General features: G+C 46.2%; 1 protein-coding gene across 1 annotated transcript; it reads right to left on the bottom strand.

The window, feature by feature from the left end:
- Positions 1-54,947: 54,947 nt before the first annotated feature.
- On the bottom strand, positions 54,948-63,052 carry MED10 (mediator complex subunit 10). Its single transcript, XM_004274503.4, has 4 exons — positions 62,862-63,052; positions 61,635-61,718; positions 57,811-57,913; positions 54,948-55,613 (listed from the first exon to the last, which is right to left on the bottom strand). Exons 1-4 carry the CDS (start codon positions 62,981-62,983, stop codon positions 55,515-55,517), a joined length of 408 nt encoding a protein of 135 aa, XP_004274551.1. The 5' UTR covers positions 62,984-63,052; the 3' UTR covers positions 54,948-55,514.
- Between the last annotated feature and the right edge of the window lie 9,037 nt (positions 63,053-72,089).

The raw sequence follows: 72,089 nt of genomic DNA, 5'->3' as shown, positions 1-72,089 counted from the left end.
TCCTCTCCTTATAAGGCCACCAAATTTATTGGATTAGGGCTTCATCCTTATGACCTCATCTCAACTTAATTACCTCCTAAAAGCCCTATCTCCAAATATAATAACATTGGGGGCTGGGGATTCAACATATGAATTTTGGGGGCTACCATTCAGTTCATACCATATGGCCATTCTATGTCAAGTCAGTTCAGAATGTTTAGCCCAATAACTTAAGGAAGTCACTATATACATACAGTATATATACATATATGCAGATATAGATGGAGACAAAAATACAGATAGAGATTAGAGGTAGATGTTGATATATGACAGGAAGGTGAGAACATATAACAAAATCGTCTCGGCAACTCCGGGGAGAATGAGTTGGTGTGCAGTATGTGGCGTGGCATCATTGTAGGTGTACAGAAGAAGGCGTTGAGCAGGCTCTCAGGAAATCAATAGGATTTCAGGAGGCGGGACTGAGGTGTGGGGAGAGGTGGGCATCCGCGTGCTGGCCAAGGCAGCCAGGTGGATAGAGACACACTCAGGTGTGTGAGGAAGTCCAGAGCCCAGGTGGGCAGGAGCATGGGTGCCCTGGTGTCCCAAGCTAAGGATCTTGGGAAGAACCATGGTGAATTAGGGAGCTTCTGCAATCCAGGGTAGCGATCGTGTAGTCAAAGAGGTGCTTCAAGATCACGGGTCCCGCAGAAGCCCAGAGAATGGGCTGGCAGGGGGCTTGAAAGTGTTCCCACAACCCAGAGAAGAAGGAGGAGGTGGGAAAAGGCAAGGGCGGGGTGGGTGAGCATTTTAATTAATGCATTTTTATGTTTGAGCTCATAACTTTTACATTTCACACTAAGGCATCCGATTCAGGAAAAAAATAAAAAACGGAAACAAGTTTTTCATGCACTCACACTGCTGATCCGTTCCAGAATCTTTCTGAAACCATCGATGTGAAGATAGCACAGCAAACGGAAAGATAACTGAGGTATCTGAAGTGTTTCCTTACAATAATCATCAGAAGTAATTAAATATTTAGGTCTGGTCACCCCCAAGATACAGATTCTTTAAGCAAGTAAGTAAATTGTTATAAGTCTACACAAAATAAATATCATTTGCTGTACTAATGGACATGGTTGGATGCACAGGGAGCTTTAAAAGCTAAGTGTAGCTATTATGATATACTGTTTTTACATCCAAAGTAAAAATGTAAAGAGTTTATATTCCTAAGACCCCCATGTTCTAAAAAGCCATGTTATAGATCTTAAATATTTCATGATTCACCATAATAGAACTGAAAATAAATATGGATGTGCTTTCTCAGAACTTTTGGTATATATCAAAAGCTATTATTAAGATGTAATTCTACTGAAATTTCAGAAGCAGAAGAGGCTGGTTAAGAAGTGGAACTCCCAGAATAATGGCAGCTTATCATTCTTCCTGCTCTCTGTGGAGGAAATGAAGCAGACCACCGTTATCAGGTTTTGTTTCATAAGTTTTGGGGTGAGGGATGATGGGTGGAGAGGAAAATGATTTTTTTTTTGCTAACTTGAAAATTGAAAATAAAAACAATTTTATAAGAGAAGGCATTGCTCATTCAAGTGTTTACAAGGCTGGTGCAAATGATTTAAAGAGAGAAAAAGAAACACTGAACTCTTAAGAAAAAAAGCACAGTGGTGCTTGGCCTTGTTAATACATTCCTGGGGAAGTGAAACACTGTTTCATTTCTGTTATGGGTGGCAAATGCTACAAATGTGAAGTAACATATCCTATCAATAATGAATACCAGTAATGTCAGTTGAAATATCACAGGTAATATTGAAAAGAGGCACCTCCCTTAAACCACAGTGAGCAAACTTGCCTTTTCATGATAGACAATTCAGAAGAAGAAGAAGAAGAAAAAGTTGTGTGTAAACCATTTCTTTTTTTATTTGAAAATGAAATTAGCTGTAGAAGGCATCCAATGAGGGTAGAAATGCATCCCCTTAAAATCAGATTACCTAATCTACTGAATGGCAGAGTCGACTAAAAAAAAAAAAAAAGCACAACCTAAAAGGTGTGAATTATGCTTTATTCAGGGCATTACTAAGGAAGCAGCCTCTCAGATGGCTCTGAGAAATGGAGTATTTCCTGCCGTGTCAGTAAACAAAGGATGTCACAGTCATCAGTGATGATAGTGAGCTGGTGAGCCCTGAGGGAACCCAGGAAGGAAACAAAGAAGACCTGCCACCCAGCAGCCATCAGACTGCAGCCACTCCCCACGGTGAGCCCTGAGGAAACTCAAGATGTGAAAATACGGGATACTGGCCCCAGAGAGCTGAGGTGCATATCAAAGGAATGATTTCAGCCAGCCCAGACTCTTGCATCCTCCCACGCATAGAAAAGTGTTAAATTCCTTAACTTGGATGTCTGGTTTTCCTTCATTAACAATAATCTTTTGATCTTCCCAACTACCTAACCCTTTGTTGCAAAACTCCTATATAACCATGCTCCCCCCCCACCCCCCCGCCCTTCCTCGGAGCAGTTTTCTCAGGGTACTTGAGATGCTGCCTCCTGAGCTTGAAATCCTAAAAATTCCCACCAAATAAAACATAACTCTCAACTTTTAGGTTGTGCATTTTTTTGGTTTGTTTTTCGACAGCTCTGAGGGACTGTTCCAAAGAGGTAAGGGAGAAGCCAGGATACATAGGAGTTTTTGCTGAAAAAAAAAAAAAAAAAAAAAGTGTACCTGAACATCAAAAGATTACTGCTAATCACAAAAGCAGATAAGTCAAGTTAATGACGTTAGTGCTTTTCTATGTGTGGAAAGATGCGAGAGTCTGGGCTTACTGAAATTATTCCTTTGACATGAATCTTAACTGTCTAGGGCTGGTATCCTGTTTTTTCTCCATCCTGACTAGATTTATGGCTGCAACATCTTTTTGTTTACTGTAATGGCCACAGCAGAATAGCAAAGAAGAAGTTAAAATGGGTATTTAATCATGGACAGTAAACATCTGAGCACATTTGAGAAATCCCAACACACAGTCAACTTTCTCCAGGCTAATGCCCATCACAAGGGTTCACCTGACTGACACCCCTGTCCCCCCCCAGCCTCAGCCAGGACTGGTCCAGGAGCACCTGGACCACCCCCCCCCCACCTCCGCCAAGGCCTTCACCTCTTTATACTGAACCACCGTGTTCTGTGCTCTGCAGTTCCTGTGCTGCCAGCTCCCTGATACAATAGGGAGTCCATGAACGTGCTATCAATAGTCATAATTATTTTCAAACAGCTCTGCAAGGGAGGACTTTAAATCAGCCATGGTGTCATCCTAGGAAAGGAAATTTGTCACTGAGTAACAAACTCATGTGCAATGGCGTTTCAGTGGAGCCTACTGTTTCATTATTCACGCTTACTTCCTCATTGTCACTCCCAACCCCCAGGGCTGGCTCACACTCCCTGAGAGATCTTCACTTTATCTTGAGTCCCCCAGTAACTTAGAAACAGTAAGGCCCTTGAGGGCTACTCCTGAGGTCTGTACTATCTCTAGTGAATGGAGCAGAGAAATTGGAATCACCTTGAAGAGCAGAAGCTGCCAGGCCAGGAGCCTGCTGGAGCTGACCCAGCAGATGTGCGAAGGAGCACAGCACGCCAACCAGAAGGGAGGTGGGAAAGAAGCAGAGGGAAAGAGACCCAGAGGGAAACTGGCCGTGGCAGCGAAGGCCATGGCAGGGTGTTTCGCCTCCCTCCCCCTGGTGCCAAGCCTGGCACCATTAAACCACTCAACTCAACCAGCTTCGATCCCACTCCCTGCAGATAGAAAGTGTCCTGCTCTCAGCAACTTCAAACCACCCATGCACTGCACCAGCTATGCCAGAGTTCTCACTGTAAATGAAACAAATCAGCCTATTAGATTTATACATCAGTCTTGCTAGCTTGGCTAATGTGAGTCTAACCTCTAAAAGATGGAGCCACTCTCTGCCTGGCTGACCAAGCCACCTGCCTGATCCTGGGAGGCTTCTTGGGAGACGGAATACCTGGCCAAGAGAAAGGTGGGTCAGCCATGCCCCATGTGACCGCAGCGGCAAGGGCAGGGGTTTTGTCCTTGAGATGCCTACCACAGTTCTCTCTCAGACATCAGACAAGAAGACGTATAATGAACAAGTCTTCACCCTCTGGATGGTAAATGGGCCAAGGATGCTTCTGCCTACTAAGCTCCTTCCTTCCCCCTGAAACAGCCCCCACCATAACTGCCCAGAAAGTCCAAGCCTCTGGAGATGCCATTCGAAAGGATGGGTGAAAGAAATAAGGTCTTAAAGTAGAACAAAGCCCCCCAACTTATTCCTTCAGGAACAAGGTTTTATCAAATGGCCAAATTCACAGCCTTGCCAAATCCCAGTAAGAGACGGATCTGAACTGATGACACACGTAGATCGTCACATTCTTCAGAAGCTGCAGGCCCAGGAGTTTTCTTCATCTGGGTGATTCAGACTCTTTAGTATCTGAGATTACTGCAGAAACCTGAGATTATGAAAAAAGTGAGGACAAATGAAACCGTGATATTTTCTTTTAATAAACCACACCATGTGTTACCCATAGTTTGGAGAAATAGGCAGGCAGATAAGAATATAAATTTTTGCAAGTGATATAGGGACAACTTAACAATATCTATTAAACTGTTAAAAGCATGTGTCATTTGACCCAGTCCTTCTGCCTCTAGGAATTTTTTTGGAGACATTTTCAAATTCCACAGGGAAACAGATCACTTTAGCACATTGTTTATAATAAGGAAAAGCACAAACTGGAAACAACCAAAATACACAATAATTAAATAAGCTTTGGTGCATCTAGGCAATGGAATCTTATGCAGCTTTTGAAAAGGGTAGGAAATGCCCTACATACTGGCAGGAAAAGATACCCCAGGGGTATTGCTAAGTGACCAGGTGCAAGTTGCACAAGCTGGGTGTATAGTACCCATAGGCTGCTGCGTGCATACAGCATTTGGGTTGGAGCCACTCTCCTTAGAAGCTGTCTCTGAGGAGCGGCGCTGCAGGGCACCGTGTGCCGCTCGGCAGGCTCAGGTCTGTGGATCCGCAGGCACGAACATAGCCCTACGTCCCCAGGACACAGAGAGGCTCGTGTGAGCTCATGTACATGACGCATGTAAAACAATGCTTGCACTCAGTAAGCCTGATGGGAGTGTTTGCAATTCTCAGTTATTACTGTTAGAAAACATTCTCCATGATTTTGAACTACTTTTATAACAAGAAACAAGTTAATTCTAAACTGACTCGTGTGTGTGTGTGTGTGTGTGTGTGTGTGTGTGTGTGTGTGTGTAGTATGGGTCGGGGGAGGTGGCGTAGTAATAATGACTTCATGACTAATAAAAATTCCAAGAAGAGATAGGTTATTGTGGAATAAAAACATTCAGGAAAAATATATTGGAGAGCAAGTATTTAAATTGTTTTAGCAAAGGTTTAGATTGTGTGTGTGGTGGGGTGGGAGGGGAGAAGGCAATTTCAATGAAGGCATGTTCTTGACCAGGAAGAAAAAGAAAAAAAGAAACAGGCTGATACAAGAATCAACCAGGTTTGAGCAACACCGAAGTTCATCGTTACCTGGGCTTACGAGGGTGCTGAGGGGCTGAAGCTGGTTTCCCCTTTCGCACGAGACTCGCTCAGCCTGGAGCCGGGAACACTCTACTGCAGACAGAACACCCCTTCTGGCTCAAGCAATGTCCTCTTTCCCACTTGTGCTTCATCTCCTCACAACAGTCTAACTCATCACTCCTGGTCCAGAAGGGCTTGTCCTGGTCCCTCCTGACTAGTGCAAGGGAGAAGGGAGGGGGAAGCAGCGGTGGGTTCAGCACACCGTCAACCCCTCTCTCACCTCCGCCACGGCTAGAACCCTCACGTGAGGTGTTCTCAAGCCAAACATCTTGGTGTTCTTGTGCTATTAAAAAAATAAATTAAGACTCCAATTAGGAATCCAATTTTTTAATTCACAAAATGATGACATGAGCGTTGGTTGTTTAAATCAAATCCCAAAATATGAAACCTATGTTGTCCCCCTAAGGAAGAGAAGAGATCTGGGGTCTCCCAAAGGAAGTCCCCCTTTACCTGCTGTGTGGTCGCCTTAGAGGAATCACAACCCCTGACTTGGGTTTAAGATGAAAACTCCCAAGCCAAGAAGGATTGCAGACTCAGGGGCAGTAGGGAGGTTTAGGGGTAACTTCACAGATTTTCAAGATGGTGTCCAAACAGGCAAACAAAAAAGGCCTTTTTGCTTTTATCTAAATCATGCCACTGAGCAGGACAGGCTGTTTCTCTGCCCCAGGAAATGGAGACCAGGTTCCCACCAGCATATCCCTTTCCATGGCGCCCCCCATAGAGCTCTCGGCCCAGATCTTAATTCAACTACAGAAATTCTGGGGGACACTATAGCCTGTGTGTATTTATTTTTGTTTTCCCACTGTCCTTTGCCTCTGGGTCTAATTTGCATTTTGCCTGGCCATTGTGTATCTCTTATTTCTATTACTTTTTAAAAATTGTCCATGTTTCTGAAAACTGTTTCAAATCATTTTTTCAGTCATGCATTTCCAGCTTCCTCCATAAAGACTGTCTTCCCCACATTTTCACAGGTTTCTCCCCCCTTCCCAACCCACACAGATGTCTCAGCGGGCTTCCCTCTGGGGGCACCTGATCTTGGCAGCCCTCGGGGGTTCTTACTACACCAAGGAATGAGTGTAGCTCCTTGTCCCTTCTTGCAAGACGGGAAATGTGATCATGAGGAAGGACAGTGCCTGACAGAGCGGGCTCTCACTACAGTCATCATAATAACGATATTGATAGAGATAATAATAACAATAATAGCAGGCACTCTAAATTTGAATAGCACTTCATAGCTTTTGGAGTGCTTTCAAATGCATCTGCTGCTTCCTTCCATGCCTCCAATAACCCTGCAAATACACAGGTAATCACTACTGTGGCCACATCTTTAAAAGTTTCTGTGATGGTAAATCAAGATTCAGGGGTGCAGGGAAACGGAAACTTTATCAGCGCATAGAAGGAAGTTTTGTAACCCTCCTGCTGGCTCATTCCAGGAAGAATAGTCACCTTCTGTTATGGCAGGGACCCCTGAGTGCAAGGACAGTGATCCGGCCTCCCACCACTTTGGTCCAAAACTGTCACGGGGTGCTAGGTAAGCAACGTGGTAACTATCAACAACGTGAGGCTTTGTAGGTTCCAGAGTGCCAGGGAACAAGTGACCTTCTAAGGCTGTGTCACAATCTCATTTCTTTTTCTTCTCACTGGAATTTTAATCAGTCTGAGCATCAGTTAATGATTCTTTCCTATCCATTTGATTAAAACACGAAGTCACTGAGGCAGCTGCAAATTGGATTTTTTTTCCTTGGCCCTTAATGTGCTGCAGTAATGAAATCCATGACTTGCGACCTCCTCTATTGAAGAGCCGACATGTACAGTATGAAGGCCAGGAAAGCTCATTTGTCTCCCGGCTGATTATTCTTCCTGAGGAAGGCACTCTCAGAGCCGTGCCTCTCCAGAGCAGAGCACCTATGTGGGAGAGCTAAAGATTGAAAGCCATTTCTTTAAAAGCAGCTGCAGTTTTTATTACTTGGATGAAATCATATCCCACATGCTAATTTAATAAACTCCTTGAAGCTTACACAGAGTCCTTTCCTGGAAAAAGATGTGTTTATATCCCACTAGTCGGTGCGCTAAAACATTTCCATTTACAACCCAAAGGAGAAAGAATAGCGAAGATTAAAAACAAGGCAAAGGGGCTTCCCTGGTGGCGCAGTGATTGAGAGTCCGCCTGCCAATGCGGGGGACACGGGTTCGTGTCCCGGTCCGGGAAGATCCCACATGCTGCGGAGCGGCTGGGCCCGTGAGCCATGGCTGCTGAGCCTGCACGTCCGGAGCCTGTGCTCCGCAACGGGAGAGGCCACAACAGTGAGAGGCCTGCGAACCTCAAAAAAAAAAAAAAAAAAAAAAAAAAAAAAGGCAACGCTACTCCAATTCATATTCCGATTAAACTTTACAGATCCTGATCATCACAAAATCAGGTTGTGAAAATTAAATAGCAAGGTAGCATCCAAGCCCTCGTCACTCAAATATGTAAAGAAAGCATCCTTGGTCGGGCCTGTCTGATGATGATGCCCTCTTGTCCTGCATCTCATTGCCTTGGTCCCAAGATCACCAACTCTGAGCAAAGACCGTCATGTCAGAGCTCAGCATTGAAACTGCTATCGGTGTTGGTTCAGAGTAGTTGCTTCCAGGTGGGCAGAAGAGTGAGGTCCACCTTTCCCACCCCTTCTCTTTTTCAAGAGAAAATAAATCAGGTGACACAGAATTGGAGAGGAACAGACTGTTGCAGTAGACTTCACCTCAGCAATATACAGAAAATCCTCATTATAAGAGGGTCATGTGAGCTCACATGCCTGGTTTTATATTTATTCATTCAACAAAAATTTATTGTTTTCTTTATATATCATGCACTGAAGATGCATCCTTTAAATAAATTTTTAAGGCTGTGCTCTCACAGACCTTTCCATGTATTATAAAACTATGCTTTATAATCTTAAAAATGACCCAGTAGTTTTATTACATTTGATTCTGGGGAAGGATGACCCACCACACCCTCCCAGACCATGAAACCTCACCACCATGTAGTGGACAGATCCCCACCCCATTACAAGTGCTCCCAGGCTAAAAGCACTAGTCTCACAGTATCTTATCTCTGCATTCCAAAGCAGCAGAAGGTGCTGAGCTACACACAGACATAACTTAGAAGTGAGGGAAATCAGTGTCCAGGGGAATCCTCAGGAGAAGGGAATCCATGGATAAATGTTGAGTATCACAGTCGTCCAGTAAAACAGCTCTGGAATGTGATGTCTAAGGTCTGCAGTGGATTGAAGTCTAACCTTTCTCAATGGTAACCCACACAGTAAGGAACCCATTACTGAAGTTTCTCCTTTCCCTGAAACACATTCTCACTTCCTCACGTCTGTTTTGCTGAGACGGTCCCCTGTATTAGTCTGGGTTCTCCAGAGAAACCAAACCGATATAATGAGATAGACATAGACATAGACATAGACACAGAGATTGATTTATTATAAAAATTGGCTCATGCGATTACGGAGGCTGAGAAATCCCATGATCTGTAGTTGACAAGCTGGACCCACCAGGAAAACTTGTGGTGTAGTTTCAGTCCAAGTTGAAGACCTGAGAAAAAGAAAAGCTGATGACGTATATTCCAATCCCAGGGCAGAGAAGATCAGTGTACATGTGAAACTGTCAGGCAGGTGACTCGCCCTCTTTACTGAACGATTTTGTGAGACTCAGGCTTTCAGGTGACTGGATGACAGCCATTCACATTAGGGAGGGCAATCTGCTTTACTCGGTCTACCTATTCCAATATTAATCTCATCCACAAACACCCTCACAGACACAGTCAGAGCAATGTTGGACTGAACGTCTTGGCATCCCATGTTCAAGGGAATGGTAGGGAATCATATTTAGACCATGTGTACTTAAGTTTCCATATTAGATTTTAAGGAAAAAGTGTAATTAATTAAAATGACAACACTACATACTGAAGGGTCAACAGCAAGAATTATGGGGCAAAACCTATATTAATAAAGATGAGACTGAATTAATAGTAGTTTATCATTAAAGTCAAGAAGAACAGCCAGTAAAAACATTGAGAAAGTCAAGAGACATGGAAGAATGTAGCATCCACCTTTCAACACGTTTTGTCTGCAGTGGGAGCTTGACCGTGGTGTCTGCAGAGCAGCCAGACTTCTCAGGAGAACCTGACTTAATCCTCAGTGAACTAGGTTGAAGTGTCAGTGTTTGGTTAAAATTTGCTAGTTGACTCCTTTTTGGCCTTTAGAACAGAAATCAGCCAGATGCCCGCGTCCATGTCATTGCTGGCTCCCTGAACTTGGGACTGCTCGACAGTCACATCATAGGTTACCATCATGTCCAGTGAGCAAAAAGATGACAGCAATGTGGACCAATCATGTCACTTGGGTTCATTGTCCTTGTCTGAATATTGAGTATCAAAGTCATGCATTAAAGATATAGGTTGGAGTAAAAATCCCTTAATTTTTTTTATATGTTAGCATTCTGTCAATCAGTTGAAGTGTAAATTTACATTTATTATCACAAAATATAATGCTGGCAGCATAACGTTCAGTAGCTGGGCCACCAAACCACCTTTACCACAGTGGCCACAGTCTCGGCACCGCACGCTGTCACACGTAAGCTCTAACGTCCTCGGCAGAAAGCAGGCGAGTATTTTCCATCACAAATGTACACAGTAGGGTGATCACAAAAGCAGTCTATCAAACTTAAAACCTGACCACCAGAAAAGAATAATGATCATTTTTAACAAAATTTAGATTTAATCTTATATCCTAGAAATCTATTACGCGATGGCAATACTCAGCTGATTGTTGAGTTTCAACATTTGGTGTGTTGTCATTCAGTGCATCTCTGGTTTAAACACCAGATTTTATGGACCCTTAAAAACTTAATAAGGTACTAGTAAGTAGTTCTCAATCACATGTTAAAATAAAATCTATTGAATTACTTTCTTTTCATCTACAGCAGCAAAGAAATGTCTTGTTGGGGGTGGGTGTACAGCTCATGAGGTGTCTTAACATGCCACCCCTGTACCCTGGACCAGATTCTGAGCATCATTGCCTTCCAGACTTGCCCAGGTAACATGACACTCATCTGCCCTTTGTTCTAAGGATGTCCTTTCTTCTCAAGGATGTTTAAGTAGTGAATACTTACTTGTACATTGCATAGAGCAGTGGTTCTCAATCAGGGGCAATTTTGCTCCTCAGCGGACATTTGGCAGTGTCTGGAGACATTTTTTTCTTTTCATAATTAGGGTGTGGATGCCAACAGCACCTGGTGAGTAGAGACCAGGATGCTGCCAAACGTCCTGCAGTGCACAGGAAAGTCCCTAACAATAAAGAATTCTTCGGCCCCAAATGTCCCTGGTGCCTAGCTTGAGAAACCCTCTGCACACATAGTCTCTTCCTCCAGAGAAAAGGACAGACATGCTCACTGACCATAAGTAAAAGATTCAGGTCCCCTGAGCTCAAGTTTCTTCAGCTATAATACACCTACTGTGTGCAGAGGTGTCCATACAGGCCCACATGACAAGCAGACCTGCTCTGCTGTGTTCAATGAACTCCTGTCTCTGAGTGCTGCGTCTTCTACCAGCCTCTAGGAAACTGACGGCTAACGTGTGAGCTTGGCAGAAGGGCAAGTAGGGATGTGGCGACACTCACATCCTTCACAGTCCTGACACCCTTCCAGGGACAGCTGTTGCCTTTTGGATCCAATCTGTAGACGTCTGAGACTTGGGATGCTCAGATGTGCTAGAAGAGCAACTGTAGAACAAACAAGCTGCCTGCAGTGTCCGGGGAGCAAGAGAAGAGCTTTGTACCCAGTGTGTCTCCACCCTGCCTCACATACATGTGCTAGCGAAGCAGGGGGAGGCAAGCTTTTGGAGCCAAGGAGCAGTCCCCGGAGCAGGACGTATTCTGTCATAGCTCACCGCAAAGCTAATAAGCAGCGAGACAAAGCTGAGGCTGTGGCTGCCAGGTATGACTCTACCAGGCTCTGGAGTCCATCAAAGCAATTCAATAACTCAATGTCATAGTCCTGGTTTCAACTCATTTTTCCAACAAGTGTCTGTTCCTACTTGATTTGCACTGATCAAGACAAGCTGTAGCATCCATCCCCCCAGCAGCAGCAGCTGAAGGAGGGACCCACACAGAAAGGAGGGTGGGAGTGAGAAGGAGGGAAACCAGACTCTGGATCCTCGTCGGAAGGTCAGGCACTGGAAATGTTTTCAGAGCCTGGGAAAGTCCATCTGTGATTTCCAGAGCAAAGTTCACTGGAGCCATTGCTTGATGACCCCCCAAGTCAGGGTACTCGTGTCTCACTCATTGACTCCCAAATGGACCCTCTCTGATGCACAGTCCTAAGTGTGGTCATGGCATTGTGTCCAAATCTCCTCCCGGTCCGTTTCCACTCATTGGCCCTGAGTGACCAGCCAGGAGTCAAGGTCCTATGCACTAAGTTTCGAGTTCAGGTGCAAGTTCCAATCCTTGGGTAAGATAAAATGTAAATTAAGTTCTAGAGTTTATAATCCAGCCTTGTGGCTGGAAGGAAAGATAATAATTTGAAGACTGAAGTGCTCTAAGGGAACCCACGATACATTCTAGAGCAAGGGTTGGCAAACTATGGCAACCCACTCACCTTCTCACTGTCTGTGGTTGCTTTCATGCCATGGTAGCAGAGCTGAGTAGTTGTAACAGAGACCAGATGGCCAGCAAATCTAAAAATATTTACTATCTGGCCCTTTACAGAAAAAGACTTACAAATTCCGGAACCCTTGGGTTCACGGAGGAGAAAAGGTTCACCTAAAGCTGCACATGGGTGGGTCCATAAAAGGCATGAGTTGGTGCAGAGATACCAAAGCCCCCTCATCACAGTGGTGATGGACATCGTCCAAGTCTTAGGGAGAATTTGGCCAGCAGAACCAGGCTCTGAGGCAATGAGACACAGGAAATTAAATCTTTGAAGAAGGGGCTGGTGGAGGGACAGGTCAATCAAGTTAGGGTCCTCCCAGCAGAGGGGATGCAGCGCTGTGCCTGGGTGACATAGAAAGGAGGGAGAGAACAACTAGGAGAGCCATATAGAAGGCCAAAGAGAAGATAAAAATAAATCTGAGCTTCTCTTTGATTTTTGGAAATTTAATAACATCTCAGATCCTAAAGATCAGGGTTTCCCAACTGATACCCATGAGGCCCTAGTCTTTCAAGTTTCTCACAGAAATTGGTCATGGAAGTTTGGAACACTGTGAACATGGTACACCTCCTGGAGAGTCCCACTGAATTTTAAAGGCTCTGACAAATCCTGCAGCAAAGAGATCTGTTGAGCTCGGGGTTTCTCAAATAAATGTGTCCACAAGACCTTTCTACCTGGTAACTGCCATCTGTACCCCAGCACTGGTATTCCTGAGATTACCTCTGGGGAATGTTGCATTCCAGCCCAACCCCAAACTCTGCAGGTCAGACAAATCCCTTCACACTTCATACCTCAGTGTTCACATCACACAGCCATTCCCAGACGAGAAGGGTCCCATCCATAGGGTAAGGAGAATCCGGCACTGACTGGCACAAATGAGTCCCTCCCACTTGAGAAAGGATTACGATGGTGCTTTGAACTCAAAATCTTTGGGAAGATGGTGAACCAGATTGTTTAGGAAATGTTTAACCATCCACCTGTGACAATGGCAGGCAGGTTCTCCTCTCTCCCAGGATCGGATTCCGCTATAAGACACTGACCCAGGACTACTATTGATCACCTTGACACTGGCTGAGGAAGATGGAGAGGGCGAGCTGGGAGTGGACAGACAATAAGACCCATGCTTATCTCCTTCTGCCGAGGATGAGCGGCCTTCCAGCTCATAAGGACACTGGCTCCCATATTTTTCCTTATCAAACATCTGATTCCCAGTGTGTCTGCTCCACCCACCCCAGCTGAGATTTGTGTCACAGGCTGATTGGAACAAGGTGCTCACAGTTGAAACCTTTCAAAGCCAAGCGTGGAATGAGCCCTCCAGCAGAGGGGCCACTGTGCATTTCCCATCATCAGACCCAGTGTTCCTTTTTATTAGGCCCCTTTTAAGAATAAATGTTGCAAAACAAGCGACTTAAAACCTGTTTTGTGGTAGGACCTGCCCTTCTTTAATATTCATTTACCTTTGGAAAGTGAATTTTTTATTCCACCTCTAGGTCACTTCCGTAAAAATATTTTTATTCTTGTTTCCTTTTGTTGAACTGTGATACATGCAGATTATTTTTTTTAAGTCTGAACTGTATGAAAGATTCTCTTTCTCCCCTCCCCGAACTGTAGGCCTCCCTTTCCTCTCGTCTGAGACAGTGACTCTCACCGAGTTCTTATCTGTCTAGGTCACTTCTGGAATCACAGCAAAGCAAACAAACAGAAATCAATCATCTCCTGGGGGTGGAGAGGGAGGTTAGGGAAGAAAAAAGGAACGAGTCCAAGTTGAGGAAGGCTCTCTGTCACGGGCGTCACTAGATACTTTGCACTCATCCTCAAACGTTAACATGAGATGGACACTGTTTTCTTCACAGATGAGGAGCCAGAGGCTCTAACCTCGGGCCGTATCTAAGAAGGGCAGGAAACCTTCACTCCGGCAATGAAAGATCCGGAAATAACTGTGGCTTATATTATTCAATGTCATAATCCTTGTTCACAAATCGGATTTAGCTATCCGTTGCTTCAGAATCAATGACCCCAAAACACGGTGGCTTAAAACAACACATTTATTTTCCTCACTCTTGCTGAGCAGGGCTCAGCAGGGATGCTTGCTCTGCTCCACATGGCAACACTCAACACACCTCAGCTGGATATGCTTCCAAGATGGGGCATCACAGAGCTGGCAAGTTGATGCTGGCTATTGGGTCCTCTCCATGTGGGCATCTCCACAAGGCGGCTTGAGATTCCCTCACAGAATGGTGCTGGGGTCCTCGACCAAGTGTCCCAGGAGGCAGGAAATAAAATGTATCAGTTTCTTGAAGCCTGAGCCAAGAAACTGGACAGTCATGCCCCTGCATTCTGTTGTCCAAGCAGTACAGACCCAGATTCAAGGGGGTGGGCACATCAATCCACCTCCCTGTGGCAGGAGTGTCGAGGAATTTTGGAAATACGTTTCTAAGCTTCCACAATGACATATCTGTTATTTGGTTTTGTCACTCATTTTGTCATTCACATTAACACTTGCTCTCCCCTCTTTCCTGTGCTCTCCGCCCTCCTTGGGCACAGGGGAGTTTCCTTGAAGCCTTCTGGTCTACCCCCGTCTCCCTCTGATGTTTTATTGATAGTTCTTTATTTTCTTAGCTCTCTCACACATAGCTCAGCCCTTTTACCACTTCTTTCAAAAAAACCTTTTAGCACAAATTGTGAACGAAATTAGGAAATCTGTGGGAGGACAAAGGGACCCCACTATGGGGCCTGCAAAGTTCCAGAGCTCAAAATGCTGACTTGTTGATTAAGTATACTTCTACTGACTATTTCTGACAATCATGAAATCTTCAAGCAACTGAACCTTGGAGACATACGAGCATTTTCTTTAGGTTCCCCCAGCCCGGGAGGGGGGTTCTCGCTTTCTCCTAGGCAGAGTCTCCTTACCCTGAACACCAACGTTTATTCTTCACTCATTCATTCATTCAAAAATATGCTTCTGGAGCACAGAGGTGCATGAGTCTTATGTGTGTTCACGTGTACACACAGGTCTATCGCCTTGGGACAGAACGACTGTGGGCCTTGGGGACCTGTGTCCTTGCTTTTCTAGGCCAGATTGGGACTCCGCAAATTGCAGGGAGGTGAAGGGCTGCAGGGCTCAACAGAGAGAAGGGACCACTCAACAGAATGGAGCTGGGAGAATAAGGAAGTATCTGGAAACCTTCTCCTCAACGCATCCCGATTCCGGGCATGTCTATTCGACTCCCACCTGCACAGCATGTGTGCACAATTTAGCACTGTGCTCACATGCACGTGCTCACGTGTACTGTTGGAAGCTCTGTTTTTAAAGATTTTTGAATGTATGCTTGACGGAGTCTGAGCGATACGGAGGTGATGGAGAAGTTCCCAACCTCCCATACTTAGCACGGTGTGGGGCACGTAGTAGGAACTAAGAAGCTCTTCACTAAGTGAGTAATGGGCAGCCACAAAGCAGCTTCCAGGGTGCGGGGAGGGCACGTGACTCCGATCTCTCCATCTCCCCCAGGACCCTCATTCCAGGCCCTGCAGGCTCCCGCCTGAAGCGTTGGCTCAGCTCCAGGCTCCTCCCACTTGGCTTTTTGCTCTTGCTTTACAAATGGAACACACACACGTGCACAGGCAGACACACATGTATGTGAGTGCACGTGAGACCACAGACACATACGTGTGCACACGCAGGTACATGCACCTGTGTGTGCTTGTGACATGTATGCAGATGCACACATATGTACCATAGTTCTTATTACCTTGAATAGATGAAACATCCTTCCCTCATATCTTGAAGCAGACCAAACCTCCCAGATAAAGGCCAGTCCCCGCTGCCTCAGGATGGCATCCACCCAGGTGGGACTGGATTCTTCCTCCCCTCTTACTCCTAGACCCGGCTTTTACAGAATCTGGATCACAACACTCATCACCGCCTTCTTCACAGAAGTCTCCCTCCACTGTCTGGCATCCAGTTCCTGGGGAGCAGGGATGGGGCTTTCCCAGCTTTGCACTCTCTCGTAGTGCCTGGCAGACAGCATGGTGACAGGTGCTCCCAGGAAGCTGCTGCATTGAAACGGTGTGAAGGGCTTAGACCTGAGGACGGGCGAGGTCTTGCTGCTGGGGACCCTCAGAGCTGCCTCCTGAGTCCCCGCACGGGCAGCGCTCACTCTTTCTCTCTGCACTGTCCCTCCTCCAGGAGTCCTCTGCCTCCACCTCCTGCTCCAGTGAGCTCTCCAGCAGCTTGGTGCAGCTACTAACCCTTGTGCAGAATGTTGTCTTAAATGCTTAAAAGAAGCATAAAGGTTACAAAGCATCCAACGACACTGAAATCCTGCTCTCTGTGTGGATCTGGGGGGCCCCACTCCAGCAGTGTGGGTCCCCTCGCCCCTCTTCCATATCTCTTATCACGACCCTCCCTCCAGGTCGATCCTCACTCTGGTGAGAAGCATCCAGAGGTGGGGGGGATGCAGGGTGGGGGGCCTGGAGAGTCAGTAACGGCAGGACAAGGGACCCCAAGACAAAATGTATTTGTAAACCCCGGTGCTCACCGGGCGTTTCTGAGAAGCTATGGGTGCTGTTATGTTCAGAAACCGCGGAACCATGATTATGGTCTGCAGAGCTTGGGTGGATACAGGGAGAGAGAGAGGGTGAGGAAACAGAACTGTTCTCATACATAACAGTAAATAACTGTGCCCACTGCACGGTTGGTTTTCAACTGAAATCGGTGAACTTGGGAAGTATTTTCTTTGCTTTTACTGTTGATTCCATTAGGCACGCTATATATTAAGCACTGAGATCAGCAAGAACGTATGAGTCCAAGGATCACACCAGCTCGAGGCAGACGAAGAGTGTTTTTCGTTAACCAGTAGCAAAGCAGAGGCAATCAAAGAATGTTTGTGTTATGAGATTTCAGGGGTTTTTTCATACTGTGTCTATTTCCCTTTAATGACAGCTGTCAGAAGTCACTTTTAAGAAAGTATTTTGAAATTAACTAGAAAATGTCTCACACGTTTACTCTTCCTGTTTTTGTGAAATTCCAATAAGACCTGAGCGACAGGCAGGGTGCATCGTGCCCCAGGCTCAGCAAACACAGCTTCCTTCAACCTCTCTCTTCGGGAAGTGGGAGGGGAGACCAGAGGTCTAGGAGGCACCCTGGCTGGGGTTCAGCCCAGATGGGTCATCAGACCAGGCGAGCATCTGTTTGGGGGCCCCGACTCCTTTGCACACCTTTACTCTGCAGGGAAGCCCCACTTCAGGAGCTGGGATGGAGGCAATGTCACCCCTCACAAGAAGCCAGATTCCAGGTTCCGGGCTTCGACCGCAGGCATGGTCATGCTGGGCTCTGGTCGGAACCTGGTGTCCGCCAGGAGCCGTGGGGACAGTCCAGCAGAGCGTGGTGGCTTCACCCCAGTTCTCAGAGACCCAGGATCCGGGGGTGTCAGAGTCTCGCCACATTGTTTAAAACTCCCCATGTTCACAGAAACATCACCAACTAAGTAAACAAACACCAAATGCAGTCATGTCTGCCAGTCGTCGAGCAGGGTAAAGCCAGCTTGTGGGCTTTCCTTGGCTTGGTGGCCGAAGTGAAGGCTCCGTCCTTCCCCCCACCCCGCAACACTTAGGACCCGGACATCCACCAAGCCCATGGGGGTGCTGGTCTGACTCCAAGACCCAACAGCCCCCTGTGTGGACGAGGACCCCTGCACCCCATCCAGTCCATTGCAGGCAATAGCTGAGAGAAGGGGTTCCCCTATAGCATGGGACTGGGGGTTCAAGCACAGGAAATAAGGCACAGAATATGCTGTGTGTGAAGCCCAGTTCAACGGTGACCCTGCCAGTGTTAAAAGTCCTGTGAAGGTTTTGGACACAGCCCAGTGGATTCCGGAACTGCTGCAGAAGAGGAGACATTAGGAGTGGAGATGGAAGAGAGGCTACTCCCATCACCGTTCCCCATGGGGACGCGCACCTCACCTCCCCATTGCCTTCCCATCCCCTCCCCAATACAGCTCACCTCAGCCAGCACAGCTTTCTCTTTCATCTGTCCCCAGCCGGATCCATGTGCATCTAAACCTTGAGAGATGTCGGGATACCAGCTCTGGTCTGATGCTTTCAGTTGAATTACTGTCCAGGAGACACCCCGTCTGCAGAACGGGACTCAAGTGGGGGAAATTGGTCGGCCTTCAAACCAGCTAATGCTCTGGCCCGCAGTGGTCACCATCACTTGTGCTCACCTTCCAGAACCAGTCCTGTGGCGTCAGCAAAGGGCAAGGGTCCAGGACCATGGGGGCAGAAGCAGGGGACAGCCGGTATATGTGGTAACTTCTACACTGACCCCGCCAGGCACTCGGGAGGCAGGGAGGCTCGCTGAGGCAGCTGTGTGTGTGCGTTTATGCAGCAAACCCTCGCTCGGCACTGCCTACCTGCGCTAGGGGCTCTACGCGCATGACCTCCCGGAAGCCCCACACGGCACAGCGGGAGGTGTGATTCCTGTGTCCTTTTCACAGATGAAGGAGGGACACCCGAAGAGGTCACCTCACCCCGCCGCGGTCCGTGAGCTTGTGAGAGGTGAAGTGCGAATCAGAGCCCAGCCAGAGGCCGGGGGCCATGCCCTGAGGGTGACAGGTGCACCTCTGCCCCCCCCCCCACATGTGGGAGACTAAGCTGACCCCCAGGTGTGGGTGCTTGTGGGCAGCGGTAGGTGACGTGGGTGTCCTCTTCCCACCCCTGTGACTCAGCTCCCACCAGAAATGCCAGAGATAGAGGTGGTTGGCAGAATGCGTCCCTGAGAAGGTTTCCGTCCTCATCCCAGGCACCTGGGACTATGGTGGGCTTCACAGCAAAGGGGAACTGAGGTCGTGGATGGAATGGAGCTGCTAATGACCTGGCCTGAGAGTGGAGAGGTCATCCTGGCTCACCTGGGTGGCCTTGGGTAATCACAAGCTCCTCAAAGGGGCAAGAGGTTGGGAGAAAAGGGGAGCCGGAGGGGGACGTGACCATGGACAAATGCAGAGAGGCAGCGTAGCCGGCAGTGAAGATGGAGGAAGAAACTCTAAGCCACGGAAAGCAGGCAACCTCAGGCAAGAAACAGACCCTCCTGCAGAGCCTCCAGAAGGACGCAGCCCACGACGCCTTGATCTTAGCCCCGAGAGACCCAGGTCTCACTTGTGGCCTCCAGAAGTGTAAGGTGACAAACATGTGCTGTTGAGCTGCTTCCGCTGTGATGATTTGCTACAGCAGCTACAGAGACTTAATACAGAGCTGGTGTCAGAGCATCGTCATAGGGGACCGAGACACAGTGGCCTGAAGTCAGAGGACCTGCACTAGTGTTCACTTGAAAGCTGTGTGACCTGGGTAGCTTTCTCAACATCTCTGAATCTCTGTTGGTGCGTTTCTAAAATGTGTGTAATCATGCCTCTAAGATGATTGTAGCACTACTACATGAAGTCAGGCTAATTACCTGTAAACAACAAGAAAAGTAAGAGTTATTGATTTGCAAGGAGGCTGAGGGGGAACATTAAGATTTTTTTGAACCTGAGACAGAAATTGCTGATTGTTGTCCACTGTTTCTTCCATTCTTAGCAGAAAGGAATTGCTTGAATATCCATAAATATTTACTTATCTCTTCAATAATCACATATATGGCTTTAAATCAATACAATGAGCCTCCTTGGGAAGGGGTCAGAAGTCAGAAGAATTCCAGCATGAGTGATGGAGCAGACCTGGGTAGGTCGTCCCGAGTCCTAACAGCGATGGGTCAGGGCTTCAGGCTGGCAGACGGATGGATAACTGGACGGGAGCTGCCACGTTGGCCTCCCTGGGACAGCGCACAGAGGACAAGTAAGTGAAGAGACATGGGAAGGCTGCTTCTCCCTCCCAGGCCACAGAGCTGACTGAAAGCCACGTCTGTATGCCTTTTTGCTCTTAGGACCACATGTAAATGTAATAGGTAGTGTTGTAATTACAGACTCCCTGAGGTGAATTCCTCTGTGGAGAAGCATTTTTATGATTTCAGAAATTACCTCGCTTTTATTTCTGGTTATAGAGCTTAGAATTTTAATTCATCACATTTGTATAAAGGCATAGCACAGTGGAACTTGGGATGCTTTTGTAGGGGACCAGCATTTAAGGAACATCTGCACTGGGCTAGACACCAGTTATATATAATCTCTCACACTCAACTGCTTCCTTCATGAAATATATATAATGTCTACTTGATAAAGCTGTCAGGGATTAAGTTAAATGGAGTAAAGTAATGCAGCCAGGGACACACAGCTGGGAAGACATAGAACTGGAATCCTCCCACGGCCTCCCTGGTTCTCACCCCACGTGCTCTGTTGATTCCCACACATTTCATGGCTCCTTCTCAGGGAAAATGCCAGGTCCTTGCTCCTTGTGACTCTTTCATCCCATCACTTGCCCTGGCTTTTAATTCCATAGTGTATCAGCTACCAAACCGCTACTCTACCCCCCACTTACACATTCACCTAAAATAGTGCATTAATAATAGGAGAAAATACTGTGCGATGCACTCCATTAGGAAACTTGAAAATTCACTCAGCAATATTTGCCAAGTCCCCATGGCTTGCAGGAGCTCTTCTAGGAGCTGGGGTTGCTGAGGGCTCAGTACTCTGGAGCTGACATTATGGGAGAGGGGAGGAGACAGCCAGTGAACCATCAACGAATCCAAAAGAGGGGCTGCCGAGCTGTTCAACGTGCCGCGCAGAGAATGCTTTAGACTGATGACCAACAAAGGCTTCTCTGTAAAAGTGAGTTTTATGAAAAAGAGACCAGGAGGAGTGTGCTCTGGGCAGAGGGAATAAGCAGTATGAAGGCCCTAGAGCGAGAGTGAGCTTATGTACTGGAGGGATTCAAGGAGATAGCATGGCTGGAGAGTGTGGGAGAGAGGAGTGGCCCCGGGATGGTGTCAGGAGGCGGGCAGGAAGCTGTCCCAAGGTGACGTCAGGAGATGGGCAAGAAGCTGCCCGGGATGACATCAGGAGATGGGCAGAAACCACATCCCATCAGGCTTTATAGCCAAGGGCAGGAGAACGGGTTTTATTCTAAGGGTAATGAGAAGCCGAAGTGGGGCATCCAGCCAGGGAGGCCCACAGCCTGTTTTGCATTGTGTGGTGTGTTCTTAGATGACCCCAGCTGCTGTGTGCGGAGTGAACCGGGGAGATCAGGTGAACGGTGGAAGCAGAGAGAGCTTCTCCCATAAAGAGAAGATGGTGGCTTGTCCCGGAGGGCAGTGGTAGAGGAGAGAAGAGGGCAGGGGCGGGGTTTGTTCTGGAGAGACAGGCAACAGGACTTGATGAACTGGGCAAGGGCTGTGCTCAACTGAATCATTTTCTCCAATTAGTCCATCACCCCCTGTCCCGAGCACGGCTGCTCTGGGGAGCGGGAGGGGGGAAACATATGGCTTTGCCCCATTCACTTTCGACTTGGCTACATGACTTCCTCTGACCAGCAGAAGGTCCGTGGAAGTGACAGGGTGCCAGATACTGCAGAGGGTTTAGAAGTCACGTCCTTCCTGAGCTTCTGCCTGCACCGTGGCTAAAGCGTGACTCAGGGAGTACTGCTCTGCCAGCCTGGGACCTGGATGAGAAGACACTTGGATCCCAGCCGGGCCCAAAGGAGTCCATCTGAGACCAGCCAAGCCCAGAAAGCTTCTTCCCACCTGCTGACCCATAAGCAAGAAAGGAACATTCGCAGTTGTCACGTACGGAGATTCCATGATTATTTGTTTCTCTGGCAGAAGCCACCTTCTGCAGGGATACCTTCCAGATGTTTCAATTAGCAACATCTATCTACACAGATGTGTAGATAGTGATTCAGTTGGCTGATTTGGGGGGTGACGAAGTGGGGTGTGGAGGTGAGAATTGAGACTTTGTTTTAGAACACATTTAACACACAGGAATGCCAGCTATTTTATGGAGGATAAGATACAACTTTTATACTCTTTGGATTTGTAGGAGAATCCAATTATGTCCACTTGGAATGTAATATCCCAAATAAATTTTTATATCCTTTATACTCAATCTGCTCATTGTCAAACACTTTATTCCCTGAAATTGCTTAATTTACATTTATTCAAAAAGAAAGTGCCTTTAGAGTTAGAACTAGTTTCCCCCAAGAGACTCTAAAGAGCTGAAAGATAGAAATGGGATTACAAAGGATGAAACCTGCTGACTATGTTCATCTCATCATCGCTATTGGGCTGAGCAAGGCTTCTGGGAGAGCATATGGGGAAGAGAATGCCCTTAAACTCACAGCTGGGTCATCCTAAGAAATAAAACCCACGTGGATGGCCCCTGTGGAGACGGACAAGGGAATCTTTCCCAACAAGTAGAAGGTCTTTTGTGTTTTTGTTTTAATCAAGACAAAGTCATCTTAAGGAAGATGAGGAACAGATTTTGTTTAGAAACTCTAGCTGGCTATTCGGTTTATGAATAATTTTATACCACATTTCATTCACTGACTGTCATATTTCCACATAACTATCTCCATGATTAACATCTTAATGCTACCCAATGAATAGGTATACCATCATGTATTTTTAGTTTATCCTTTGTAATTTTTCACCAAAAATAAATACATTCATGGAAAGTTGTTAACTATACATTATTAAGTGAAAAAAAGCAAGAGATATAAAAGAATATCTTTTGTATGGTATAATTAAAATGAAAGATTATAATAAATATTGTATGCATATATAATAAATATTATACGTCTTTATATATATATATATATATATATACACAAAGATATCTGGACAGATTAATGCTAAATTATAAACGGGGGTTTCCACTTTTGTTATTCATTTCTATATCACTTAAATTCTTTATGATGAATACATAGATTTTCTGTAATGAAAAACCAACAACAAAGGTATTTACCAAGAAGCAGAGGAAATCATTCACATCCGAAAAGCCTGAGGAAGCCATTCTGACCCTACAGCGCTGCCGCTAAAATGTTTTGAAATAAGCCTCGAAGAGAATAATGTCATGGGCAAGGCTTTGGGTCCCCAAGATAACGAAGAATCCAGTCCCAGCTCACGTTTTACAATCCAGCATGCCTCCTGACAGTTTAACACAGGCTTACTGCTGCTTATTATACTTTATTACGGACACAGTATTAATATTTTATGTCCCTCTATTGTTTCTCTGTTTATGAGCAGCTACAGCCTGAACAAGCAAGCTGCAGACCAGAGGCATACAGGCAGACGGCTAAACCCACCTGTCCCCTGCATGTCAGAAACCACAGGTATATGAAACAGGACCATCGGAGACACAGGTGCACTTTGACGTTTTGATCTAACCCATCTTGACATTCAAAGGGTGCTTGGAGGGTTGTTCAGAAACAAAGAATTGTGCTGAGAGAAGGCAGCACTTAGCTTCAGCTGAAGACTTGCTCACAGGCTCAACGGGAGACTTATGAGAACGTGTCCCCAGGAGCAGTGATAGGGCTCCTGAGCCCCATGGGGTGCAGCTGCGGAGCCACCCCTTGGAGCAGGCCTGATGGGGTCTGTTCACGCCCCCTACGCTGCGTGCCATGCTCCTCCCTGACCCTCCCCTGCTGACCTCTACTCCCCGCCTGCACCCCTCATCCCTCCTTTATGGGGAAGGAAAACTGAGAGGCAATCGAGATTCGGTTTAGTTCCGCAGTGGATGAACTGATGGCGGAATCTCAGTTGTAAAAACTTCACTCAAGTTTGCCAATCCGTCTACTCTCCCAATGCCTTTGGTATTGGAGTTTGAATGAAATCAAAAGGTCACAGAAAGCTTCAGGAGAAACTGCTGAATTTCTCTGATGGCCGAGTCAAAATCTCCAAATTTAGCCCAGATCCGTGTTCAAACACGGATTCACCAGGCTCTGACGCATGATGCTTCCAGCAAGGCTGGCTTGCCTTGGGAAGTTTGAGCAGAATCTCGAACCTTGCAAGTTTTTGCCTATTTCAAGCCCTGCCCCTCCTGGGGTTTCTGCTTAATAAAATGTAAGTGCTGGTGTTGGACAGGGGCCACCATCATGTATTGACAGCATCTCCAAGACCAGTGTCACACTCAAAACAGCCCTTTGTTAGTGCGTGCCAGAAAGTCAGCCTGGAGTGGACGATGAGTGGTTTTCTTTCAACTTTTGGTCTCTCAGAAGACTGTGATCATCTCATGAATTGTTGCTTTAAAAAGGAATCTCTTTTAAGGTTGATTCAAAAAATCGATCTTCTATTTTTGGCTGTAACACTTACAGTCAATATAAGCTGGAACTTTCCTATAACTCTCTCCCCTAGAACACGGACCGACCCAAGGAAGCATTTTATTAAGAAGTAACAGAAGGCACTGGTCACTGTCCCGCTTCCTCTGTGGTGTGGCCAAAGCCCCTGGGCCTCATGGAGTCTCTGTCAGCTTCGTCATCGTGGAAGCTGAGCTGCTCTTATCCAGGCGAGACGGAGGATCCAGGTGTCCACAGCCCATGACAGACGTGTGCTTGTAGCCACCGCAGAAGCTCAGAACCCCGCTGGAATCATCTGAGGCTCTTAATGAAATACTGATCAGACCCAGACCCACTACATCTGATACTCTGTAGGGAAGCCAGGCGAGGACCGCTGCTCTAGGACACTGAGTCTGAGGTGACCGCGCTGCCTTGTCCCTCAGTGCCAAATGTGTCTGGACCCCGAGCCTCCCCTAGGGGGCGAGGAGGTGGGCAGATCAGCCAGGAAAGCAGGGGATGGACCTCAGCTTCACAGACTTGGCAACCTCATCAAAGAGACAAAATTGTAAGAACTAATTAGAGAAAACACCGTACAAAATGCCGAACTGTAGAGATCAGGGAATTAGAGATTAAACACAAGACCTGAAGAGTCTGGCACACAAACCTCCTGACTCAGGCTCTCTGACCCACTCCAAATGGGATGGAATAGTAAGGCTGTTGTCTGCGTCGTTATATTTTTTATACATCTGATCAATTCACATGATTGAGTCCCCCAGAAGTGTTTTTCTGCTTTTTGAATTGTCTGTATAATTGCCTTTCTTTTTCACTTCCTTTTGCATATGCAACTCTAACCTCACTTCCTCCTTTGTATGGTCAGCATGAAGCAAATCGCTCCCTGATAATCCACCTGTATTGAACTATTGTTGCATGTAAAGCAGTACGGGTGTATGCTGAGGAGCTGTGAACACGAACTGTAAAGAAGCATATGAAGTGCACTGCCTGCCCGAGCTCACAGCCTGTTCCATACATAGTCTCAGGGGAAGGGAACCCACAAGATGAGGCCTGATGCCCGGGGAAGGTGCAGGGGAGGGCATCTCTGGATGGAGGAGAGAAGAAGGGGCATGAGGGTGACGAGAGCAGAAACACAGGGATGGAAAGTGCTTTCTGTGCTGGGAGGGCCTCTGGGCACTCAGCTGAGGAGAGAAGTGAGACAAAGTGACAGTAAGGGCGTCAGATGCCTGGTCATCTGAAACCAGGTTTGACTGGGCTCTACCACTTAAGGGCTGGGTGATTTGGGCAAGTCACTTAACCTCTCTGGGCCTCAGTTTCCCATTTGTACAATGATTATAACAATAACTTTCTTTGATAGCTTACAGTAAGTCCCCTGCATATGAACAAGTTCTATTCCAAGAGCACATTTGTAAGTTCAATTTGTTCATAAGTCCAACAAAATTAGCCTAGGTACCCAACTAACACAATCGGCTATATAGTACTCTACTGTAATAGGTTTATAATACTTTTCACACAAATAATACATAAAAAAAGGAAACACAAAAAATAAACATTTTTAATCTTACAGTACAGTACCTTGAAAAGTACAGTAGCACAGTACAACAGCTGGCATACAGGGGCTGGCATTGAGCGAACAGGCAAGGAAAGTTCTTAACTGGAGGAGGGAGAGGAGATGGAAGTTGGTAGAGCTGAAGGATTTTCTGCAACAGGAGACGGAGGGCAAGCTGCAATTTCACTCACGCCTGATGTTGACAGAACTCACATTCGCATCTTTGAAAGTTTGCAATTTGAAGGTTCATAGGTAGGGGACTTACTGTATTGTCTTAGTTTGGGCTGGTACAACTAAAATACCATAGACTGAGTGGCTTAAATAGGCAACATTTGTTTCTCACAGTTCTGGAGGCTGCAAAGTTCAAGTTCAAGAAGCCGGCAGATCTGGTGTCTGTTGAGGCCAGCTTCCGGGCTTGTGGACAGCTGCCTTCTGGTTGTGTCCTCACAAGGTCCCTCCATCGCCTCACAAGGACACTAATCCCATCATGGGGGCTCCACCCTCATGACCTCATCTAAACCTAATTACCTCCCCAAGTCCTCAGTTCCAAAAACCATCACATTGGGGATTAGGGTTTCAGTGTACACATTTGAGGAGGACACAGACATTCAGTTCATAGCAGTTATTTTGAGGATTAAATGAATTGTTGCCTGTACATCATTTCAAAAGTGCCAGGAGCATCCGAAGTAGCATGTGATTGCTGGGTATCATGTTTAGATCCTAGAGGCCGGAGGATGACAGCCATTGCCAGCCCTGAGCAGGGGCGTGGTATGATGCTTCATCATCTGCTCCGTCGCCCATTTGCAGAATAGAGTGGCACCAGGGGTAGAATCAGGAGCTCTGACCCGCACTAGAGCCTGGGAACATCCTCAAGTCATGAAGAAGAAAGACCTGGCAAGAATGAAAAACAGGTCCCACCGACTGGTGTGCTACCAAAGAGTGAGGTAGGGCACACTGGTGACCACACAGTCCTTTCTAGTTGGTTCTGGGAAGAGGAACAGGGAGACACCCTTGGCTCTGCTGAGCATGAGGTCTCCCATGTCCCTTCTGTAAAACATCCAGTACCTGTTGGAGAGGAGAGACCACATGCAGCTTGAGGAACTGGGCAGATGAAGCTGTACAGGAGAAGGATGTTCCAGGGAGAGAATCTAGAAAGAGGAGGGCGGTGTGCTAAGGCCCAGGGAGCCGGGAAAGAGTCTGTCACACTGCAGAGGAGACTGGTTCTGGGGTTGGTGGATGTGACAACCAAAAGGGAACCTGGGGTTCTCTATTGAGTTCACATGTCTGCTAGCATCGGTCACCTGGTGTGAACTACTGAAACCGGGACAGAGCTCAAGATGGCTTGCACCTTGGCTTGGAGGAGTCCAGAATCCCATGCTCTGAAAGGGCACAAGGTACAGGGTTAAGACGATGAATCAGTGAGGAAGTGAGGGAATCATCTCATGCTGGTTGGCCTTTTGGGCATTTTTGAATTTTCTTTCTCATCTTTGAAATTTTTAACACCTTCAGTTTGGACGATTTATTCAATTTGCAAGTCCACAGGAGGGACCTACCGACCTGCAGGTAGGTTAAATTGTGTCAGTTACAGCCAAAATAGTGCTTCTGCAGGATATGTAAGGCTCCTAAAAATGAAGAATAAAAGGAGCTAGGCCATGTGTGGAGAAACAAAATGCCACACAGGAACCTGAACTACACTGGCCTTCTGCACAGAAGCTCTAGTTCTGTCAGGTGACACATTGTTTCCCTGTGCATTTTTTTACTTCAGGAACCATAGGAGATACATGCAAAACCTCTAAATGTTTTGGCTAATTATTCAGTAAGCATTAAAGTGGATGGATGGATGGATAGATGGAGGGATAGAGGGATGGAGGGCCGGATGGATGGACGGATGGATGATGGGTGGAAATACACTCTTCGTAATAAATCTTCTAACTAAATTGAACCTAAAATTTACAATAACTTCACTCTCCCGCCTGTGAAATGGAACTGTTTCTTTCCACGGCCTTTATCTTTGCCTTACAGAATTTGGTTTTGATAAATTATATGACACTCAGATGTTACACTACTAAATGCCTTCACAAAGCTCTTCCAAACGTCTTCCATCCACCACTTTGTCCCCTGCTTTTTTTGTTTTCCAGCTGAACTCTCAGAGAGCAGGGCTTGTGTATGGCCAGGCAGCTCTGTGCCTCCAAGCCTGTTTAATCTCACTGGAACTCAGTCTTCTCATCTACAAAATGAGGGCTTTGGTACGAAATCTCTAAGGTGATTTCTGCTTTAAACTGCTCTGAATCCCCTTTTCCTGCTGACTGACATTATAATTTCCAAGGCCTTATCTCCCCTTGGCAATGACCTCCAGCCACCGCAATGTCTTCCATCTCTGCTGAAGTTTCCCTGACTGTTTATCAAGTTGTGAATAACCACCAGTGTGTGTGGTCCTCGGAGGGACCCCCATATACACTCGGGAAAGCCGTTCACACGACGAGCCCCAGAATAGGAAAGCCCCCTGGCTTCTCCCAGAGCCGGGTGAGCAGGAGGGAGTGCTGGAGAGAGGGCAGCAGGGGCTGCATCCAGTCCAAGGGGGCACCTTCCTCCTCCTTTTTATCTTCAGAAGTGCTCGTCCCCACGAGAGACCACAGGGCACTGTCACCTGCGCAGAAGGAGCTTGTCGACGTGGTGAAAGGGCCCCTCCCAGGTCAGTCTCACTCGCTGCTCCCCGGCCCGCCGGGATGGTGCACACGAGCGCTAAGACATGGCAGTGGTGCTACCAGAAACGTGCAGTGGTGCCCAGCCGGATTTGCTAAAATAGAGGCAAATACACAGCAAAACCGATCCGCTACTGATTCTAATTCCTTTATTTCCCTTGCATTCATTTCTGGGGTATCATATTATCAATTGGTCATTATGAGAGATAGGAAGTAGTAAATATATATGTCCAAATGTTAGAAAAAATGTGCTCAGGAGAACTAGCCAGCCACTCATCTGATAGCTACACATACTTGTCTTATTAGTTAAAGGTTCAAGGAAAAGGAATGATTTTCTTTCTCACACAGTAAGCAATTGTATATGGGATATTGCCTGTATGTGCAGCTTCGAAATCATTACACTTGTCAAACTGGGCAGCTAATAAAAGTGAAATACAACTTAATTAGTTCATGAGACATTTGTGAACTATTTAATTACAAGCTCCCTTTAATTGACCTTCATTTTTGGTCTCAGAAAAATTCTGACAATGTTACCTGCCACCCCAAAAAGCAATAATGGTACAATAAAAGCAATGGTCTTTGAGTCTGGAATTCGGTTGCCTATAAATTAAAGTGTTTTCCTGGTCTGGCTGGAGCCCTAAGATAATCTCAGAGACAGTGGCAGGAAGAGGGGGCGGTGGGAGAGACCAGGAGCTGGAAAATTCTGCCAAAGTGGCAGAGTGCTTGCTGTGGTTTTGTCAATACTATTTTGTCTGAGCTCCAGTTTGCAAGATCCAGGCAAGCGCACCACTCGGTAAATACCAGGCAGCTCTCACACACTTGGTAACACTCGGTGTGTTTACTCAAGCTCGGTAAACACACTCACACACAAATGCTCATAAATGGGCTGTCAGTCACGCCGGCTTCTTGCGGGGAAGACTTTCCAGCCTGTGCCATTCTGTCCCAGGGTGCCTGTGGATGTCTCTGGGCCATGCAGTCCCCACTCTTTCTCCTCGGGACCTCAACTGCAGCCCTGAGTGGAGCTGCGTCACAGCTCTCCTCCTCTCCCCACAGAGCAGGGACAGCGCCACCAACAGGCACACACTGTGTGGAGCAAAAGACCGGACGGGGGATCATCTGTTTTTCCAGCATGGGTGTCAGAATGGAATACTACTCAGCTATAAAAAAGAATGAAATGTTGCCATTTGCAGCAATATGGTTGGACTTGGAGGGCATTATGCTAAGTGAAATAAGTCAAACAGAGAAAGACAAATACTGTATGATATCACTTATATGTGGAATCTGAAAAATACAATAAACTAATGAATATACCAAACAGAAACAGACTCACAGATATAGGGAACAAAGTAGTGGTTACCAGTGGGGAAAGGGAAGGGGGCAGAGGCAACATAAGGATAGGAGAGGAAGAGGTAGAAACTGTTATGTATAAGATGAAGAAGCTCCGAAGACGCGTTGTACAACACAAGGGATACAGCCAATACTTTCTAATAACTATAAATGGAATATAACCTTTACAAATTGTGAATCACTATATTCTATACCTGTAACATATAATATTGTACATCAACTATACATCAATTTAAAAAAGAAGTCAGGACCCTACCCTGCCCGGGACCAGGGAGCTTGCTGCCCCTCAGCACTTTCCCCACCCCTGGCTGGTGGCCCTTGGTCCCTCCAAAGCCATGGGAAGAGTAACTGTGGTGGCCAGTGGTCCATTTAAACAGCCCACAAACACCTGGCAACCTCTTCCTCTTGAAGTGCAGTATTTTACTAGAGGGTCGGTGGGGACCCTTACTCACCATAGAAATAATGCCTCTGGGAGATGGGGGTGGGGGAATTCAGGGTTCCTTTCAGCAAAATGGCATGGAACAGGTGCTTAGGGTATACCTTGGACCAAACACCAATGGAAACAACAAACACAGGAGCTGATAATCAGGTTTCCAGAGACTTTCACAAGCACTCATGGATCTAATTTAAGCTTCAGGTCTGAATTAAAAACTGAATTTCTCTAAAAATTTAGCTTAGACTGTACTGAAGAGTAATTGAGTTTCATGCAACAAAACAGACATAGGGATGTCAAGAGGAAAAAGGCCCAGCCCTTGCCCTGAAAAGGCTCACAGACCCTTGCGTAAGCAAAGCACTGTCCTGAGATGCCCTGTGTGTCCTAAGGAAGGGGTGTAGATGAAGGCAGCTCTTCCACCAGGATCAGCTGGCAGGCGTATGTATCAGCCAGCATCTGAGATGGGTCCAGGAGGGTCAGCTAACCTGGCAAGGATGGGAGACAGAGGCAAGATGCACTCAACCACAGGTTTCACTCCAGGAAGAGCTGATGGGGTGGCAGGGGCAGGGAGGAGGTGACAGGTGAGTGGCTAGAATTAAGTAAGGGGGTGAAGAGCAGGTGGGACCCCAAGATGAGAAGTAAGGGACAGGTAGGAGTCAGGAACACTGCCTGCTAGAGCAGTGGGCTGCACTGAGCTTGAGGAGGATGGTGGTGGGAGCAGGGAGTGTGGGTGGAGGGAGCAAAGCTACAGGAGCTTATTCTTTGCCCTTCTCTCTCCATTCCTCATACCACCCACACGAGACACCCTAGGAAACAAAGGGGAAGGAGAGTCCCCAAAACTAGGAAGAAAGAACACAGAGAAATGGGGGAAGCTCCAGTGATAGATTCAGAAATCAAGGGGCAGGGGACCTTCAAGATGGCGGAGGAGTAAGATGTGGAGATCACATTCCTCCCCACAAATACATCAAAAATACATCTGCATGTGGAAAAACCCCTACAGAACACCTACTGAACGCTGGCAGAAGACCTCAGACTTCCCAAAAGTCTGGGTGGGGAACAGACGCCCTCAGGCAACCAACATGCAGAATCAGGTCCAAATCCAAAGCTGAACCCCAGGAACTGTATGAACAAAGAAGAGAAAGGGAAATTTCTCCCAGCAGCCTCAGGAGCAGGAGATTAAATCTCCACAATCAACTTGATGTACCGTGCACCTGGGGAATACCTGAACAGACAATGAATCATCCCAAAATTGAGGTGGTGGACTTTGGGAGCAACTGTAGACTTGGGGTTTGCTTTCTGCATCTAATTTGTTTCTGGTTTTATGTTTATGTTAGTTTAGTATTTAAAGCTTATTATCATTGGTAGATTTGTTTATTGATTTGGCTGCTCACTTCCTTTTTTTAAATTTTATATATATATATATATACACATATATCTTTTTTCTTTCCCTCTTTTTGTGAGTGTGTATGTGTATGCTTCTTTGTGTGATTTTCTCTGTATAGCTTTGCTTTTACCATTTGTCCTAGAGTTCTGTCTCCCCTACTTTTTTTTTTTTGTACAGTTTTTAGCACTTGTTATAACTGGTGGATTTGTTTATTGGTTTGGTTGCGCTCTTCTTTTTTATTACTATATTTTTTTTTATTTTTAATTGTTTTCTATTTTTTATTTTAATAACTTCATTTTATTTTTTTTTCTTTCTTCTTTTCTTTCCTTTCTCTCTCTCTCTCTCTCTCTTTCTTTCTTATATTTTCTCTGTTTTCTTCTGAGCCATGTGGTTGACCGGGTCTTGGTGCTCCAGCTGGGTGTCAGGCCTGAGCCTCTGAGGTGGGAGAGCCAACTTCGGGACATTGCTCCACCAGAGACATCCTGGCTTCACGTAATATCAAATGGCGAAAGCTCTTTCAGAGATCTCCATCGCAACGCTAAGACCCAGCTCCACTCAATGACCAGCAAGCTACAGTGCAGGACACCCTAAGCCAAACAACTAGCAAGACAGAAACACAGCCCCAACCACTAAGAGAGGCTGCCTAAAATCATAATAAGGTCAAAGACACCCCAAAACACACCACTGGATGTGGCCCTGCCCACCAGAAAGAAAAGATCCAGCCTCATCCACCAGAACACAGGCACCAGTCCCCTCCACCAGGAAGCCTACACAACCCACTGAACCAACCCTACCCACTGGGGGCAGGCACCAAAAACAACAGGAACTACTAACCTGCAGCTTGAAAAAAGGAGACCCCAATCACAGTAAGTTAAGCAAAATGAAAAGACAGAGAAATACACAGCAGATGAATGAGCAAGGTAAAAACACACCAGACCAAACAAATGAATAGGAAATAGGCAGTCTACCTGAAAAAGAACTCAGAGTAATGAGAGTAAAGATGATCCAAAATCTTGGAAATAGAATGGAGAAAATGCAAGAAATGTTTAACAAGTACCTAGAAGAACTAAAGAGCAAACAAACAATGATGAAAAACACAATAAATAATATTAAAAATTCTCTGCAAGGAATCAATAGCAGAATAACTGAGGTAGAAGAATGGATAAGTGACCTGGAAGATAAAATACTGGAAATAAGTACCACAGAGCAGAATAAAAAAAGCGGAGTAAAGAATAAAGAATGAAAAGAATTGAGGACAGTCTCAGAGACCTCTGGGACAACATTAAACACCAACATTCGAATTATAGGGATCCCAGAAGAAGAAGAGAAAAAGAAAGGGACTGAGAAAATATTTCAAGAGTTTAAAGTTGAAAACTTCCCTAATATGGGAAAGGAAATAGTCAATCAAGTCCAGAAAGCTCAGAGAGTCCCATACTGGATAAATCCAAGGAGAAACATGCCAAGACACATATTAATCAACCTATAAAAAATTAAATACAAAGAAAAAATATTAAAAGCAGCAAGGGGAAAACAACAAATAACGTACAAGGAAATTCCCATAAGGTTAACAGCTGATCTTTCAGCAGAGACTCTGCAAGACAGAAGGGAGTGGCATGACATATTTAAAGTGATGAAAGGGAAAAACCTACAACCAAGATGACTCTACCCTTAAAGGATCTCACTCAGATTCGACAGAGAATTTAAAAACTTTACAGACAAGCAAAAGCTAAGAGAATTCAGCACCACAAAACCACCTTTACAACAAATGCTAAAGGAACTTCTCCAGGTATGAAACACAGGAGAAGGAAAAGACCTACAGTAACAAACCCAAAGAAAATGGTAATAGGAACATATATATCGATAACCACCTTAAATGTAAATGGATTAAATGCTCCAGCCAAAAGACATAGACTAGCTAAATGGATACAAAAATAAGACCCATATATAAGCTGTCTACAAGCAACACAGTTCAGACCTAGGAACACATACAGACTGAAAGTGAGGGGATGGAAAAAGATACTCCATGCAAATGGAAATCAAAAGAAAGCTGGAGTAGCAATTCTCATATCAGACAAAATAGACTTTAAAATAAAGACTATTACAAGAGACAAAGAAGGACACTACATAATGATCAAGGGATCAATCCAAGAAGAAGATATAACAATTGTAAATATTTATGCACCCAATATAGGAGCACCTCAATATATAAGGCAAAGACAAACAGCCATAAAAGGTGAAATCGACAGTAACACAATCATAGTAAGGGACTTTAACACCCCACTTTCACAAATGGACAGATCATCGAAAATGAAAATAAGTGTGGAAACACAAGCTTTAAATGATACATTAAACAAGATGGACTTAACTGATAAATATCAATTTATCAATTGATTTTGAAAAATATAGGACATGCCAGCGAAGAACAACAGAATACACTTTCTTCTCAAGTGCTCATGGAACATTCTCCAGGATAGATCATAAATCAAGCCTTGGTAATTTAAGAAAATTGAAATTGTATCAAGTATCTTTCTGATCACAATGCTATGAGACTAGATATCAATTACAGGAAAAAATCTGTAAAAAATACAAACACATGGAGGTTAAACAATACACTACTTAATAACCTAGAATACCTAGAAACAAATGACAATGAAAACACGATGATCCAAAACCTATGGGATGCAGCAAAAGCAGTTCTAAGAGGGAAGTTTATAGCAATACAATCCTACCTCAAGAAACAAGAAACATCTCAAATAAACAACCTAACCTTACACCTAAAGCAATTAGAGAAAGAAGAACAAAAAAAAAAAACACCCAAAGTTAGAAGAAGGAAAGAAATCATAAAGAACAGATCAGAAATAAATGAAAAATAAATGAAGGAAACAATAGCAAAGCTCAATAAAATTAAAAGCTGGTTCTTTGAGAAGATAAACACAATTGATAAACCATTAGCCAGACTCATCAAGAATAAAAGGGAGAAGACTCAAATCAATGGAATTAGAAATGAAAAAGAAGTAACACCTGACACTGCAGAAATACAAAGGATCATGAGAGATTACTACAAGCAACTACATACCAATAAAATGGACAACCTGGAAGAAATGGACACAGTCTTAGAAAAGTGCAACCTTCTGAGTCTGAACCAGGAAGAAATAGAAAATATAAACAGATGAATCACAAGCACTGAAATTGAAACTGTGATTAAAATCTTCCAACGAACAAAAGCCCAGGACCAGATGGCTTCACAGGTGAATTCTATCAAACATTTAGAGAAGAGCTAACACCTATCCTTCTCAAACTCTTCCAAAATATAGCAGAGGGAGGAACACATTCAAACTCATTCTACGAGGCCACCAACACCCTGATACTAAAACCAAACAAAAATATCACAAAAAAAGAAAACTATAGGCCAATATCACTGATGAACATAGTTGCAAAAATCCTCAACAAAATACTAGCAAACAGAATTCAACAGCACATTAAAAGGATCAAACACCATGATCAAGTGGGATTTATCCCAGGAATGCAAGGATTCTTCAATATACGCAAATCAATCAATGTGATAAACCATATTAACAAATTGAAGGAGAAAAACCATATGATCATCTCAATAGATTCACAAAAAGCTTTTGACAAAATTCAACACCAATTTATGATAAAAACCCTCCAGAAAGTAGGCATAGAGGGAACTTACCTCAACATAATAAAGGCCATATATGACAAACCCATAGCCAACATCGTTCTCAATGGTGAAAAATTGAAACCATTTCCAGTAAGATCAGGAAGACAAGGTTGCCCACTCCCACCACAATTATTCAACACAGTTTTGGAAATTTCAGCCACAGCAATCAGAGAAGAAAAATAAATAAAAGGAATCCAAATCAGAAAAGAAGTAAAACTGTCACTGTTTGCAGATGACATGATACTATACATAAAGAATCCTAAAGATGCTACCAGAACACTACTAGAGCTAATCAGTGAATTTGGTAAAGTAGCAGGATACAAAATTAATGCACAGAGATCTCTTGCATTCCTATACACTAAGGATAAAAAATCTGAAAGAGAAGTTAAGGAAACACTCCCATTTACCACTGCAACACAAAGAATAAAATACCTAGGAATAAACTTACCTAAGCAGACAAAAGACCTGTGTGCAGAAAACAATAAGATACTGATGAAAGAAATTAAAGATGATACAAACAGATGGAGAGATACACCATGTCCTTGGATTGGAACAATCAACATGGTGAAAATGACTATACTACCCAAAGCAATCTACAGATTCAATGCAATCCCTATCAAACTACCAATGGCACTTTTCACAGAACTAGAACAAAAAATTTCACAATTTCTATGGAAACACAAAAGACCCCAAATAGCCAAAGCAATCTTGAGAAAGAAAAACGGAGCTGGAGGAATCAGGCTACCGGACTTCAGTCTATACTACAAAGCTACAGTAATCAAGACAGTATGGTACTGGCACAAAAACAGAAATATAGATCAATGGAACAGGATAGAAAGCCCTGAGATAAACCCATACATATATGGTCAACTTATCTTTGATAAAGGAGGCAAGAATATACAATGGAGAAAAGACAGCCTCTTCAATAAGTGGTGCTGGGAAAACTGGACAGTTACATGTAAAAGAATGAAATTAGAGCATTCCCTAACACCATACACAAAAATAAACTCCAAATGGATTAAAGACCTAAATGTAAGGCCAGACACTATAAAACTCTTAGAGGAAAACATAGGCAGAACACTCTATGACATAAATCACAGCAAGATCCTTGCACAGCAAAAGAAACCATAAACAAGATGAAAAGACAACTCTCAGAATGGGAGAAAATGTTTGCAGACGAAGCAACTGACAAAAGATTAATTTCCAAAATATACAAGAAGCTCATGCAGCTCAATATCAAAAAACAAAAAACCCAATCCGAAAATGGGCAGAAGACCTAAATAGACATTTCTCCAAAGAAGACGTACAGATGGCCAACCAACACATGAAAGGATGCTCAGCATCACTAATCATGAGAGAAATGCAAATCAAAACTACAGTGAGGTATCACCTCACACCATTCAGAGTGGCCATCATCAAAATATCTACAAACAGTAAATGCTGGAGAGCGTGTGGAGAAAAGGGAACCGTCTTGCACTGTTGGTGGGAATGTGAATTGATACAGCCACTATGGAGAACAGTATGGAGGTTCCTTAATAAACAAAAAATAGAATTACCATATGATCCAGCAATCCCACTACTGGGCATATACCCTGAGAAAACCATAATTCAAAAAGAGTTATGTACCACAATGTTCACTGCAGCTCTATTTACAATAGCCAGGACATGGAAGCAACCTAAGTGTCCATCGACAGATGAATGGATAAAGAAGAAGATGTGGCACATATATACAATAGGATATTACTCAGCCACAAAAAGAAACAAAACTGAGTTATTTGTAGTGAGGTGGATGGACCTAGAGACTGTCATATAGAGTGAAGTAAGTCAGAAAGACAAAAACAAATACCATATGCTAACACATATATATGGAATCTAAGAAAAAAAATGGTTCTGAAGAACCTAGGGACAGGAGAAGAATAAAGACACAGATGTAGAGAATGGACTTGAGGATACGGGGAGGGGGAAGGGTCAGCTTGGACAAAGTGAGAGAGTGTCATGGACATATATACCCTACCAAACGTAAAATAGAGAGCTAGTGGGAAGCAGCTGCATAGCACAGGGAGATCAGCTCAGTGCTTTGTGTCCACCTAGAGGGGTGGGATAGGGAGGGTGGGAGGGAGACGCATGAGAGAGGAGATATGGGGATATATGTATACGTATAGCTGATTCACGTTGTTATAAAGCAGAAACTAACACACCATTGTAAAGTAATTATACTCCAATAAAGATGTTAAAAAAAAAATCAAGTGGCCATTCACACGTATGTGATCCCTACGTTACTCCATTCAGAAATTTAATTCCAGGTAGATCATAAATCTAAATGTGAAAGGAAAATTAATAAAGGTTTTATTATTCTCTAATAATAAAGAAGAAAATGGGAGAGAAGAAAATCACTAACTCTAAATGGAAAAAAAAAACAATAAAGTGTACCACTTTAAAACTAAGAACTTCTCATCACAAGACACCACTGAGAGAGGGTAAAGGAAAGAAAAAAGATAGTCACAAGATGCATATCCAATAAAGGTTTTATATCCAGAGTAAAAAGAACTGCTAAAGGTCAGTAAGAAAAACCCAATAAATTCAGACTACCCAATACAAAGACATGGGTAAAGACTTCAATAGGCACTTTCCAGAAGAGGATGCCAAGCGACTGACATACAGATGAAAAGATGATCACTGTCAACCACACCACAATATGACACACGCTACACACACACCAGAGCTGCCGAAGCGACCGGGAGGCAACACTGTCTGTGGGCGCAGTCAGCTCGGGGCTCTGGTCCTCTGCTGGGAAGAGTGCACTCATCCCCTTGGCAACAGCATCTGTGGGCTCTTAGCACCGCCTCCCTCAGCCCAGCTCTCTTGCCGCCTCCCCCTCACACAGCAATGAGTGCTTGCACGCCAAGAGCTGTGAACCCGCGAGAGGTCGTAGCAGCACATTTGTAGTGGCTGGAACTAGAAACAGCCCAATGACCCCCCAGGGCAGAAGGGATTCATGATGGTAACGTGGTCATACATGGTAAGCTACCCCAGGAATCCGTGCGCCACAAAAGGGGTGCATCTCACACAGAGTGATGAGCAAAAGAAGCAGACACACCTGGCTTCGTGGATGCAAGATTCGAAACCAGGCCGTTCAGAGGTGGGGTAGTGGGTCTCTTGGAGTGGGGAGCAATGACTGACAGGAGGCTGGGGGTTCCAGGATGTCTGGGGGGCATGTTTCTGCATCTGTATCTTGTTTCCCTGGCTGTGTTTGGTTTGATCCAATTCATTGATCTGTGCAGTGAAAAGTTGTCCACTTTCCTGTATATCTGTTTGTAGGGGGCTGAATGGTGGCCCCCAAAACATATGTCCATGTCCTAGTTCCCAGAATCTTATATGATAAAAGAGTGACTATTACATTATACGGAAAACGATGGAATTAAGTTAAGGTTCTTGAGAGGAGGAGCTTACCCTGGATTATTCATGTGGCCTCTCTATCTGAAATGACAATATTCTTCTAAAAGATGGAAAAGACACGCAGAGACACAGAGACGGCCATGTGCAGAAGAAGGCAGAGATTAGAGTGATGCGGCCAAGAGCCCAGGGAATGCCTGGCACCTCCGGAAGCTGGAAGGGACAGGAAGATCCTCCCCTAAAACCCCTGGAGGGAGCTTGGCTCTGCCAGCACGGGAGAGTGATACACGCTCACGCTTCTGCGAAATGGAGTAAGACGGTGATGTCTGCGCCCCACTCTGCACCAAACAGGCAGAGCGGTGGGAGGCCGGGGCCCGGGCAGCAACATGGTGGCCGTTCTCACGCGTGACGCCAACACTTCACCAGGTTTAAGAACCGCAGGGAGAGGCGCCTGCCTGCTGGGTGCCCCATGGTGTGGCCCTCAGAGAGGGAAGCAGCAAAACTGCCGGATTTCGGGCTGCACTGAGGCCCGTCCAAGGTCAGAGGCGTGAATCTAACTCGACAGCGTCAGCCCCAGCCGGTGGTGTCATTTTCTCCTGCAATGGTCAGACACTCGGGGCAGATGGATGGGTTTAATCAGAGCTGGGATGTTTCCAAGAGAAAGGTCCCCTGTGTCCAGATGGACACCACTGCTGCGCGTGAGCTCAAGGGTATCACTAGGGTGAGATCTGAGGTGCCCCTGGCTGATGGGATGTGAATGACCTCGGCGTGGGGAGGCTCAGGCAGCCTCAGGTATTAGCTTCCTGTTGCTGCTGTAACAATTTACCACCATCTTAGTGGCTTAAAACAACACAAATCTATCTTCACGTTCTGGAGAAGTCCAGAAAAGGTCCACGGGGCTAAAATCAAGGTGTCCTCAGGGCTGCAACCCCTTCTGGAGGCTCGAGGGGAGAACCTACTTCCTTGCCTTTGCCAGCTTCTGCGGGCTGCCCGCACTGCTTGGCTTGTGGCTTTTCTTCCATCTTCACAGCCAGCGACAGTGCACCTCTTTGCACTCTCTTCTGTGTTCATAGCTCCCCTTACTCTCTTCTTCTGCCTCCCTCTTCCACTTTTAAGGGCCCTTGTGGTGATGCTGGGCCCACCCAAATAATCCAGGATAACTCCCTATGTTAAGGTCACCTGATTAGCAGACATAATGCCACCTGCTACCCTGATTCCCCTCATTACTAAGCCGACATATGCCTAGGTTCGGGGATTCGGATGTGGACCGCTGTAAAGGGCCTCGATTCTGCCTATCACACCTCCGAGGCAGGTCTCCTCCTCTCCAGGTTTATATTATTCCATTTGGTTCCTGATATGGGAGAGAAGAGAGGGGCTTCCCTGGCATCATCCTGAATAGAGGCTAAGGCATCGGGATTGAGAGCTTTCCCTCCAAAGACTGAGAGGCTTTGTACAGAAGCCAGTACCCTCAGCAAGTAGTGAGAGCTCAGAAACATGACTGCCAAAGAGCCTCAGATTCCAAAATTCAAAGTTAAGGACTGGAGAGTTTTTGCAATTTGTATATTGGTCCTGAGTTAAGTCACACCTAGGAGAACAAGAGCCCGCCAGGACTGGGGTGGCATATGCTCCAAGGTGAGAGACGGAGGCAACGCAGGGACTATGGAGACGCAAGGTGAGGGCAGAATAGACCCCAGAACAGAAGCAGGATGAAGGGCTGCCTTAGTCTTCCTGTCAAAGAGCTTTTGTTGGGAGAGGAGGAAAACAGCTGGTGTTCCACCTGCATTGAATCAGGAGCAATTTAGGACAACTGCTGAGAGGTGAGTTAATTGTTTAATAATGACACCTCATTCATTCCGTTCTCAACTAAACCTCTGTTTACTTCCCAGCAAAGGGGAGGGAATTAATATGCATTAAGTACCTACTAATGGGTCAGACAGAACTCCAGGTGCTTTCCTCACTTTGCCTTCAAGGCTTTGCTGAGAATGCAAACCTGGGTCCCAAAAACCCACTGGTAACTGGGCTTAAGAAACTAACAAAAGGTTGTAAATCAACTATACTCCAATAAAATTAAAAAAAAAAAAAGATTCTAGCAGCCAAATCTTCCTCAGTGATATTTGGGTTGGACTCAGTGGGGCAGTGTACCTGGTCTAGGCTGGGGCTCACTCATAGATCTGTCCTCAGTTGCTGAGTTGCCTGGGGGCTGGCTGGTGCAGGGTGGCCTCAGCTGGATGTCTCACGCTACTCCAAGAGGTCTCCCATCCCCAAGCACAACAGTTCTGACTTGTTCACAAGGGTGGCAGGGTAGCGTTCTCAGAGGGTAGACGCACATATGGCCCCTTGAGGCCTGCTCTTGAAGCTGATACAGCATCATCTCTGCCACATTCTCTTGGTCATGGCAAGTTATGAGGTCAGCCCAGATTCAAGGAGTGGAGACAGGAACTGCACCTCTTGATGGAAGAGCTTCAAAGTCACATTGCAGACAGGGAGGAAAATAATTGCAGTCATTTTTGCAAACGTGCAGTTTTTTTCTTTTTCCATGCATCAATAGGACTCTCTAGATTAAAGCTTCCTCACAATGGTTCCCAAGGAAGTACAGATAAAGGCTCCTCAGATATATGTGTGTACATGTTTGTGCGTGTGCATGCATGTATTTGTGTAAGGAAGAAATTAGGGATTTCAGCAACCATTTTTAAGGATGAAGCATTTATATTTTGTTAGTTGAAGAATCCATGCATTTCTTATATTCGCCTCCCACCACCAAAACACACCTACACGTTGTATTCAGTTTCCTTTGCTAATAGCTGCCAGTCTTTCTTTTTTCTTTTTAAGTCGTTCACCTGGTACTCCTGCTGTATCCAGCCAGGAAAACAGGGGCCATTCCAGGCAGTTCAATAGAGGCCCTTCAATATGGATAACTGGTTACAAAGATGTTAGAAGAGATGGAAAACCAAACCATGAGGCAATCCAAGGATGAGCTAGGGCAGGAAGAGCTGCTAGGGCTGCAAAGGTATCAGGAAGAGGTGGGTCTTAGCAGAGCCCAGAGGCCAGGCCTTCTGATGGGAGCTGGGTCCTCAGGAGGGGCTGCCTGGCAGGAGATGGAACCACCGCCAACACCAGCGGCTGCCAGAGACACCTCCTGGAGCCGAGAAGCAGAAGAGAGGGTCCCTGGCAGCTGCAACCTCCCTGCAATGCCACCCACAGGCCAACCCCAGCCAGGAGCTAGGCTGCATGCAGTCACAAACCATCTCAGCGTCTGACAAGGAAGGACTGTCCCCACTCACGCAAGTGGCCGTGCGCTGGGGCCAGCTCTGCTCCATCTGCCCATCTTTCCTAGGTCTGCAGTGAAGAGCAGATGCTCTGTTCTCATGGCAGAGAAGGGAAGCAAGAGCCGGCCAATGACCACCATGTGAGGCTCTGCTGGGTCGCAGAAGGGCACCATGTCCCCACTGCTCACACCTCATTGGCCAGAGAAAGTCACATGACCAAGCCCTGCATCCCCTCTGCTCACACTTCATTGGCTGAAGCAAGTCACATGGCCAAGCTTGACATCAATGGAAGAGCCCCTTCCCCACAGTGAAGCACCGGCCATAGGCAGGAGAGGTAATCCTCTTGCAGAAAAAGCAGCTCTATTAGTTTCCTTTGGCTGCCGTAAGAAATCACCACACACTTAGTGGCTTACAGCAACACAGATTTATTCTCTTCCAGTGCTGGAGGCCAGAATTCTGAAATCAGTCTCACTGGGCTAAAGTCAAGGTGTCACAGGGCTGGTTCCTTCTGGAGGCTCCAGGGGAGAATCCCTTTCTTCACCTTTTCTGCTTCTGGGACTGCTTGCACTTCCTCTTTCGTTGCTCCTCCCTTGCGTCACTCCAACATTACCTCCATTGTCACATTTCCAACTTCCACTTCTGATCTCCCACCTCCGTCTTTCCTTGACAAGGACCCTTGTTAATACATTGGATGCATTCAGCATGGCGTCCCCACCTCAAGATTTTTAACCTGACCTCATCTGCAAATCCACTTTGCCGTATATGGTAGCATTCCAATGCCTGGCGACTGGGGTGGGGACATCTTGGGGGCCATCATTCAACCCACTACAGCAACAATAGCTCAATCCACCAGCAAGCAAGCTGGAGCAATGCAATGTGCAGTGACCAGGCTCCTGCACCAGACAGCAGAGCAGAGGAAGGGCAGGGAGGTCTCCTGGAATCGCCTCCAGTCCCCTGCTTTATCAAGACCACAGCTATTGTGATGTAAACATACTTCCTGTATGCAGAGGGGCCCCAATCCCACCCATGAAGGAAAGAAATTCACAGCTCCTTGCCTGCCACATGAGCTTGTGAAGACTTGCTACAGTTTGTACAGCCCAGTGTCTGACACTCTGATTACTGAAGTAAACAAAGATCATAAATCAGGTCTCTCTCCTCTGAACACGTGGTGTTCATACCATTCTGGAGGCAGGTCACAACATGGCTGTGTGCATCTTCAAGGCCAGTGGGAGGGAGAATCTCTTTCACTCCAGGTTGTTAAGATGGAGTCTTATGTAACATAATGTGATCATGGGAGGGCCATGCCCACTCCTTTGTCATACCTTGTTGGTTAGAAGTCACAGGTTCTACCTACACTCAAGGGGAGAAGATTATACAAGAGAGTGAGTCATTGAGGGTCATCATAGGGTGTGTCTGCCAGAGTTAGATACAGATAGATAAATGGACAGATGGATGGATGGGTAAGTGAGTGAATGCGTAGATGGATGGATGGATAAACAGATAGAGGTGATAGATAGATAGCTAGATACACAGGAGTTTATTCAAATGAAAAGTAACTGAGAAGACTTGAAAATATGTTATATTGGTACTATCAATAAATATGTGGATGTCTGTTCCTTACAGAGCAAAAATAAAGCTAACAGAAGAAAGGTGCAGGTAAACACAATTTCTTAACTGTATAAAAAAAAAAAAAACTCTCTGAAAATCCAGTGTCCAGAGGGGGAAGGAAGGGGTGGTCTGAGGAAGGACCAAGTTCTCTATTCCTCAGGTGTTTATGGAGAGGTCATAGGGACACTCAGTGCTGCCTCTGCTATTGTGATGCTGAGAAGGATCTCAGTAAGCATTCATGGTGGGTCCTAATGGCCCCAAGTCCCTTCCAGCTCTGGGTACCAATTACTCTTGGGCTTCATAACTCCAAAGCTTTGAAATGGATTTTTTCAAAAATAAAGAAAAAAACTTTTAACAAGGTGGGTATAGAGGGAACATATCTCAGCATAATAAAAAAACATTTATGACAAACCCACAGCCAACATAACACTCAATGGTGAAAAGCTGAAAGTCTCCCTGCTAAAATCAGGAACAAGACAAGGATGTGCACTCTCACCACTTCTATCTAACATAGTATTGGAAGTCCTAGCCACAGCAGTTAGACAAGAAATAGAAATGAAAGGTATCCAAATTGGAAGGGAAGAGGTAAAACTGTCACTATTTACAGATGACATAACACACTACATAGAGAGCACTAAAGTCTCCACACAAAAACTGTTAGAACTAATAAATCATTTCAGCAAGGTAGCAGGATACAAGATTAATATACAGGAATTTGCTGCATTTCTATACACTTATAATGAAAAGTCAGAGAGAAAGTTTTTTTAAAACTCCCATTTAAAATCTCATCACACACAAAAAAAAAACCTAGGAATAAACTTCCCCAAGGGGATTAAAGACCTATACACTGAAAACTATAAAACATTGATAAAGGAAATTGAATATGATTCAAAGAAATGGAAAGATATCCCATGCTTTTGGATTGGAAGAATTAATATTGTTAAAATGGCCATACTACCCAAAGAAATCTACAGATTCAATGCAACCCTTATCAAAAGACCTATGACATTTTTTCACAGAACTAGAAAAAATGAATCCTAAAATTTATATGGAACCACAAAAGACCCAGAATTGTCAAAGAAATCCTGAGAAGAAAGAACAAACCTGGAGGTACAACGCTTCCAGACTTCAGACTACACTACAAAGCTACGGTAATCAAAACAGTGTGGTATTGGCACAAAAAAAAAAAACCATACACACAGATCAATAGAACAGAATAGAGAGCCCAGAAATAAACCCATGTACTTAGGGTCAATTAATCTGCAACAAAGGGGGCAAGAATACACAATGGAGAAAAGACAGTCTCTTCAACAAATGGTGTTGGGAAAGCTGGACAGCTACATGTAAGACAATGTTATTAGAATATTCCTTCACACCACATACAAAATAAATTCAAAATGGTTTAAAGACCTAAATGTAAGACATGACACCACAAAACTCCTAGAAGAGAGCACAGGCAAAACATTCTTTAACATAAATCATACAAAAGACTGATTTTCTTAAATCAGTCTCCTAAAGCAAAAGAAATAAAAGCAAAAAATAAACAAACAGGACCTAATCAAACTTACATACCAGATGGCAAAACCACACCAGCAGCTACAGAGGACAACCTGGCATCTGAGCTGCCATAGCCCCTTTCATCTGCTTCAGAACAGCGTGTTTGCAGGGAAGACAGAGGAAGTCAAGTTCTCTGACCTGGAGCAAGACTTCCTGGACTCAAAGCCAGTTCTGCTGTCCTGGGGATTCATCCTTCCTGCACCCGCTTCTGAATGGCTAAGTGGGGATGGCAACACCCCTGCTCAGGGCTGCTGGGACAAGTAAGTGGGCCCCAACAAGCATCCTCATCGAATGCTAGTTTCCTTCTTTCCCTCCCCCCGTACGCTCCCCCTCTCTGGGAAGAAATCTCCTCAATGGATTGAAATCTCTTCTTATCTGTGTGGGTGTCTCTTTGACCCACAGCCCACCCCCTGCAGACATTACACAGGTGGGGAAGGAGCCAGAGGCCCAAGAGCATCACTGTGGGTCCACAGGGCCTTCTGCACTTCAGACCCACACTGGGGGTCCACCGTGGCCAGCCGGCTGGGGGAAGGCCAACAGGCAGCTCTAAAATAATGGATGGAGTAGACATGAGTGAGGACAGAGGAATAATAATGGAGCTGTGGAAGACAATCTGGCCTTTTTTCACACTTTGGTAGCGTAAATCCACACTGCCCCTTTGATCACAAGAGAGCCCCAGGAGCAGAGAATCCATTCCAACAGCAGGTGGCAGCCCCTCTCCTCGGTGGCTGTGAAACCAATGCAGTGGCTCACCATCAGCCCCGGGAAAAGAAGGGACAGGATGGGAGCGATCAGAGTTCACACGCATGGCAAAAGTGGGTATTATTTTGTGAAACTTTGGATATATGGTCCTGGCATGGGATGTAAACTTTATTTCTCACCATGGATGCAGTGAAATGCTTTGAAGTCACAGGAAGGGAGGTATTGACCCCTGTCTTCACAGGAACTGGGCAAGAGCCAGCCAAGTGCACACATGGAGTCCAGGGGAACACGCAGAGCCGTCCTTCACCAGCTATCAACACGTCCTCCAAGCTGCACCTAGCCCAGGGGGCTCGGCCGGCTCTCCAGCCCACCGTCCATCAGGCCTTGCCATTCTGGTGGGTGATAAGTGGAGGGTGGGCTGTTTCTGTGGCTCTCCGCAGCTGAAGCTCCCAGCTCTGCACCTCCCCAGGCACCTCCACGGCTCTGGAGACTTTGTCCCAGTTTGGGGAAATGTTCGCGACTGTTCAGGAGAATTAAGAGAGAGTGAGCGAGCCTATGGGCTTGGCATGCTACAAGATGTCTGGAAGGAAGGAGGCCCAAGAAACTCTTAGCTTTAGTGGTCTGCCTCTGCAGAGGGGCTGGGGGCTGAGACCTCAGCCATACGGGGCTCAGTCACAGGTCATCCATGGTCTATGCTGGGAGCGCTGGTGGGGGCCCGTCTTTGGGTAGCAATTTGACAATAATCACCAAATATAAATACACATAATTCCATTTTAAGAAAGTCATCTCACAGGACACCCTCCGTTGCTGGTTGATGAAATGAACAACAGAGTATCCTGGAGCATCGTTTGCAACAGCAAAGCAGGACAGACTCCGCAGAGGGAGATGGAGTGAGCGCCTTACAGCATCTCTGCCATGGGGCGCTGCCAGCTGGCCGGACTTAGCCCTACATGGGCTGAGAAGGGAGGATCTGCAGGGATATTTTAAGTGAAAAAAGTGAAATGCTGTACAGTGTGTATAATATGATCCTATTGGTATTTTTATAGGTATAACCCTGAGTGTATGCTTAGAGAATTTCTGGCTTGCCCAGAAAGACACATGCAGTTAATAAGAAGGGGTCTGGTGTCTGGAATGTGCTGCCCTGTTTGCATTTTTCACCGGGGAAAACAAGCATGTGAAACAGCAGTGTTAAGTGTACTGTCTGCTTTTGCTTGCTGTATAAGATAACATTTGTATAAACAAAAGAGTACTGAAGCTTAACAAGAGATGCAGTGAAACCAGGACTAAATCGATACTGTTTAAGCCCTGTTATATAAGGGGGAAGTTTGCCGGGCTCTGTACTGAGTACGATTTCTGGTTGCACACTAAACAGTGAATAAATGGTTATTGATAATAGCAGCGAAAACGTCCTCTGTTCGCTCCTGCGACTCGGTTCATTTCACAGGGGGATGAGACACATCCGAGGGCTAGTAAAAGGGTCAGACAACAGTTTACAGAAAAGACCCATCCTGTGTTTTCCTTTATGCCTTAATTCCATAACTCAACCTCACCCTGGGCCCCAGCTGCTTCTTTTGATTAAATCAGTGGGCAACTGTGTTAACATCCATTTGGGACACTGATGCTCCAGCCTGTGCATGCTGGAGAATTAATAAACACCACGCAAAAATAGGCTGCCTTAAAATGTGTGCATTGTTCCCTAACACACGGCCAGGGACAGATCAGGCTCCCCGCAAGGTGAATGGGGCAGTGGGGGTGGGTGGCACCGGGAGAGTGTGTGAAAGTGGGCAAGGCAGGAAGAGGACCCATCTCCTCTTCATCCTGAGCACATCTCAGACTCTGTCCCTTTGTGGGAGGGCGACCAGAGGAAAAAGGACAGAGCTCAGGGCATTTTCAAAAGGAAAAGTGGGAGGAAGGGGCTGGAAGAAATAGAACGAGGGGAGGCAAGAGGGCTGAGGACCCTGGAACTGTCTGTGCACCCATCACTCCCGCAGCCTTGAGAAGGGAAAAGGCAGGAGGGCTTGGAAAGGAGGGAGAGATGGTCACAGATGAAGCAGAAAAGAAGAGAAGCTGAGAATAAACTGGGCGTGATGCTCTAAAGAAGTTGATGCTGGTATTGCAACCAGCACAGGAAGACAAGGATCGATGTGCTCCTGGCTCCCCAGTCCTCTGGCTCCCCTTACCCGGCTACCCACACGCTGCAGGAAGCATTTTAGAACCACTGTGCTTCACAGGTTCTTGCAGCTCCGGACTCAGGAATCACCCCACCTCAGAGGACCAGGGTGGACAGCCTTCCTGCCTTTCCAGCCATCTCACACCTCTTGGCTGCAGCAGCATCTGGACCACTGGTTTGGCACTACACAGGCAGGGCGAAGGTGAAACCAGCAGGGGGAGGCCGTGGCACGTTCCTGGGGCAAGGCATGTGCCAGGCCGCTCACCTGCAGCTCCGGGACGCAAGGAGAGATGAGCCATGGACTCCAACTCTGCTTTTGAAAATTTATCATCGATATTGTCCCCCCAGTGCCCAGAGTGACCCCATGGAAGTTCGAGCCCTGATCCTTCTTGTTCCAAACTCTGTCTAGACGGTGTGATGTAATGCTGCTTGATACCTTACACCTTGGGGCTCTTAATGTGAAAGTCCCCACGTGCTCGCCAAATGAACACAGCTTAAAAACACTCACAGCGCTGCGTCTGGGATCCAAATTTACTTATACAAAATTTAAAGTTGTAGCCTTAAGTTACCCCCAAAAAGTAAGTTTCTGCAGGAAAGGATCAACATTAGCACCCAGTATATGGGGATCCAGGTCGCCCTTTGCTCTGAAAGTGTCAGAGCGGGTCCTGTAGGTTATCTGACTCCCAGTTCCAGTTACCTCCCTACTTGCCTGCCTCTGCTCTAAAGGCTGTGTAAGCTAAGATGCAGATCACCTGCCACCTTTGCTGTTAGGGACAGCCATGAGACACTATTCCAGCCAGTGAGGTGTGGGCAGAAGTCCCTGAGGGATACAGCCCTTCTAGAATAAAATGGCAAAGCCGCCACAGGAGAAATCCTTTGGCCCATCACGCTTTGTCCTTCCTCTTCTATGTTTACTCTGCCTGGAATGCAGGCATGATACCCAGAGTTTCAGCAGCCACCTTGTGATGTGAAGACAAAGCCATGTGCTAAAAATGGCAGAGGAAAGAGGCAGATCAGTGTGGGTCCTGGTTGATGCTTGTAAACAGCTACAGTTATTCTGGGCAGAAAACTTGGAATTGCTTGTCACAGGAGAAAAAAATAACACCTATCTTTTTTAACTCACTGTTATTTGAAACATCCCTAATTTGCAGCCAACCTACATGAAACAGTAGATAAAGGCCAATAAGGATTGTCATAAAATAAAGTTATAATAAGATGAATGTAATAAAATTACATACATATGCATTATTAGTTTTGATGTATATTTAAATTAAGTGAGATAGGTATATAAAATTGTTCTTAAATTTTAAAGCAGTGTTGATATTATGCTATTTCTCACTCCTAAAAGCCTTTGACATGTCAAAGACAGTGGGAAAAAAATCAGTGCTTCTGGATCATTGTGAAAACTCCCAGCCCAGCCGGGACTGCCATTCCACAGCAAAAATGGAAACGCGGAAAAGGCCCCCTGGAAGGGATTCTAACAATCTTGCTTGTCTCGCACACGAGTCCCTTAATCGTTGGGCAGCAAAAGGTCTTGCAGAATGTAACTCGGTCACAGAAGCCCAAGGAGCCGATCGCAGGAGCGGACAGAAAACTGATAAAGTCCAGAGCAGAACAGGGGCCAGGATGCTAGAGAAAACAAAGAGGCGTGTGCAGAAAGCCTGAGCACCCTCAGAGCCCCAGCTGTGAACAAGGGCAGACCCACCAATCTGCGGCTTTGCCGATTTCTGATTCTGAACCAGACGATGCTATAAATAAGGCCAGGAATAAATATTCCACCAGCGCATCCCTTGTCTCCTCAGCTTGTGCTTGCTCTGCTGCCGAGCAAGGCTGTCCCCACTTCTGCCTCATTATCCTAATGTCTCCACCATCAAAAAGGATGGGAAGACTGCTCTTGTGAGCCCCACGGTCTGCGCCCACTTCAAGGCCAGGCCAGTCTGTCTCCCTCTTGTCTTGGATTTTGTGTCTTGGCAGGAACAATTTAAAAGAGAGTAACAAATGACCCAGGCACGGGCTGCTTGAAGTCTGTCTAAGCAGGGTGATGTCTTAATATCACCAGCCTTCTCATCATCACCACCCTCCCACCCCAACCAGCACTAAGCATCCTGCTTAGGCCGAGTGTTTGGTGGCAAAAAAATTTGACATTTGCTCTGGGAGCCAGGATGAGCAATCAGACTCAGCAAAATTAAGAGAGAAATAATAAAAGTGAGTGACCCTTTACTGACCGATCACAACTGATTGACTGAGTGCCTGAACAGCCCTGAGCGCTGTCAAGAGGAACCACGTCTTAGTCTGTTCCCGGCAGCCGTGACCAGGCACCGCAGAAGGAGCGGCTTGAACAACAGACTTTATTCCTCACGGCTCTGGAGGCTGGACGGCCAAGATCAGGGTGCCTGTGTGCAGCTTGTTCTGGTCGAAACTCTCTTTCTGGCTTGCCGACAGCCGCCTTCTCCCTGTGTTGTGATGACCTGAACAGCTCACAGAGCAGTGTTCCCCTCAGTCACCCATCGAGAAGGACCCGATCAGCAGGTGTAGACACAGGCGTAAAGCACGGGGTCTTGTGTGAAATAAACACTGCAGCTAGGGGCGGCCCTTGAATCCCAACCGGCTTCCTCCTGCAAGGCCAACTTGTTTCAAAATTAAATGGACGTGTGCATGGACTTTCTTGGTGTTCACAGCACACTTACCCAAAAAAACAATTCTTTTAAAATGGTTGATGTTTTAAAGTGTTCCTGTGGATGACTAGCCAGAGCTTACGTGTGATGAGCTATAGGGAGAACCCGCACTCACAGCTCAGGAGCCGCCAAACCGGGGTAAGAAGCCCCCTGTCGGATGAGGAAGTGCAGATTTGGTCCCTTCAGGGGTCACCTGTCACCCTTCCTCTCTTGGGGCACTATGTGAGCATCTTCCAGTGCCGACGCGGCCACAGAGACCGTGGATGCCCTTCAAGAACCTCTCCCTCAGACCCCTCGCCTCTGCAGCTCCCACACCTTTGTCATGCACACAAGGCACTCCCAGCTGTGTGTGCCTGTGTGTGTCAAGGCCATCTGCAAGGCATCCTACTTTCTCGGGTTTGTAACTTCCGCCGTCACCCACAATATTTCTTCCTTACTGCCAAGCCAGAAGTCTTGGCTACTTTTTCCTTTTTTATAAAATTTAACTTTTTCCTTTCAAAAAGCAGAAAAGGATCTTATGACAAGGAAGAAGACAAATGTTGCTTCTGTCTCTACGTGGACGCACATGATTTTAGTGTTTTCGCCAGCCCTGGATCTTCGACTCTCAATTCATGACCGGCCTCCACTGGGAAGAAGGAACCAGACGTTTACAGGAGGTGGCAGCTGGGCCCCGGGCAGATCGGGAAGAATGGACATGGCAGTCCCTGAGTCAACAAGGCCAGGGCCTCAATGGCCAGACCTGCCTAATAGGGCAGAGTAGTGGGTGCAAAACGGTGGATTCCAAAGATCTGTTTCTCAGACTCTGCAAATTCGACGTTATTTGGAAAAAGAGTCCTTGCACATGTAGTTAAGAATCATGAGACGACACCAACCTGGATTTTCCAGGCGGCCTTAAGTCCAATGATAAATGTCATTACAAGAGACACAGAGAAGACAGCCACATGATGACTGACGCAGAGACCAGGGTGAAGCTGCCTTCAGCCCAGGCATAGCTGGAGCCTCCAGAAGCTGGAAGAGGCAGGAAGGATCCTGCCCTGGAGCCCTTGGAGAGAGCATGGCCCTGCCTACACCTTGATTTCAGACTTCCAGAAATCAGGTGTAAGCCCCGCTCCACCCTTGTTAGCTGGGTGGCCTGAGCAGGCCACCCAACCTCTCTGTGCCTCAGCTTTCTCATCTGTAAACTTCCTATGGCGACTGAGGCAACGTGTGTAGCACGTTGTGTAGCAACGTATGTAGTGTGCTTAACCCATATCTGCTACATAAGTGACAACATTACACATTAATGGAACACTAAGTGTTAAAAATTATTATGTAGGAAGTTCACTGACTGGCCTAGATGTTCGTGGTACACTCTTCGGAAAAAAAAAAAAGCACGTTACTAACTCATGTGTACAGGAATAATTTCACATGTAGCTATTCATTTGTGTGTCTTGTGTTTGTAGAAAAATGTCTGGATGGATAAAGGCACAATATTAACAATAAGGACGGCAGTATGTGTGCCTCTCTTAGCTATATTTTTCGGAGTTTTCCGTGATGAACACATGATCGTATACCCCAAAAGATGAAGGGCATCCTACTTCTGCATAAAGGCAAGGGCTTAATATTTGCTTTTTCATTTTCTTAACCGCAGGGGCAGCACAGGTAACGAGAATAGTGACTTTTAAAGCTCAGGCCCCAGGACCCACCTCTTGGTGCCATAGTGATGTAGCTGTGCGTTGAAAATCACTGGGCTTTCAGGTTGGTTGCTTGGTTGATCAGTGTTTGGGGGAAGTGCAGGCAGGGGTGACTTCAAAATCGAAGGAGGAATTTGCAACTAACTAGGCATCATGGATGAGCAGGGGTGACGTAAAGAGAAGCAGCCCATCAAAATGGTTGCTATTGCACCAAGATGACTCCAACAATCATTGCTTTTTAACTGAAATGAGGCCCTTGAGAGGAGGGGTCAAAGGGCCAAGGGAAGGGGCAGTGAGGTCAAGTGTGCACAGTCTGAGTCTAGGATGCGGCCTTGGACCTTCCAGTGAAACCTAAAGGCCGTGGGCAGTTACGCTCAACACGCCACCTTCACCGTGAGTCTGCAAGAAGGCCGCCTGCAGGCCTTTCACGTGAGTCACACAATGTCCGTTCTGAGCGGGGAGTGCTCAGTCACCTAAGAGGACTTGAAAGTGGTTGGCACTTGCAATGAATACTCATGCCAGGTCCGGTGCCAAACGGAGACCAACCCCTGAACTTAGGGGAATGTACCGTGACGTCCCAGCATCTTTTGGGGGCTCCACTGCAGAGGCAACGTCAAATGCACTGAAGGGTTGTTGACGAGTCCCAAGGCTTCCCCCCAACACACCCTAACTTGTACTGAAAAGACGGAGGGACATTCCAGAGTGACTGGCTCCGGCAATCCCTGCCCCTGCGGGGCCTGGCTCAGCAGGCCCCCAGGCTGGGGGGCTTTGTATCGTCACTGGCTACTTGATCAGCACCTCCACTCATCGACGGCAGACGTTCTTCTCAAGGCTGAGAAGTAGCTGGAAACTGCCTGATTCTCAGGCCCCGGATGTGCACAACAGCTGCCCTTTGCCAGCTACATCCTGCGAGTTTCAGAACCCAGAGGGGAATTACAGACACCTGTGGACCCACCAGGCACCCAGGCAGAGGGAATGGAAATACACCCTCCGAGAAGGCTGGGGAGAAGGCCCACGTCTGGGTCACGCACGATGTTTTAAGACAGAGGACAAGGAATGGTCTGGAGTAATCGGGTCACTGCTGGAACTGCAAAGGATGTCTTCTACTGAGTCAACGGGATGGAGTGGGTCAGAACACGCTCTGAACAGTCGGGCTGCATGTAACATGCTGCTCCCTGCACATCAGCTGTGACTTCTGGCTCTGTCATACGGTAACAGTTCTTGCAGCTCCGGGGACTGGGGGGAGGACCAACTGAGTTGTCCCATGGGCACAGGGGTTAGGAAGGGCTTTCAGCCCGGCCCCCTACCACCCACATGCAGCTGCTAACAGGGCGGTCAGAAGCGGGAAAGCCAACGCAGGAGAGGAACCTCCGGGTCCAGGATCTACTGGCTGGGGCAGCCCTCATCTAGAGGAAACCGCGCCCGGGATGGGAATCCTTTTCTGGTGATGTTTTGGAGAGAGCGGAACTACTGACAACAAGGTAGCAACTTCCTAAGGGGCCTGGCCCCCAACTCCTAGCAAATATAAGACTCCCTTGGGAAGCAAGGGCACACACGAGCCCCCGTCCCTGGGAAGGGGTCAGCAGAGAACGCTGCGAGCTGGGCTCTGACCCTCACTTCACTCGGCCACGCCCGCGGCCTCACCGGACACAGGCCAGTCAGCGGAGCCCGCACCATGCCCACTGTCACACACCGATGAGACTCAAGTCCCTAACTGTGGATCTTGGCTCTAAGGGGTCCAGAATCACTGGGGCCAGGAAACCAACAACACGGGTTCCCGGGCCCCAGCCCAAAGCCTCTACCCAACAGGTCTGAATTGGACCCACCTTTCCGATGAACGAGTCCAGGTCATTCTGATGCCGTGGTCTGCAGTGACCCTCGAGAAACACCACACTGGGGCCTACAGCTCAAAGTCAGCCCGCAGGTGCGGCGACAGCACTGCCCAAGTTCACCAGCCACGCAACCTCCCAAGGCCCGCCCGGCCCTGCAGACTCCGAAGGCGCAGCTGTCCCTGCCATCTGGCAGCCCCCTCAGGCAGACACACAGGGCCCCGGGACGGGCTGGGAGTGCATTCCTGAACTGTGTCAATACATCCGCAATGTCCTCTGTGAAAGAGGCCGCGGGGAAATCAGAATCCTGCATTTCACTTTGGCTTTTCCTGCCTAAATGCCTGCAGAACAAACTTCACCAATATCCCTCACACTTTAGGGAAGTGACAATTGTTTACGAGATACAAGATACTATACTATGAAAACGTTACAGAAATAATTACATGGGACAAGTCTTATAAGTACTTAAAGACTTTATTATATTAGACGAACTGAAATCTATGGAAACACAGTTCCATTGAACACATTCTTTATGCACTATACTTAAAAATATAAAATACAAAACGAATTTAAAGTACTTATATTAAACCAAGTTTTCCTTCTGTTTTTTTGTTTAGCTTTCTTTGACACCATAAAAGAAAGAAAGAAAGAAAAAGAACAGAAAGAGTATATTAAAACAAAACTATTAGGTAGAATTTTTTTAAACTTTTACTTTACCTATCATATTTAATATTTCCAAGACTATTTGGCCATGGAGAATCATACACATCGCACTCAAAGTTGTGTGATCACCAGTCCCCTGAGAGCTAGAGGACCAAACAGAGCACGTCAGGGAGGGGGGCAGCTGGCGGCACAGCCCCGCACGCCCTCCAGGCCCTGCCGTCCCCAGAGGCCAGGACCAGGACAAGGTGGCGGGAGGATGGGCCCAGGAAACAGCATCGCTGCCGCTCAGTCAAGGCTGCCTGAAGGTCACGGCCACTCGTGCAGGGCTGGGAGGACCTTCAGACAGACGGAGGAGGGAGTTAGGAAGGAGGATGGTCTTCCCCCCGGACGCTCCGGTACTTGGCCATGTCCTCAGGAAATACTTTAGAGAGTTCTTGAATCAACAGGCTTTTAAATTTCTAAGAAGAAAAATATACACGGTCAAGATATTTTTGCACGTGACCCATCACCCAAGTTAAAGACGACGCCCCACTAGAGCCTCAAACTCAAAAGAGAAACTGGGCTTTCCCTGCACTGTCTGCTCATCTCCCTGGATGCCACACCTGCCAAACCGCAGCAGGAAACTGCTTGCAACTATGCTGCAGGTACATCAGGTACATGGAGAACTACCTGAAAGAGGAATGTTCATTCAAAGACTACTTCTTCCCTCCCACCTCAAATGACAAGGAGCCCTCTCGCACGGAGCCAGCCACTCAGGTGGAAATGATTAGAGCAAGTGTAACAGGAGTCTTCACGTAATAATTAAGCAATTATTAATTCAAACCACATCAAACCCATTGTGTGCAAACAGCTCTCGATCAAAGCTTTCAGAGCACCTAGAAACCTGTCTTCTCCAAATACCACGCTCCTTGAGCCTTCGTATCAGCATAACGTTTGTTTTAATCCAATCTTAAAAGCAGCTAAATATCTGCCAGCATCTCAAAACCCTTTCTTATAAGCTGTACAGAAAGGCAGCACCGTGGATACAAACAGAGAGATGGTCCTTACGTAGGTCAGGAACACATCCTTAAAGGAGGCTACATGCCAACCCTACAGAAAGCATTTAAGATAGAACTCATGCAACTTTAATCACTCGACCCACCAGGCATACAAACTGCACTGTGAGACGTTCACAATCTCATGAGAGGAAATGACACCAAGAGGCAACAGAAAGGGGTGCAAACTGAACAAATAGCACGGTCGCTAGTGTCACTGCCGACAGGCCATCTCCAGGTGCAGAGGCAGGGAGGCGAACAGGAGCACGGGCAGCCGGGAGCACATCGCCCTGCGGCCGCGGCCCTGTTCTTAAGGGGAAGGGCGGGGCTCTTTCTGCCTGTCGTCCCCTGAGCTGGACGATCAGGCTCGCCCGCAGACTGGCCCAAAGAACCCCAGCTGGCTCTCCACCAAAGCGCTATCGTGCCCCAGAGGTGATGCTCTGTTCAAGAGCAACTCAATCCCAAGCTGGCAAAGCAGAAATGAGGCCGGGGGCACCACACTAACCCTCACAGCAAAGCCACCTCCAGGGCAGGCCACCTGGGATCAGCACAGATCCCTGCAGTCCAGGCAGCGGGAGACGGGCCTGTCACGGCAGTCCCGCCACCACCGCTGTGCCGGCCCCTCGCCTCGCCAGCGCACCCTCCGCGTGGCCGTCCCCACGAACAGCAGACACCGAGCAGGCACCTGTGCCCCTGGGCAGCAGAGGGAACACAACACTCGTGCCCCTTGCATGCTGGGGCTTAGGCTGCAACAGGGGACACAGGACAGAGACAGAAGGGCCGACCCTTATCAGCCAAGGCTGGTCCGCAAGGCCTCTCGGAGGGGGTGACACGCCGACCAGGGAGGACAGGCAGTGGGCAGAGGACGTGCAGGAGTCCCAGCAGAGGAGACGGCAGGGGGATGGACAGGAAGGAGACAAGGAGACGGGCCGGTGAATTCCAGAAATGCAAATGAGGCCAGCGCTGCTGGGGGCAGGGGGAGAGGCAGGAGGGCTCGCTGTCTGAGGCCAACAGGAAGGGGTGGCACCGCCCACCTAAAGGAAACCCCCCCCACACACACACCCCCCGCCCCTGGCCACACGAGAGTCAACGTAGGTAAGAAAACACTCCATATACCATGTTCAAGATGCAGTTTTCTCAATCCCATCAAAACCAAGAAATACAAAGAGCAGGGTCTCTGTGGAGAATAGGGTATACGGTACAAAGGGGTCTGGAGTCTGAAGCTGGAAACGACCACCAGAGAAAGAGAAGTCAAGGAGGATTCGGCAATCCTCTAAACCAGAGACCCACAGTTACAGAAAAAGGCCGAACAGAAGGACTCAGAAAGCACCAAAGGGCAACCTGGAGATACTAAAATCGTAAAAACAGAAATGTTAGCCAACAACAACTAACACCACAAAAATTAACCCAGACTTCCGTAAAAGGGAGGCTAGCCACGTCGCTACGTTTATTATGCTACCACACGGCTTGCTATTTAATTTTATTACCTATTACGCATTTCAGAAATCTCAGCTGTGTAATGTTGTCAGGTAGCTGAAGTTTTACAAAGTCTATGAGCCAGATTTGCTCTGTGAACATTCCTTGATGTTCTGACATTATCTTCTGTTGACAAGAACCTTACCTTCATTGTGTCAATCTTGCCTTTAACTTGTTCATTTTTAGCCAGAGCCCTCTCCAGGCACTCTTTGGTATAGAGTTGGGGATTTCGACCTTGATCTATGTATCTGGAAACATGAAACATGTCAATTAACATTCATGGCTGATACCTCCTCTCACAGTTTTCTTATGGGGAAAAAACAAAGGTAGTGATCTGTAACCTCACATGGCCCTGTTTAGAAGCTGTGTCCAGGAACCAGGTGAATTAGGATTCCTTCGGTTATACAAGTATAGATGACTTGCACTCATTACTTCTAATAATATGAATGACTCATGAAATCAAGTTAACGATCACTTATAAACCAAGCAAGCTTCACAGTCACACCAGTTCACATGTTTAGCACTTGTGTTTTTCGAAAGGTTTCATAGCCAACCACACCTTTTTATCCTCACAACAACCTGTAAGGTCAGGCAGCTCTTGACAAGAGAGAACTAAGCATGGGCCAGAGCTTCAGGGCTGAGCAATACAGGGAGCCCACCGAGATGCAACCCAGCAGGCCCACCCCGTCCTCTGTAGAGCCGCCTCGGGGCTGCAGGATCGGTGAGGGGAGAGCAGCGAGCACAAGAGCGCTGGCTTTGCCTGTCCTGAGATTAGTTTACCAACTGGAGAGAGGGGGGAATGATACACTACTTTCCTAAAAATACCTAAGTAACTTAAACTTAACAGAGACAGATTCTCTCCAATTATTTCTTAGCAGCATAAAACTGTTCTGTGAAATTTTCAACACGTGTCCCCAAAATGTCTTCATCATCCCAAAGATTTCATTAAGTGTACTGCCTAGATGAATATACACATTTTACCTGCGGAAGGCCACCTGCCTACTTCTGCACCTTGAAGACCTTCACATCACCCAGCTAAACTGAATTACTCATTACAAAGAAACAAAAACCACCACCACTACACTAAGTCTGATTTATGCATTTTTATGCTTCAGTTAAAAAAAATTATCACTTCAGATTAAAGACACTGTTAGGTTGCTGTTAATGGCATAAAAACTGGCTTTTAATTATGACAGATAGAGAAATACTAATAAATCAAAAGTTCTAGAAATCCCATTTTATTGTGATGTATTTGAAACGATGGAATGAAAAAAGCAACATTCTGGTTAAATCCTAAGCAAAATCCATCCATTTCTGGGGGGGGAAAACCTCAACAGGCCCCAATGTCCTAAATAAACAACCCCTTTCGACAGTGATGTCATTTGGATCGGGCTCTTCTCTGAAGACTCGAGGGTTGACTCCCACTTCTGCGAACTCGCCAACCCCAAGCACCCGGCAGAAAGGCCGAGGTTTACGTTGGTATCTCTGCTCCAGACGCAGTCAGCGTGCCTGAGAACAGGTCTGGAGACCCTTCTACATCGGCACAGACTGATGTAGACAGATGTAAGCCAGATCTGACCGACAGCTCAGATCTGCTGCTTGCTGGGTGCTGAGAGGCCACCCCATCCCAAGTCCCCACGTGGGTCTCCGCTGTCCCTGTACCCACCGGCTCCGGCTGTGCTGGCCGAGGCCTCACTGCCCCCACCTCTTCAGCGGTCTTCCCCATCTGTCTTCCTCTCATTTGCTCCACTTCAGAAGCCAGGAGTAGTTCCTTGGCATCTGTCAATATACTCATCCCACACACTCGTGACCAGAATGGCTCTAATGAGGACACTTAAGGAAAGGAAATCAGCCTCCACCTTGCCACACTTCACGAGCAGGAGTCTAGAGCTGCAACACACGCACAAGACAGACCTTCGCTCCCACCTGGGAACATGTGACACCTCGGCCAGCAGGTGAGGACAGAGCTGAGACTGGGAAAACTGCAGCCTATGTGTCCTGACTTGGTGGCCAGCTGCCGAGCTGTGCTGTAACTGGGACTTTCATCTCTGACCTTTGGGGATGTAAAAAGGTAACTTTTCCTTTTACTGTTCAAGGAACTCTAGTGATTTACATTTGCAGTTTTACTGCAAAAAGCCCCAGAATACTCTTGCTGTTCCAAGTCAGCTCCGGGAGGGAGGCTGCTTGGCCCAGAGAATTGGCCCTGGTCAACACAAATCCAGGATTTGAAACTAAAATTAGAGCTGTCATATGATCCAGCAATCCCACTCCTGGGCATATACACAGACAAAACTATAATTCAAAAAGATACACGCACCCCTATGTTCACAGCAACACTATTTACAATAGCCAAGACACGCAAACAACCTAAGTGTCCATCCACAGATGAATGGATAAAGAAGGTGTGTGTATATATACACAATGGAATATTACTCAGCCATAAAAAAGAATGAAATAATGCCATTTACAGCAACGTGGATGGACCTACAGATTGTCATACTAAGTGAAGTCAGAAAGACGAATATCACAAGCTATCACTTATATGTGGAATCTAAAACACGACACAAATGAACATATCTATGAAACAGAAACAGACTCACAGACATAGAGAACAGATTTTTGGTTGCCAAGGGGAAGGGGGGTGGGAGAGGGATGGAGTGAGAGTTTGGGGTTAGCAGACGCTAATATAGGATGGACCAACAAGGTCCTACTGTGTAGCACAGGGAACTATATTCAATATCCTGTGATAAACCATAATGGAAAAGAATATATATATGTATAGCCAAATCACTTTGCCGTACAGCAGAAATTAACACAACACTGTAAATCAACTATACTTCAATAAAATTTTTTTTAAAAAGTCCAGAATTTTAGTCTCAGCTCTGACACTGACTAGCTAAACAGCCACTACAGTTACTTACTGGTTCTTTCACCTGTGAAATCAGTGTGATAAAACCTGGATGGATAAAACCTAAAGAGTTTATTTCCTAGAGGCATCTCTAGGCCAGGACTGTGCCCAGGTGCAGGTAACTCTCTCACAGAAAACGGTAAAAAGACTTACCAACATACCTGGCCTAAGAACTTTTTTTTTCAACAGAGCAGATATTATCATCTCCTAGAACCAGCACTGCCAGGGCAGTCTGGGGGATACCAGACCAAATTCGTACTTCTCGGGTTGTTTCTGGCTTTAATTTTTTTTAATTTATAACATAGCTGCATAAGACTTTTTCATTCTCAAGAAAAAAAAGGAATTCATGTGGTTGTCCTTTTATATAAGCAAGATTTTAAGAGCCTAGGATGTTCTTCACATATTTAAAAAGCCTTTATTCACATGTAACTCTTTTTAAACAATACAATACTGAGTTGTTGTTTTTTTAATTAATTTATTTATTTTTGGCTGCACTGGGTCTCCGCTGCTGCGCGCAGGCTTTCTCTAGTTGCGGCCAGCGGGGGTTACTCTTCGTTGCGGTGCTCGGGGTTCTCATTGCGGTGGCTTCTCTTGTTGCGGAGCATGGGCTCTAGGCATGTTGGCTCAGTAGTTGTGGCATGTGGGCTCTAGAGCACAGGCTCAGTAGTTGTGGCGCACGGGCTCTAGAGCGCAGGCTCAGTAGTTGTGGCTCACGGGCTCTACAGCGCAGGCTCAGTAGTTGTGGCACACAGGCTTAGGTTGCTCCGCGGCACGTGGTATCTTCCCAGACCAGGGCTCGAACCCATGTCCCCTGCCTTGGCGGGTGGATTCTCAGCCACTGCGCCACCAGGTAAGTCCCTGAGATTTTTTTTTTTTTTAATGGTTTAATCCCATTAGAACATAAGCTCCATGACAGCGGGGATTTTTGTCTGTTTTCTTTCCTAACATATACGAAGCACCCAGACCATGCCTGCCACATAGCAGACACTTATATACTGGTAGTTGAGGAAATGATTACAGCAAAACTAAACAATAATTAGAATATCAAGAACGCTACTTACTCAAAAACTTCTAAAGGGACAGTAATATCATGAAGTTGCTGTCTGCATTTATCGATATCCTGTAAGCCAGTAACAATAAAATTCCTGAGGGAAAAAGCAAAAATGGGACGTTAGGTTAATTGGGACGATGGCACTGAGCACCACCCACATCTGGCCGACCAGGGATCCACACGCGTGTTCCTTGCACAAGCACAGGTTACATGTGGCTCTCAGCTCTTTGGTTAGCTACAGAATTCCGTAAAGCTTTGGCGTTCTATCATATGCTCATCTATCTCCTGATCGTCTTTTTAAACAAAGAATTGCCAATACTGGGGGGCAAGAACCAATAGGAATAAGGGCAGGAGCCTTTGAGAATCTGATGAAAAATACGAGCCTTCTCTCAAAAACATTCACCCTAAGGTGGCAGGGATTTTGTGTGCGGTGTCAGACAACGCCGGGGTGGGCGACTCCAGTTCAAGCATCCATCCTCAAAGCCTGAGGGAAAGCAAGCCGCGGCTGCCTAGTCTAACTTCAGCTCCCCGCGGGAGCCTTCCTAGATCAGCCGGCTGGTCCCGCAGCACCGGGTACGCAAGGCGGGCTTGCAAACAGGTTGGTGCTTGTGCCCTCCGTACAGCTGTGAGCCCTTCTCCGGAGCATCCGATTTGTATCTGCCTTTTGTTCACCCTAGGGCCGGGCACCGCGGCCAGCACAAGGCTGCTGCCCCAAAAATCACTTCATAAACGTTCTGTGGCCCGTCGCAACCCACCACCGCCCACCATCATCCGATCCTCCCTTCGGGCCTAGGCATCAAGCGGTTTCTGAGCCCTCGCCTTCCCGGGGCCCATTTCACCGCACTGCCGCGTGAAGCCCGCCTCCCTTCGGGGGGCAGGGGCGGAACCCCCGGCCGAAGGGGAGAGAGTCCTACGTGCGTAGGGCAAGACTCAGATTCAGAAGCACGCCTCCCCCTGATAGCCCCAGAAACAGAGACTGATAACGTGTCCAGACGCGGCCCCAAGACAAGGTCCCAGCGCGGCAAAGCGGGAAGGAGGCGGGCCTGCAACAGGCGGCAGCGGCCAGCCCGCCGGCGCACAGCCTGGACCGGGAGGGCCCGGGAGGACCCGGCCCCGAGCAAGGCGGGGAGAGGAGGCGGCTCTCAGCCGGCTCCAGGCTCCCCATCCCGGCTTCCAGGCAGACAGACGCCATCCCGCTGGCGCCGGGGACACGCCGGCGGACTCGGCCGCCACTCACAGCTTCTGGTTGAGCCCGGCCTGGCTGCTGGGCTGGAAGTCGCTGACGATGATGCCGAGCTGCCGGATGTTCTCCACAAACTTCTCCAGGTGCTCCTCCAGGTGGTCGAACTTCTCGGCCATCGCCCAACCGTCGGCACCGCCGCGGGTCGCTCCTGCCCCGGCGACTCTGGCTTCCGCCGGGGCACGCCACCACTTCCGTTTCCTCTGGGGGGCGGGGAGCGGGGGGTGGGGCTGGATGGTGGGGCGGGGCGACGCAGGTCGGCGCGGGGCGGGGCGGGCCACCGGGGCGTGGTGTGGACCCTGAGGCGGTGTCTGGGGCGGGGCCTGGATCGGAGGCGGGGTTTGAGCGTGGGGCGAGGCGGACGTCAGCTCAGCCTGGCCCCAGTAGCCCTAAGCGGCCCAGGTGAGCGGGGCAGGCCAGGTGTTGGTCCTCAGGACTCGCACGCGTGCTCTGAGGGCCACAAAGAGCCCGCGATGGGGACCTGTGGGATCCGGCTCTGCCTTCACTGGCCCTAGGCAAGTTCCCGAGCCTCTGAGCCCTTCCATAAAATCAGGATAATGAGACCCGACAGCTACGTGAGGTTAGTTAGAGGAGGTAACGCCGGTAAGGCTGAAGCACAGCGGGCAGTACTTGGAAAGAGTAGCTTGACCCATGATGAAAATGACTTTTTTTTCCCGAGTATTCAAATTACAGGTACTTATGGTAAATAATTGCAACAATAAAGAAAAAAAAGTAATGAAGAAAGGGGAAAAGACACCTGATATCCTGCCCCCCTGACATGAGCCATCTTTAAGATCTCGGAGACCTTCCCTTCCTCCGCTTCTTTACAGGCAGGTACAACCGCTTGTGGACAAAGGGCTTGGTCAGCTTCTTACTCCACACCAGCGAGCCGCTGTGCAGGGTCCAGCAGGCTTCCTACCTGCTCCTCCGGAAGCTGGCCTCTCCCTTTTGGAGCCAGTCAGCCCTTGCCCTGACCCTGAAAGGCAGCTCAAGCTGGGCTTCAGACCCATCACTTTTCCAGTAGTGATTTGCCATCCCCAAAGGGGTGAATTAGCAGCAAGGACAACAACATACGGTGACCTTAGGTCTAGTGTCACAACTGAGGCTTCTAGTGCTAACTGCTGCCACCTCCCACCAGAGGTCTCGGTGCCCTCCATGCGCCATATAAGGCAACGTCTTCACAAATACCCACGTACCTGAAAACCCTCAAGTTTGCATGAAGGACCCGATAAGGACAGTCTCCTTGTCCCTCAGTTGGAATCCTTGAGGTCAGCTCTGGCACCCCGACTTCTTTCTTCTGGTATGTAATTAGCACCCACCAACTCTAACTCTTCCTTCTAACCATGTCCCCTCAGCTCTTGCTTCCCTAATTCCAGCCACCTTCCTAGGTCAGGTCCTCGGCCCCTCGTGCCAACTCTAATAAAACAGTGCCCTATGGGGTTTCCCTATCTGCGAAGAATAACCTCCCCTACTTCACAGAGCTTTTTGTAAACTGCTGTTCATTGATCTTACTAAAATTCCATTTTGACCACTCTTGTGCTTAAGAAACGTTTATGCCCATTCTTCTAGGAGTAACTGACGTTTGCTCCTGAAGTAGCCTGCCTGGATCCCTCAAGCCACAGTAATTTCCTTTTCTACTGAATATCATAGTATCCATCATTCATCCTTTTCAGTTCCTAGAGTCTTAGGCAAAATGAGGAAGCCCCTTTTCTTGATGATCTCCAAAGCCTCTCCCAACTGCAGCCAGAAATGGGAACCCAGAGAAGGTACGTGATTTGTCAGACTTACTGAATCAGGAACTCCAATTGATGTGGTGGGCTGAAGTGACGGGGAAAGCCTCTGTTCTGCTCTGAATACACAGACATGTTAGATAAAATACCTCCCTCCCAACTTAACGGCAGTTAACTTCAGGGGAATTTTAAAACGAGGTGGCAATAAAATACTAGACAAAAGGAAAAAAATGATGACTGGGGAGAGGGCTGGATATGAAGTTAGTCCTTTTCAATTTCATAAGAATAAAAAGGGATAGATATTGATGGGACCTAGGCTTTGTTTAGTATTGATTTAAAAAATTTAAGTTTATTTCTTTAGTAGAACAATATAATTTCCAAACTAGTAAAAGGGAAAGGGAATAAGGACAATGCAATCAATTAAATAGAAGGCAAGAAAAACAGAGAATAGGTGAAGCAAAGAACAAGCATAAAAAATAAAAAGCACACAATGAGATAAAAGAATTAAAGAAAAATATGTTGGTGATCACAGTGAATGTAAACAGACTTCACTACTTGTTTAAAAGGGAGATTCTCTCAGATTGGAAGTGTTTTATTATATTTTGTTTTGTTTTATTGTTGTTGCTGCTGTCTTAATCCAGCTATGTGGCTTTTCCAAAGCACACCTAAAACAAACATACAGAAAGGTTTAGATAAAGGAATAGGATAGAAAAAGATATGACAGGTAATCAAAAAAAATTATTAAACATATGAAATTAAAAATTAATAAAAATGTTAAAAGACTTTTTTAATGATAAAGGAAAGAGTCCACCAAGAGGCTATACTAATATTTACCTATAAGCAACTAACAACGTTGTCTTATAATATCTAGCACAAAAGTTGGCAAATTATGAGGAAAAATTCAAACTCCATAATCATAACAGGAGATTTGAACCACCTCTATCAGAAAATGATGTCAAGTAGAGTACAAAATAAATGAATATGAAAGAGTTGAATAATATGATTAATGTATGTGATCTTTGAGAAACACTGAACCCTGAAGAACAGATTATTTTCAAGCACATATGGAATAGTTATGAAAATTTGACCATTCACTAGACTACAAAGGAAGTTTCAGCAAATTTCAAATTGTGTCACATGGACTGGATTTTCTGACTTCAGTGGTATAATTACAGTAGAAATCAATGAAGTTATTTGCTTTTTACATACACACACATGCATACACACACACACACACACACACAGACCTGAAAACCAAAACACACTCTTTGAAATAATTCATGGATATATATACATCTGAATTTGTATGGGCAAGACCCGATTGATGTCCGTCATCCCAATATAATTATTAGTAGCACTTCCTGTCACTCACTATCAAAGGTATCTCAATTTGGTTGATACATTACATGGCCATACTAGTTAAAGAGGAATTTGTAGCATATTTGGAACTGAATGATAAGCACTCCTTATCAAACTTCTGCTTTGCTTCTAAGGTGATACTCTGAGGAAAAATAACCTGGAAATAATAAGCTAGGGTTTTCAACCCAAAGAGTTAGTGAAAAGGAGCAAGAGAGAAATCACAAGCACAAAAAATATATAGAAAGGAGTGGAAAAGGTAAAGAGAGATACTGATGAAAACGAAAACTCTTTCATTATTTTTTTTTTCTGCTTTCGTTAGAAGCTAGAAAGATGAACAGTAAAGAAAAGCTGACTGTTGAAAAGACGAGTAAAGATACATACTTCAGCAAGTCCATCAGAAGGCAGAGAGAAAATAAACAATATTATAAATGAATGAGGAAACATCATTCAATTACAGTGAAATTTGTATTCATATTTTGAAAGCTTGAAGGATGTGGACAATTTTCTAGAAAACTCCCAAAAGTTAACCTAAAAAATAATAGGAGATCAGAATAGATCCTAACCTTTCAATAAACTGGCCAGCAGACAAAAATCTCTTTCAAAGAAACAAAAGACAACAAGCTGTGACTGCTTTTAACACTAGATTGTTATTTTTTAATGAAACATTAAAGAAAAAAGAATTTCAATTTTAAGCAGACATTTTCAGAGACTAGAAAACGAAGAAACAACATCCCAACTCATTTTTGTTTTGTTTTGTTTTGTTGTTTTTGCGATACGCGGGCATCTCACTGTTGTGGCCTCTCCCATTGCGGAGCACAGGCTGCGGACGCGCAGGCTCAGTGGCCATGGCTCACGGGCCCAGCCACTCCGCGGCACGTGGGATCTTCCCGGACCGGGGCACGAAGAATCCGTGTCCCCTGCATCAGCAGGCAGACTCTCAACCACTGCGCCACCACGGAAGCCCCCAGCTCATTTTTAAAGAATTATATAACTTTGATAGGAAATGCAGACGAGGACAGTCCAAAAAAAAAAAAAAAAAGAGGAAGAAAATATAGGCCAATCTTCCTTCTGAAAGTAGATGTAAAAATCACAAATATTATAAAATATCAGCAAATTGAATCAATTATCCCGTATCAGCTATCAATTGCTACATAAACAAACCTCGTGGAAACGTAGTGGCTTGAAACAGCTACTTTCCTCTAGTTTGCTCGCAGCTCTGCAATGTGGGCTGTGCGTGGCGTTTGTAGCTTTCCCCCGCTCCATGTCACTTTGGCTGGGTGGCCTGGCTGAGGCTAGTGAATCTACTTTCAAGATGGCTCACTCACACGGCCATCACATTGATGGTGCATGTCGGCTGGGAGCCCAGCTGGACTGTGAGCTAGAGAACACAGTCCCCCTCTGCGTGAGTCTCTGCGGACTTTGGGAGCATCCTTGCCTTGTGGCGGCTGGGTTCCAGGAGCACGTAGCTCAAGAGAAACAGGTAGAAGTTGCACAGCCTTCTAGAATCTTGCCTCCAAAATCCCATAGCATCACTTGCACCATAGCCATGGCACAGATGGATTCCCAGAAGGGAACATAACCCTGACCTGTCAATGGAAGGAGTAAGAAGTCACTTTGTTGGAAGAACAGGTGAAAGAACAGGTGAGACCTTTTGAAGCCATTTTTGAAAAACACAACCTGTCAAACATCACACTGAAAAAAATAATAATAATGATCTATTGGGCTTCTCCTAGGACTGCAAGAATGGTGAATATCATAAAATCTTTCATGTATCTAAGTCCATTAAGAATTAAAGCAGAGAAATATCTCAGATTTTTTAAATAGACACTTGATAAAATTCTACTTGATTCGTGGTTTGTTTTTTTTTTTTAACAAAGGAACTTCTGAGTAAACGAATAGAAACATCCTGATCCTAATAAAGGATACATACTATAAACTTACAGAGGGCATTTGACTAAATGATAGAACTTTGGAAACAGTCTCATTAAAGTCAAGAACACGCCAGAATCTTCCCTATCACCCCAACTCTTCAGTACTTCATTGGAGCACCGGCCGGTGTAGAAACAGCCATGGGAGCGGCACTGGGCTGTTACTCATGTCCTCACTAGTGTCTGCCTTTTTTGACATTGAACCTCTATGTCCTTCCTGCTCATATCTTATACCTTAGCTTCCAGCTATATTTTAGGAATTCTGAGGAGAGGAATCCAAACTTACACATCCCCCAGAGTCCCAACTTAGTTCAAACTAACTCAATAAACAGTTTTTGATTATTTGAAGGTCACAGGGAAAAAAAAGAAAGAAAAGAAAACCACAAAAGAAAGTGGTAGAAAGAAACCAAATGCCTGTTTTTCCACCATGGATGTAACTCCCCAGGAAGCCATTTTTTTCTGTTGGGTAGACCCTGGCAGCAACTTGCTTTCCAAATAATTAAGAGAAATGGGTGCTTCTGCAGTTTTGACTTATGGCCCCATCTGTGCTACCCTCCCTTGGTTTTCTCCAGCACTTAGCGAGTTATTTCTGCTGTGTCCTGTACTTGTGTCTGTAGCCCATGATAGGACCAGTTCCTGAGAGCCGCTGTGGCCATAGAAAAGGTTCCATGGAGATGTTCTGCTCTGCTGCTTTTGCCCTGCCTCATAATAGTCACCCTGGCTCTGGGATCATGTTACCTGTTGTATCAGTTCCCTAGGGCTGCTGCAACACAGTATCACAGACTGGGGGGCTTACACAATAGAAATGTATTGTCTCACGGTCCTGGAGGCCAAAAGTCTGAGACCAAGGTGTAAGCTGGGCTGGTTCCTTCTGAGGCTGGGCGGGAGAATCTGTTCATGCCTCTCTCCTGGCTTCTGGTGGTTTGCTGGCAATCCTTGGTGTTCCTCGGCTTGTAAATGCACCACCCTGCTCTCTGCCTTCATGTTCACATGGTGTTCTCCCTGTGTGCATGTCTCTGTCCAAATTTACTCTTTTCATAAGGACATCAGTCGTATTGGATTGGGGCCCACCCTAAATGACTTCATTTTAACTTGATTGCATCTGCAAAGACTTTATTTCCAAATACAGTCACATTCTTAGGTACTGGGAGTTAGGATTCCAGCATATCTTTTTGGAGGGGACACAATTCAAGCCGTAACACCTGCCTCTTCTGTTCAGGAATGCCAGCCCTTGCTCTCTGTATTGTGACTGCAGGACATTTAATTCAGGCCAGGTCATAATGAGTATAATTATGGTATCATACCCTACATTTTTGTGATTTGTGATTAGTCATCAGCTCCAATTATTGTTCCCATAAATATTCCCTTTCCTCTCTCCTCCTATTTGCATTGGCTAAAGTGAGAACAGAAATGGGAGGTTTTCAAGTCTGACGTTTGAAACCATCCCAAGGAGGGCCATTGAGATCCACTGAGTGCACCACAGTTTGAAAGTCTCTCTAAATCACTCATCTCCAAGTTGTCCTAACTTATTATTCCATTGGCTATTGTTCTCTGATGAAACCAAAAGCTATTCAAACCCACTGAGACCTTTATGCAGGTTCTCCCTTTTCCCCTTGAAACAGCTAAATTGTGGCTGCTTTCCCTTTACTGCACATGGTAAATATTGTTTATTTGTTTGTAAGACATGTTTTAAGATTTAAACACCCAACGCTCCAAATGTAAATGGAATTAGGCTGGAAAATCCCAGTAAGTCAGGTGTACCTGGTAGGAGGCTGCATGCAGAAAGCCTGCAGGGCTCTGCTTACGGTAGAGGTAGAGGGTGTCGCTTTGGTTTCCCTCTGAGGTCAAGGTGATCTGCCCCTGGGAAATTTCCAGGCTTCTAATGCTTTGTGACCTTGGAATCTGGAGGCATTTTTTTTTTCTTTCTTTCTTTTTATTCATTCGAATTATTGTTGCTCGATCAGCACTCATGGCCCTTAGTGATGCCATCGGAACATTTTTTGCCATTCATTTATTCTGAGAACCAGATTCAGCTTAGGTTTTTAAAAATGCAGCTATCCTACCAAGAGGACAAAGCAGCTGGTTTCTGCTTCTTACTTTGTGGATTTTCCGCACATTAGCAATTCTAGCAGAAGGGAAGGTTTGCAACTCTGTTGCTTTGATGATGATGATGATGATGGTCATGATCATACTGATGCCAATTGCTAGCATTTTACTGAGCATTTTATAAAGAGTATTTCATTTATTCTTCATAACCCTAAAAGGAATTTGCACCATACATAGTCAATGCACTATAATTTGCACTATAATTTGCACCATACATAGTCAAATGTAAACCAAAAAAGCTTCCCTAAATACAGAATTGAGAAGCAGAACAATTCCAACTGGTAGAGGAGGCTGATATCACTTTTCCCCAAGTGCCACATTGACACATGAATGTTCAAATAAATCAGATTTACCATTCATTCTATTAGGTTCACATGTCAGTGAGCGTGCATGACTTGTGCCGTAAAAAAATATAAATTGTATCTTGTTTTTACACTAATAAATATTGAGAAACAGTAACATCTCTCTTCTATTTCCTGTGACATGAAACATCTGTGGTTCTACCTGAAATTCTGTGTAATGAACCTACGACAAGATTACATTCCTATAGCCTACAGATTGCCATGTGAGCCAATCAGGGAATGGAAGCCTGCAGTTGACATTCACTGTTAAGTTTTTATGAAAAGTTTGTCACAAATTCAAGAGAGGACAGGGTAGCACTATAGAAAGAGGGAAAAGGTGAGATACACACATACACAGAAATATAAACTTTTTAGACTTCATACCAATTTTCACCCTACTAGCTCCTTCAGTACATTGCTGAAGTCCTGATATCTCGCAGTCCTGTGTAAACATTGACGACATTCAGTAGAAGTCTAAGTTTGTCTTAAACACTCCAGAGAGAAATGCACTGTGCTCAAGTATGCTCTTCCAATTGTGATGATCCAGAAAGCAAAGCCTTACCTTGCAGAAAATCATGGTGCACATGGACTGGGGACACCTGCCTCTGGTTCTGGTCAAGAAAGAGCACCAGGATGCTGTCCAGCAAAGAACACCTGAAATAAATATGAAGCAGCTTGTGTCAGAAGACTAAGTAAAAATATATCAAAATTCTCAGTATGGAAGATGGAAGCTAAGAGGGGCCATGAGCAAGGTCTATACAATTTCAGTTACAATGGACACTAGAACTAGTGTCAACCTCCTTAACCTTCTAGAAAATGGCTTTAGGTGTGCTAGTCCTGGTCTGTGAGAAGCAGATCCCAAGACGGGATTGAACATATAAGACATTTTTTTAAGGAAACATTGGTGAAATAAAATGGGGAAGTAACCAGAAAAGCCAGGAGAATCAAGACCAAGATGTAGGTCTGATCCCAAGAAAAGGAGAGAAAGGAGGAAGCAGGGAGGGAGGGAAGAGGTGGTAGAGAAGGGGGGAAGGGAGGGAGGAAGGAAGTGGGGGGGGGAGGAAGACGGGTGGGCAGGCAGGCTAGAAGCATCTTAGACTGTAGTGCAGTTCAAAGGAGAGTTTGGTAAGACCACTACAGAGTCCTCGAACCCAAATCCCTCATCAGCAGAGTCCCAGGTCTCTCTGGATGAACACGACTTAGTATTCCTGCCTTACCCAGTCATTGGCTAGAAGCAGTCCATGGGAGCAGAAACTGTAATAAATTTCAGAGTAGAGCACTGGGGCTCCTTGTCAATTCTGGCCACTGCAGTTGGAGATCTGAGGGGTGTATTTTCATGGGCACCACATCAGGTCAAACAACAATCATAACCATAATCATAATAATGGCTGTTTACTGACAGCCTGCTCAGAGCCAAGCATTGCACTAGATATTTTGCATATTCAACATAATTGTCGAAACAACCCTCCAGGCTAGGTATGGTTGCTCCTCAATTTCAATGAGGACATTGAAGCTTGAAAGGGTAAGTGCCTTACCAAGACTACACAATTGGTTGGTGCAGAAGGGAGAGTAAATCCTGGGTCCCTCAGGCTCCAAAGCCCTATCTTCTTACCGCAGCAAACACATGAGAAGACTTTTGCTTCCTCAACAAGAAACACTGTCTTCACTGAACTTGTTAAGCCAAAAACAGTTGAGTGTATTTAAAATATAAACAATACTAACACAGCCAACCAACAATGTAAAGCAATTATACTCCAATAA

The sequence above is a fragment of the Orcinus orca genome, chromosome 3, assembly GCF_937001465.1.
Source record: "Orcinus orca chromosome 3, mOrcOrc1.1, whole genome shotgun sequence".
Classification (NCBI taxonomy): domain Eukaryota; kingdom Metazoa; phylum Chordata; class Mammalia; order Artiodactyla; family Delphinidae; genus Orcinus; species Orcinus orca.
This window is presented reverse-complemented; position numbering and strand designations above follow the sequence as displayed.

Bases quoted from the DNA above. Each gene is read 5' to 3' on its own strand.
- MED10 (XM_004274503.4), bottom strand. From the start codon at position 62,983: ATGGCCGAGAAGTTCGACCACCTGGAGGAGCACCTGGAGAAGTTTGTG. The intron at 61,719-62,861 runs GTGAGTGGCGGC...TTTTTCCCTCAG, and splicing joins GCCGGGCTCAACCAGAAGCT to GAATTTTATTGTTACTGGCT. The intron at 57,914-61,634 runs GTAAGTAGCGTT...TCATGTTTCCAG, and splicing joins GTCCCTTTAGAAGTTTTTGA to ATACATAGATCAAGGTCGAA.